Raw genomic sequence first — 72,089 nt, 5'->3', positions numbered from 1 at the left:
CAAACGAGCAAGTTTGCAATGTTGTAATCGACATGTTTGGTAAATGTGGGTATGTCACAAAAGCTTATCAAGTTTTCAATTCCATGAAATGCACAAGAACTATTGTTACATGGAACACTATGATCATGGTCTTGGCAACAAATGGCGAATCCCTCGAAGCACTTAAATTGTTCGATCAAATGAGTAAAGAAAGATTTCGACCCGATAACGTGAGTTATCTTGCGGCTCTTTGTGCTTGTAATCACGCGGGAATGGTGGAAAAAGGGGTCGAATTGTTTGAGAAAATGACTAAAGATGTCTCGGTTGTTCCTAATATCAAGCACTATGGTACTATGGTTGATTTATTAGGGAGATCGGGTCGATTACACGAGGCTTACAATGTCATTGATTCGATACCAATAAAACCCGATGTTATTCTTTGGCAAACTTTGTTAGGTGCTTGTAAGACGTATGGGAATGTAGAAATGGCGGAAAAGGCATCAAGAAAGCTAGTTGAAATGGGGTCAAGTAGTGATGGGGATTTCGTGTTGCTATCAAATATATACGCGGCTCAACGTAGATGGAAAGATGTGGGAATCGTTAGGGACACGATGAGAAATAAAGAAGTTAAGAAGGTTCCGGGGTTTAGTTACATTGATGTTGATGGTGTGATACATAAGTTTGTGAATGGAGATAGGAGTCATTTGAATTTGGAAGAGATTTATATGAAGATTGAGGAGATCATGGGTCGGATTATGGAATACGGGTATGTTGCGGATACGGGTTATGTGTTGCATGATATAGGGTTAGAGGAGAAAGAAAACGCATTGAGTTATCATAGCGAGAAGTTAGCAGTTGCTTTTGGTTTGGTTAAAATGAGCAATGAAAGCAATCCGATACGCATTAACAAGAACTTGAGGATATGTGGGGATTGTCATGAGGTCATGAAGCTTGTTTCAAAGGTTTATAAACGTGAGATTATCGTAAGAGATAGGACTCGGTTTCATAATTTTAAAAACGGATTGTGTTCATGTAAAGATTATTGGTAGACTTTGTAATCTAAATCGTTTGTTAAACATTGCAATTTAGTCAACAATAAAAGCTAAACATGTCAAAAGAATAACAGCACAATAGTTACAAATCTGCTAAGACTACACAAAACATCCCAATAACAAGTTACAAATCATTGTTACATCGTTAGGTCAAAAGAATCGAACACTAATCAAGTGATGAAAATTGATAAAAACCAACCACAATCAAAGAACACGATTACAATGGAGTAATTAACAAACTTGACTAGTCTTTTGATATTTTTGCTTCAAATCCACCTTCGGGACGCTTTACAAGATCATAGGGCATATAGGTTCCAAGAATCTTGTCCCAAATAGGGAAAAAAGGTTGAGAGAAATTGTACTTTAATCCATGGAGTTGATGATGAATGTCATGATACGCCGTATTGTTTTGGAAAAAGTAATGAAAAAGATTACCAGGCAACCAGAGTCCACAATGATCATCCACAGTTTTTACCACAGCAAAACAGAAGAAGATAACCGCAGTTCTTGCAGTCATTCCTGATACAAGAAAAGAGAGGGCCCCACCAACTGTATCTAGAAGAAGACCCTCGAGTGGATGGTTGTAAAGAGCCCCAATTGCATAAGGGACAACTAGTTTATGGTGTTGAGAATGAATGTGGCGATATAGGAATTTGTTTATGTGCATGTATCGATGCACGAAATACTGCCATGTGTCCATTACAAACATCGCAATCATGATCTGGATAAGTTGAATGAAAAGAGATGGTTGAACTTCTGTCCCAACTAAGCCTGTTTCTGAGGTTACCTAAATACAAAAGTTGTACAAGATTTTAGGCATCAAGAAATGATATTATTGAGTGTTTATATGTATGTAATGTTGAAAGAGTCACATATATGAAGAGTTTTGGGACAAATATGACATTCACAATGACAGTGACACTGAAATGTAACATGTTATAGTTGATATAGTTCTTATTTCTCAACACCAATCTTGAAAATCAGAAGTAAATTCTCAGATGCATATCAAATCAAACAACCCTAATAATGGGAAACAAAAAAAAGGAAGTGGAAGTGGAAGTGGTGTTACCAAAAACAGGATGTGAGCAACGATTGCCTGAACTAGCTGTTGGAGCAAAACACCCTTGATAACGGAGCTCAATGGCACTGAGTTCTTGGCATCTTCTTCTTTCCTTGTGTGCAATCGATAATTATCTAGAGGGGGGAGCAACTGAAAAAACCCAGCGTACAACCAGTAAACCACAATTGGGGCAAATGTACCCATCACTTCATCACTCACATACCCTTCCCAAAACACCATTACTGTAAAATCGAAGAAAATCGCACTCCTTAAACCCTAACTACAACCTGATCCTATATCAAAACCAACTACTTCCGCACCTGCGTGTGAGTATGAGAATTACAAATACGACCTGAAGAAATTGTGAGAAACCAGATTTAGGTCAAATCTTCGGTTACTAATCGAACTGAGACAAGATACACTGTGATAAACCAGATTTTGAATCAGATCTGTAGTGGTGGCTCCGACAGCTGTAGAAGTTGTAATCTTGTTTGTGGATTCGCTGGAGTCGAATAAACCATTGGCTTCGCTTGCCCTTTTTTTGAATAAAAGCTAAACAAGGGTGCCGTATGAGGTTTTAATTTTAAACAAATCAATTGTTTTAGTTTAACTTTTAACTTGGAGCAAATTACTTAAAAACCCATTATATTTTGAAAAAATTCCCAATTCAACCCTTTATTTTTTATTTTTGCTAAAAAAATTATCCAATTTTGAGCAAAAGTATCACCACGATCACTCTTACTTGTTAGAGTCGGTCACACTAGTAATCTTTGATGATGTGGATTTTAATTATGGAGGTCGCTTTTATTCTTATTTTTTGTTTTCGTATTTAAAACTCAAAACCAAAGAAGCCGAAGTCTTCCTAATCCAGTGTGATTTTGAAGAGTAACTTGACCAATCAGGTTGTGGTTTACTTTCTGATCAGTAGTGCTGAAAGTTTACAAGCTTCTTCCAAATCATGGTTAGTGTTTCATACAATCGGCCAATCATGTACTTATTGTTTCATATAATCAATCAATCGTGAACTTAGGGTTTTAAACATTCGATAGAATAATATTGCTTCAAGTTTTGTGTTTTAAACAAATGTTTACTTAGGGTTTTATCTCAATTCCATATGCTCTCATAAAGTCAAAATCAGTAATATTTATATTATCCTTTGTTATAAAATGTCAAGTGGGTGAAATGGCTTCTGTTTTAAATAAACGATATTTAAGTGGTGATGGTGATGGTGATAATGATAATGATGTTGGCCTCGGTGACAATGAAAGTTTGGATCTCACTCTTGAAGATCAAATAGTTGGGAGTATTAACTACACTCAAGAAGACAATTTTTCAGCTTATTATGTGACAATCAAAATTAGCTAGCTCATGTTCCGATACTCTTGGAGTTGAGGAAGAACCAATTGGTTCACTAAGTATAAAACAAACTGAAATGGAATATCCTGATGATAATGATGATCTAGGACTTGGGGTTGAGTTTATTGTCCATAATCTTATGACTAAATGGAGTTTTATGAAGCCAATAGAAAAAGAAATATATGAAATCTTGGAACAACTAAGTCTACTTTGGCAAATTATAGGTGGCAAACGAATATCCTCTTCGATTCACAATATGTGACAGTAAAAGGATACATATTAATGTGGTGAAGCAATCGAATGGAAAAAAATGCTCAATTGTTTATGGGATTTCATAGATGAGACGTGACCGATCTTTCCAAATAAAGAAGATTTGTAACGTCTCATTTTCGCAACCAAAAATTTTCATTTTAATTAAGGTAAAACTTCATAATTATAAAATCCATGTTAAGAAACCTATTTGGTCAAAAATTACATTTTTTGAAAATCAGAGTAATATAATAAATGTGGAATTCTCAATGCTGGTAGTGAGTGTGTGCAGTCACGCCTTCACCTTCCCACGATCACCAATAATACCTAAAAACATAAACAACTGGGTAAACACGAATCATAGTGAGTTCCCCCAAAATACCACACGCCAAAAAAATATACAAGCATGTATATTGGGGCCACAGTCATCGGACTCGGTTGCCCCGGGTATGTTGGTCTGCCGCCTCAACCCAACCGCTTATCCCAAGCCTCGTGCCTACGACTTACAACTGGTCCGCACCTGGTATCTTTTCCTACAGCACAAAGCAGGACCGTTTTAACCTAACCCACCACCATATGTCGACATATAAACAAACAAGAAATCAAGTAGGCACATAAGCACATGCAACTATGAATCTACCTATCGAACATTTTACTACTGCCTACTAGGCCCATCACTGCACACTGCTCCATTACCGGTAAATATCCAAGGAATGCATAACCATATATAACAAGATGTGAGATAGACACCCGAACATATGATCCTACTCTAGAGCCCCAACCAAACAAGGAACATGCAAGAGAGCCTAGGTCAAGAGTTCTCACGCTATCCTATGCAGCTACATACAGCCCCTAGGGCGCCCCACTATACGATAACCAGCCTACTGGTACTCTAACCAATATACCACTGCTCATATATCGTAACATACAAGGATATATATATATATATATATATATATATATATATATATATATATATATGTATATGTATATATATATATATATATATATATATATAACAGATCATAGCACAACACCATCCTATACACGAGGATAAATAACAATAATCTAGTAGGCCGACATCGGTACCTTTGACCCACGGGTATAGAAAGGAAACTCGCCTGATTCGGAGAACTCGGAAACATTGCGATACAATCCCTATTTAAGTGTGTTGTACCCTATTTAAGGACCTTAAGTCTTTAAGGTTGGCCTCTTTACCAGCCCCCAAACCTCCTGAAACCATAAATCGACCCTTATACCCTCTTTGTCGTGTTCTTGAGCTCTTGAGGAGATTTTGGTGGTCATTTTTTCCTTTGTGAAGGAAGTAAAGAAAATTAAAGTTGCTTTTCTTGGTGAGAAGTCTATAGATCCAGAATCATCACCCTTTTTGCAAGTCTTTGGAGGTATCAAGTCCATACCTTGGCTTGTTAATGCTTGGATCTCTTTATGGCTTGATTTGTTATGCTTTTGGTCCCTTTTTGGTTGGTGTATAAGTTAAGTCGTTTAAAGGACTTGTTCTTTTAGATCTGAGCTTATTATGAGTTCCTTGAGCATAAAGGTGCCAACTTTATGGGGTAGTGGGTCTCATGCATGCATTAAGTCACCCATTAAGTCCTTTTTAAGCTTAAGTGTGACATCCCCAAATTCACGGTCATTTTAAAAAAATTATTTATGCTTATTTAAAAATCATAGTATTCATTTTAAATAATAATATTGCGGAATTTGTTCCCAGAAAACATGATAAATATATTATCAAAGCATTTTCGAAGAAATGTATTTTGTTTATATTAAAACTTTGGGATGTCATTGTCAATACAGAAACATAAGCATAAACAGACCTTATATTCATTTACACTAGTGATCTACATCTCCTTTAATCTCTCAGTGTAATGTAGCTTTGTATCGACACCTGTGATACATATAAACTAAGTGGGTAGGATTGGGAAACCCGGTGAGTACATAGGGTTTTCAACCCACAATAATAAAGTTATTATGTTTCATCATCAAACAATTATCCTAATTACCCATCCTCATTATCTTCTTTATTTCTTAAGGATCTATCCTAAGAATCATCTATCATGCACTCATTCATTCCTAAGGATTGTCCTAAGGAATAGGCACGAAGTCCATCGTTGCCAGGGTTATACAACAGACACTAAGTTCATAGCTGTCGAGGTTATTTGTTAGGCACTAAGTCCATAACTGCCAATATCCATCTATAGGGTACTAAATCCATAGCTGCCAACATTCATTTGTAAGGCACTAAGTCCATAGCGGCCAATGTTCATTTGTAAGGCACTAAGTCCATAGCTGTCGGGGTTTATCTATTTGGCACTAAGTCCATAGATGCCAGGGTTTATCTATTTGGCACTAAGTCCATAGCTGCCAATGTTCATCTATTTCATCTTTCATTTTTCATCATTCATCTACCCATCTTTACCCAATATTTTGATAGGTATAAAATACATATACAACTTAAATAAAATAAAACATGTATATTTTGTTCATCGAGCATAGATATCAAGAATACAGATAATATGCACACATAGCTCGTAACTTATATTAAATACTTCATATCTATGTGTAATATGAAAGTAACTACGCACTCACTTATTAAAGTGATGATTCCAAACTCGGACAACGTTTCGCTTCTAACAATTATATTTTCCTTCGGCAAAACCTAGTATCATTACTGCTAGATTTTAGTCTAATATTTATAGCGACTATTTACGAGCGATGTTGTTTTATAAGTGTTAAACAATACTTTTCAACCATTATGTACAGACAGGGACCAGACATGAAACACCGGAGGGTAGGACCATTTTGGCATTATAGCACTTCTGAAATCCAACAACCCTATGCGGCCCTTCAAACCAGATTCCCCGTACCGCGAGTAGTTAAAAGATATTATAATAACACTTTGTATATTATAGTTTATAATATATATATATATATATATATATATATATATATTGTTTATAAGTTCATAATAACGATATTGAACTTAAACATAAGCTATACTCAAAGTAGGGTAAGCATAACTCACTTACCGGGAGGTTTGGCTAAGAACCGGGCTTTACGGGGGAAGAACTTCCAAGCCAAAAGCTCTTCTTCTCAGAGCCTTCTGGCGCTCCGAGACTCGCCTCTAGCACTCGGGATGTGCTAGGGAATGGGAGGGACTAAGAGGGGTGTTTGAGAGAGAAAGAATGGGAAAGGTGTGAGTTTTTGGGGTGATTTGCGCCTCTATTTATAGGCTGAGTCCGGTGCGAACGCGGGGCATTCCCTTGTTGAACGTTCGGTGTTTGTGGCCAGGTGTCATCATCTGGTGCCAAGCCGTGGTGAGGAAGCAGTGGCTCAGATCGCGCCATGTGTCGCTCGCTGGTTACTCCAAAAACTAATTTTTTCTAAAATCCGTAACTTTTGTATACGAGCTCCGTTTTTGGACGTTCTTTATATCTACACGTAGGTATTGACGGGATCTACAACTTTCGTTTAGACTCTGTCGGCTAATTTTGACTTTATTTTTAAAGTTATATTTTAATAGACTTAGACAGTTAAAATCCGTTAAAAACTCATAACTTTGTCATCCGACATCCGTTTTCGTCTGCCTTTATATCGTTGAGCTCCTATTAATGAGATCTTCAATTCTCATTTAGATTATGTCGGCTAAAAATCGGTCGATCTAAAATTCAATTTCCGGGTTGTGCACTGTTATGCTAAATCTTAAAAAAATGATAACTTCCTCAAACGAAGTCAGATTTGGACGTTCTTTTTATGCACGCTCTTGGTTTAACGTATACTACAAATTTCGCTTAGATCACTAGGCTAAAAAGTAATTTATCAAAAATTCACTTTTTACATTACGCGGAGCCGTGCCGGTTTTGTCGCAAAACTTCGACGGGTCATAACTTCTTTGTTATAAGTCGGATTTCAGCGCTCTTTATATGTACAGAACCCTTGTAACATATACTATAACTTAGTTAATATTATGTATTCTAAATAATCTTCTATCAAAAATTCGTTTTTTTGACGCTTATTGTCTCTAAATTGACTAGCCCGAATCTGTAGGTGTTATATTAAGAGCTTCATTTAGACATGCATGAACGTAAAGTTAGCAACTTTATGTGATAATCTAGCTCAAGGATGACAAATCTACATTTTAGGAGCAATATCTTAAGGTATTAAGGGCTAAATGTGAAGGATGGCTTAACAGGAGGAGTATGTTGGGCGTACAAGCCATTACGTGCAACGTACAAGCCCCAAAGCATGTACGCTTAACGTACAGCTGAGTACACCCCCTGTACTCAGTCTGTTGGGCTTCGCATCTTGGGCTTTGAGTTTGGGCAATTATGTTGGGCTTAGATGCTTGGGGTCTTGTTGGGCCATCTGAATGCAAGTGTTTGGACTAGGAAAAATTGGTGGGCCTTGGGGTAAGGCCCATGTAAGGGTTTGGGTCCAATTTGGAAATTTGGGCTATGTTTAGGCCTTTTGGATTATAGGTTTGGGCCTAAGTTTCGGTCCAAACTAGGTAAGGGGTAAATTGGTCATTTACCCTAATTATGGTATGATAGTTATGGATTGGAATTCAATTATTAATTGGATGTTATTTGATATTGATAGCTCGAGGATTTGTCGGACCAGCTTCCAGGGAGTTATCGGTGTGATTCAACAGTGCGAGGTGAGTCTTCTTTCGGTGCTCATGAGTGGAAGGCACCAATGTCGGCTCACTAAATTATATATGTAGGATGCTAGCTGTCTCTATGACTCTTGTATGTTTGTAGGAGCTTGTGTGGTAGAATAGTTGTATCTATGGTGACCAACAACGTCTAGCTGTTATTATTGTATGTTGTTTATATGTGACTGAGACTGCTGATAGTCTCCAGGGTTGCTGATAACCCACCGGAGGTGTTGTTAGCCCACTGGAATTGTTGGTAGTCCACAGGGTTGCTGATAACCCATAGCTATTTATTTGTGATGTGTTGTGTGTGGTATTTTGGGGAACTCACTAAGCTTTGTGCTTACGGTTTTCAGTTTATGTTTCAGGTACTTCTGTTTTCAGAGGGAAGAGCTCAGGATGATTGCAGAGTACACTCCACCTCGTTCCGCATTTTCTCAACTTACTCTGATATGATGTGATGATTGACACATTTGTTTTATTTGGATTCTTGTGATGATGTTTCTGGAATACTGGTTTTATTAATTTAAAATGAAATTTTTGGTTCTTACATTTGGGATGTACAAACCATATGTACTCAAAATGTTTTAAATGTACTGGGATTTTCCGCAAATAAAGATACTATGAATTTTAAAGCATAAAGAAAGTTTTTTTTATGGTTCTGAAAACCGGGGATGTCACACCTTTATCGACTAACGCTTGCTACAAAGGACACCCCGAAGCAGTATAGTTAACTTGTCGCTTACGATGATCCATCTAGATAGATCTTATAAGGTTACTGTATTATGATCAGTATGTGAGGATCGACAGGCTGGGTAATTCATGAGATGTTTATGTTGTGTTGATTGGATGAAAGTTTGTTTTACAGGTTTATTAATTATGAACTATTATCATAATAACATTGTGGGATTGAAAACCCTATGTATGTCACCAGGTTTCCTAACCTGACCTACTCATTTTATATGCATCATACGTAGCGGTGTTAAGACTACTGAAGATTTGAATAGGATGCTAAGTGATTGAAGAGAAGACATGTCATAGTGATCGTTAGGACTTTACGTTGAAACATATGTTGTATATCGATTATGACATCGTTAGAGTTTTATTATTTTGAGACAACCATTTGTTCTCAAAATATTGTAACATACTGGGATTTTCCGTAAAAAAAGACGTTTTGAATTTTAAAGCGTAAAGAAATTTTTTTCGGTTATGGGAAATAGGGGATGTCAAAAATAGTTATCTCATAAGGTTTATCCTGAAGGATCACTATAAGCAACAAGTTGACTATACTGCTTATGGGAGTCCTTGGCAGCAGGTGTTATTCAATAAAGGCAACCATGGGGGATAAAGTACATCGAATGAACATACAATGCTACTCAATTTGATCAATATAATACATTAACACTTACAGACTATAAATCTGATAGCGTTTCCACAAGACTGGGTTAATCAGTGGTCGTCATCCTACTCCGAAAGATGACTGGTCATCCAGACACCTAACAGTTGCCTAATACATGCATACCTTTTTTGGCTATCTATAAAGGAGGGGGGATACTAATATAGTACTCATGTACGTAATACATACCCTACCAAATCATCAATGTTATCAAACAGAGCTCTACTCTCCGTTGGCGTCTCACACATACCCTTAATATGATGTTACCCATTATCCAAACCTAAATTAACTAATCATCTTCTTTAGGTCTTAGGGCACAACTAAACAAGATTACAATATTCATAATCAACACAAATTTCCTCCCTATGTAATATCTTTACAATACGAGGTATAACTAAAATCGTTTCAACTTGAACTAAACTTCCTTTATAAGTTTTTAGTGTATAACCATATCATATTACAATGCTTGTAGTTAACACAAATATCCTGCCTATGTAATATCTTTACAATACAAGGTATAACTAATACTCTTCCAACTTAACTCGAACTAAACATTCTTAATAAGTCTTATTTCGTCACCCGTCAAGACTATAATGCTTATAATCATCTTTCAAAATTGTTCTCCTGTTTATACCATACTATCGCAATACAATATATGACTACACTTTTATCTAACTTAAACGGGATCTAAAAATCCTTTATACATCTTAGTTGAAAACTAGATGAGGCTACAATCCATGAAATCAAATTCCAATACTAACCCTATTCAGACAACATTGTCATAATTCAATGTATATATCTAACACAAAATATCAAGTATTTAATACACATTAATCTTTAAGTAATAATACATTTCTTAAGATTATCATGTAATAATACCATATAGACACTTAACACGTATACAATCATATATGGTTCAAACAATGCATTTTATCAAATATTCATTTAACACATATTCCAGGTAATAAACAGTTAATTCACGTATAAACTTTCAACAGATATTTAATACTATTAATAAATACTTGTATTAAAATCGTGTTTATGAAGGTAACTATGCACTCACCTAATATAGGTGGAAGACTCGCGGGAAAGTCAGCCCTTTGACTTACACTTCAAAGTTCCCTTTAAAACGACCTAAACACGAATATTACTAAGTCTTAGAGGCTGTTGTTTTTTTTAGAAAAAAACTATTCATACCACTTTTTGTTGCGCATCGCAGTACACACGCAACACTTGTCCTCTCGCAGGAGTTTCATTTTTGGAATGCTTCAGACTACAAAACATTTATGCGTGTTCTGTGCGGTGCAACACTTGACTTGCTTCTTCAAAGCTCTTCAACTTTCATTTTTTTCAAGTGATGTTTTTAGAAATTTGGTATAACTTGCTTTTTCTTTTCAACTTTGATTTTTTTTTAAACTTTGATTTACAGATTTGATAAATTTTTTTTATATAGTTTCCATAATTTTTTATAACTTGATTAAAAAAACTTTTGATTTTTTAATTTTCTATCATTTCTTTTAATAATATTTTCAGTTTCGATTGCATCTTTTAATATGTGTGATTCTTTTACAAATTTTGTAGACATTGTTTGCAATATTTTCTTATTTTTTTAATTTTCTTTTTTTATGTTCTTTAAAATTATTATTTTTCTATAAAAAAAAACTGATAATTTCGTTTACATTTTTTTTAGATTTTTTTTTTGAAATTTTATATTTTTGTTTTTTTTAACATGTTTTTTTAGTATTATTTCAATTTTTAAGACTAAAATTATTAAAACATCGATGTTGAAAAATATTTTCAGTTTGTAAAACCAGGTTATTTGAATTTCAGTTTATTGTAGCAGTCTGCAGATGCTAAAAAACAAATAGATTTCTTATTACAGGCTGCAGCCATTTGTTCTACCTCTTATGCTGCAGAGAGTTACATAGGTGGTCCGCAGACTTCATGAATTTTTGCTTCGAAAAAACAAACAACACATTAATATTAGTTCATAAATATAAAGTTTAATCGTTATAATGTTTTTCTCAACTTTATCAATAATCCCAAAAGAATACTGACTTATAGCTGATAAGAAACAACCATATAAGATCGTATCGGATGTAGGATCCATTTGGCATATATATATATATATATATATATATATATATATATATATATATATATATATATATATATATATATGAAAAATCCACTTTAAACACCTCACAGATCTAGCCTAGACATCAATCACGTAAGTAGATCGATAAGTATAACGAGTGTAGCGACTGATATTACTAAGAAATCTTATTTATAAGTTCATAAAAATGACTACGAATATAAATATAAGTTGTACTTAAAACGTAGTAACTATAACTTAACATACACATTTACTAGCGAAGAACTCGGAAAGTCGTAGACATAACTTCGACACTGAAATCTTTTTTCTGTTGGTTTTCCATCGCTATAGCGCTTCGCTAAAATGTTCGAGACTCAAAGATACGGATCCCGGGGGTTTGGGAGAGAAATATTAAGAGAAATGAGCAATGAATGAGGGAGTGTCCGAGTTGTTATTTATAGACTGACTTCAAGGGAGGTGCACCACGCTTTTCCAAGGGCGCACCACGCTTTAGCTTGGGGACCACGGTCTCCTCTGAGATGCTGACACTTGCCATCCATCCGACGGTCCAGATTTATTATTATTATTATTTAAAAATCGTAATTTTCGCATACGAAATTCATTTTCAATGGTTTTTATATCCCCACTTTCGTATCGAAGAGTATTACAAGTTTCATTTAGGCTTTGTCGGCTAATTCACAATTTATTTTTCGTTTTACAGTCTAAGAAAGCTTAGACTGTAAATAACGCTGTGAAATTCTTATCCTCTTCATACGAACTTTGTTTTTGACATTCTTTATACCCATGACTTCGTATTGATATGTAACATCCCGAAAATCAAGGATAAAATTTTCATTTTTATTTTAATCAAAACATAGATGTAACTTGATCTAAACATTTAAAATCATTTATAAGTAACACAATTATCATAGTTAAATCCCAAAATACATATTGCAGAAAACACGGGTATATGCGTTGCGATCAAGTCGGACCCTTCGCTTCCGAACTAGAAATACCTGAAACCAAAACCACAAACTGTAAGCACGAAGTTTAGTGAGTTCCCCAAATACCACCTACCATACATATCGAATGAGCCTTACATAACATACATAATCATGAGCCATACATATCACACGTACAGATAACCAATAGGAGTGCTATGGCCAACCATAGTCTTGCCGTTATGCCACTAGCTGCCTCGTGGTCTTCCTTGCCAGGCCGGGGGCCACAACCCTGGGTCTGACAGACAAGTGCCATGAGCCACCTCCTGTTCTTCCATGCAAATATCACAAAGACAACTAGCATACAATCTACAACTACTTAACTAACATTTGCCATAGTTTAGACTCTGTTCTTTCATACAAATTGCAAGGAGCCGCCTCCTGGTCTTTCATACAAAATGTCAAGGGTCACCCCTGGGTCTTCCTACCATACATAAAACAAATGGGTCGACATTGGTGCCTTCGACCCATAGAACATTGAGGAGACTCACCTCGAATGCCGAAGCTCACTGCAAGAAATCTCTAGCTGCCGCCCTAATGACCTCCCGAGCTATCAATACCAAAATATCGCCCAATTAGCAATTGGTTCCAAACTATGATCCATAATCCATAATTGGGGTAAAATGACCATTTTACCCCTGAGCCAACATGAACCAAAACTGAGGCCCAAGCCCGAAACCAAAAGGCCCAAAACTATAAGATCTATAAAGCCCACTAATGGCCCAATTTTTTAAATTGGGCCCAACCCCCATATGGACCTTATCCAAAAGCCCAACAATTCCTTGGTCATTAGCAAATTTCAGAAAGCCTAAAGACACCACGAGGCTTCAGGCTTATTAGGCCCATAAAGGCCTAAATCCATTGGGCCCACAAGGCCCAACAAAGAAATCCCATAACCTAGTCCAAGAAGGTGTCCAACTCCAAAAACAGTTCCTCAGTCCAAAAGTCTAACTTTCAAGGCCCAAGACCCAAATCCAAGGCCCAAAGATGACAAACAAGCCCAAAATGGCAATGGGCCATTTACGTTGGGCGTACATACTGGTACGCTGAGCGTACTACCGGAGTCTTCAGTACGCGGGGCGTACTTCTGTTTACATGGGGCATACTCGCCATTTCTCCAAAACTTATTTCATGACTTAATATGTGAATTCCTTCCATAAAAACCTCAGAATACCTTCCAACTAAGCTCCTAATGCATAAAGTCGACCCCTTTATGCATTTACATGTCTCAATGGGACCAATAACCATTTTAATCCATTAAAACCCAACAAGAACATGCATGGACCATATCTAAGCATCAAGCAAGCATTTTTATGAACTTATAACCTCAGAACTGCTAAGAGTGGCAACTTAAAGCTTTTGGAGTGGTGTCCAACCACTAGATCTTGCTCATGAGGTCAAAATGGAACCAAAACCCACATAATCTTAGATCTCAACTTCTAATGAACAAGCTAAGAACTTTTTACCTTTAAAGAGCTGGAAATGGAGCAAAGAGTCGAGATCTACAAGCTTTCCTTGAACCACCACCTTGCACCAAGCTTCCACTTCTTGAATAATCACCAAAACCCACCAAAGATGCACAAAAATAGCTCACAACACTCTTGGATGAGGCTAGGGTTCGAGATTTGGGTTGGAGGGCAATGGAGGATGAAAGAGGGGCTAACACCTGGGACTTAAGGTGTTTAAATAGTGAGCCAACCCTAAAATTTAGGGTTTTGGGATATTGCACACTACGCTGGGCGTAGTTCCAATACGATGGGTGTACTGCTCAACCTCCCGCGTCCACTTTTCCACCACTACGTTGGGGGTACCCCAACTTACGTTGGGCGTACTCATGTGCATGTCACTTTTGCATACATGGGACCAGAATGCAATCTTTTTCCACCAAGGGCCAAATCTGCCAATAACTTCAAAATACCATAACCCCCTCATCCTAAGTCCATTTCCAATGAACCTTATATCCACGAAAAGGTAGCGAGAAGCCCTACACTCCTAACAACACACCCAAACCTTAAAACCTCGCAAACAAAACCCAAAATCCATAAAAGGTCGAGATATCCAATTACGATTATGCCCTTGGCCTCCGAAGACACAATCAAACACTTGGATCACTTATACTATGACACCCACATCTGAATTGGGCCAAATCCTTCCTTTCCCAAGGACATAAGCCTCATGGCAAATGATGATTGGGCCACAACCCCGAGCAATAAAGCAAATTAGAAACCGAGTGTTACAACTCTCCCCCACTTAAATTAGATTTCGTCCTCGAAATCGCTCCTTGCTAACACCCATAACAAAACAAACAACCTGAGGAACGCAAACAAAAATTATGCGTATAAGTCAACCTTCCCAATATAAACGAAACCCAAACCAAAACTTCCACCCTGAAGAAAACAAACCTTAGCTTCCGCAAAACCACTTCTACCTTTCCGATATCTGAAACCTATAATGGTATGACTCCCTAACAGACCGCCTACGTTGAAATATTACCATGTCAAAACCTCGTCAAATGACTGACCAAACATAATACTTACAACCCTGATTATCTTGATGCAACCTACGAAAACAAAGCCACTGACCATAAACAACTGCATAACACTTTTACTTGACAAAAGGCTCAGATAATCCTTCGAGTAGAAGATTCATCCCTGTAACGGTTAGACTCAAACGAGAGCTGCACAACAGGGTCAAATCAATTAATCTGAGATTATTTAATCCAACTGCAAATGAATTAGCACTTTCGATCCACAATCTACTCCACACACATGAATCTCCAATCAGTATTACTGCCCGAAGCATCACGCTGACTCTTATCTGCTTTCCAAGGTAACCGAGACCTCCCTGGTCCCAACTTATTTGTCAACCATCTGAAATACCGGACTCCCGCACGGTTGCTGAGCCAAAAAACACTCACATAGTCGCCCCACGCGACTTCCGTAAGACAACCTCGACTGATAATTATTACCCTAACCGTTACGACACCAACCCGATGCTAAACCAAATGCTATAGGACCAATTGCAGTCTTACCTCGTACCCGGTCTCCCTTGACCGGCCAGATCCTGATTCCAGACATGTCGTGGTCCTTCCACAGCCTTGCGTACAGGCCCCCTTTGGCCTAAACCACCTGAAGAAATCTGTGAGCAAATCACCGATTTGCCACAATCTCACTGCTGAGTAGGGACCGGTGAATTCTACGGACCACCCCGCAGTCTTACAACACTCCCACACTAACTGACCACTAGTGAATGCTACGGGGCACCCCGCAGTCTTATCCATAGACCATTTCTCGTTGGCTGCTATGAAATGCGTACTCTTAGTGAAGCGATCAACGACCACCCAAATCATGTCGTGACCGTTCCTTGTTCTGGGCAGTTTAGTCACAAAATCCATGTGATATGTTCCCATTTACCCATGGGTACAGGCAAAGGTTCTAAACTCCCATACGGTTTCTGATGTTGTGCCTTAACCCTAGCACATGTTACACACTCGGCCACATACTTTAGCAACATCGAGCTTCATCGTCGGCTACCAGTAATAGGGTTTTAGATCCCTATACATTTTCGTACTGCCGGGATGAATCGAGTACATGGTCTTGTGAGCTTCTTCCATCAGAAGACCTCTTACTCTTCCCATCCTAGGTACCCAAATCCTACCTTTGAATACCTTCAGTCTTTGACCGTTTGTATCAAACACCAACGTTTTATCCCAAACGTTCCTCCTTTCGGTCATTTTTCTCTAAAGCTTCCTCCTGAGCTTTCTTTTATACTTCCCATTTGTAGAGACAACTTCAATTCTCAACGCTCTTGGCCTCTTCCTTTCAAGATTCACCTTCCGACTGAGAGCATTAGCAACAATACTTGCTTTACCAGGGTGATAAAGTATCTCACAGTCGTAGTCCTTGAGTAACTCTAGCCAGCGCCGTTGCCTCAATGCATACACTATTACTTCATCCCTTTGGGTCAGAATACAACCTAACCCAACTTCTTTAACAACGAACGCGATACTTCTATTGATCGCTTTGATCAGCCTTTACTTCAATTCGGCTTAAGTCAACTGCTACATCGAACTTGGTTCTCTGAACCACATAACAAACTCATCGTAGTCGGACTCAATTTGATATGACCACTAGGGTCGGAATAACAATCATCTTCTTAGTCATTACCGAAACGATGGTAACGACAGACTAGAATAAGATGAAATCAATTACGAGTTCCTTGTGACTTTCCCTGATCCAAGTGTGAGTCCTGTGCTTCCAGTAGTATAGATCTCTACTACTATTCACACCTACTCATACTCGTCCCAAGTACTGTCTCGCAGTCCCAAAGTCCTAAAATCACAAAACAATTTAACACATACGAATGTGTCCAATTAATCATAAAAATTTCCTAGACTCTACTAGGACTTCTTTCATGCGTATCTTCAGTCATCAATTCTACTTCAACTTGGTTGGTGATGGAAATTCCAAATGATGGGACAACTTCAAGAATTACACCAACCATTCATCATCCTGCCAATCGGAGGTGTACTTCAGACGTACCGTATCCCTCTAAACGTTTCGTTATTTTATTAGACATATTCTAAAGGCAAGATACCACTCTTATGACATCTTCTGATAGGTATCATTCACTATCATAAGCTTTTTATTTCCTCCATCTACTCAATTCTCTACGAGTCTTCACCATAATGTTTTGTACACCCAAGCAGACATTCGGTGTACTGGGCGAGAATTTAAGATAAGAAAGCTTTATTTACGATAGGCGTATAAATCTCCTTGTCACTCCGAAACGTTTACATGTTAGTTCTAATCTCGTAATCATACGCTTAGAATCCTACACACATAAAGTTTCCAGATCCGGTCGGCAACAAACCATAGATCCGAACAAATAGTGGCATATATGGCAAACATATAACATTTAGCACATAAGGGCATTTTAGGCATCTTTCCTGAAATAAACTAGTGCTCGTGTCTAAAATATGGTAGACACTCATCTCACAATCATCACTTAGCATTCTAAGTTTAAGTCTAGAAATCCTACAAATTCCTAATTCGCTTAAACTAATGCTCTGATACCAACTGTGACAACCCCTAATTTCTCGGCCAGAAAAGACCGATTTCGTTTATGTTTTTTAAAATAAAATCAGAGTAATCCTTTTAAAAGGGTGTTGCGGAATTTGCTCCCATAAAAACATGATAATTATATTATCAAATCATTTCTGAAGAAATGTATTTTATTCACTTAAACCATTGGGGTGTCATCGTCAATACAGAAACATAAGCATAAACAGAACTTACACTCACTTACACTAGTTATCTACATCTCTTTTAATCTCTCAGTGTAAAGTAACTTCGTATCGATACCTGTGATACAAACAAACTGAGTGGGTCAGGCTTGGGAGCCTGGTGAGCATATAGGGTTTTCAACCCACAATAAATAATTTATTATGCTTAAACATCAAACAATCAACCCAATTACCCAATCCCCATTATCTTATTTATTTCTTAAGGATTTACCCTAAGAATCAAATCTCACTTATTCCTAAGGATTCATCCTAAGGAATAGGCACGAAGTCCATCGCTGCCCAAGGTTTATACTACAAGCACTAACAAACGTCGATCAAGAATCGACTATCCTTCATCCAATCATTCCTCATGATTGACCTAAGGAATTTATCCAAAGTCCATTGCTACCAAGGTTCATACAACAGGCACTACGTCACATAGTCGCCAGGGTTTATACAATAGGCACTACGTCTCATAGTCGCCAGGGTTTATACAATAGGCACTACGTCTCATAGTCGCCAGGGTTTATACAATAGGCACTACGTCTCATAGTCGCCAAGGTTTATACAATAGGCATTACGTCTCATAGTCGCCAGGGTTTATCTAATAGGCACTACGTCTCATAGTCGCCAGGGTTTATCTAATAGGCACGAAGTCACATCGTCGCCAAGGTTTATACAACAGGCACTAAGTCCATAGCTGCCAACATACTAAATCCGTAGCTACCAACGTACATCTATACTGTACAAAATTCATAGCTACCAACGTACATCTATACTGTACTTTTATCCCTCATACTTTATCTACCCATGTTTTACCCAACATATTCGAAGATAAAATATATATACATTTTAAATCATTTTAAACATGTATAAAACATTCATTCAAAACCCATCTCGAATAAACAAACAACATATATACACATAGCATGTATTTTATATAAAATACTTCATATCTATGTGTAAGATGAGAGTGACTACACACTCACCTGATTTAATGAAAATCGGGCAGCAATTCGTTTCCTAAAACGATCGTTTCTAATAAAACCGGGAGTTTTATTGAGAAACCAGGCTCTGCGAGGGTCGGGCTTCGAAACCGAAAAAATAAATTTTTCCGGGCCTTCGGGCACTCCGGGACGTGTTCCGGGCGTTGGAAATGATCTCGGGGCATCGGGGGAAGCGAAAATGGCTAAAATATTGAAAAACGGGTGAAAAATGACAAATTTGGAATTTCCCCCGGAATATCTCGCATGGCTTCTATTTATAGGGGTCAGCTTGCGAGGGTTCGGTCGAGAAGGAAGAGTCAGCGAAGGCAGGTGGCATCCGCGGAGCGAGGCCAGGTGGCGGGTGCGAGCTTCGGACACGCGAAGGGCACGCGGCGCCTTCGGATTGGGCCAACGAAGCTCGGATGATGAGTCAGAAGCGAGGCGCCTCGGAAGATCATTGGACCGCACCCTCGGTCAAATCAGCAAGCGACACGCGTGTTGCGCACGGGCTATGCATGCGAGGATCGCGTGGCCAGCACCATTCCTTGCGAATTTTCTCGAAAATTGTGCCCATTCTTGTAAAATCCATAACTTTCTCATACGGGTTCCGTTTTTGACGTTCTTTATATGCACGAGTAGGTAAAATTACGCTCTACAACTTTCGTTTAGACTTCGTTGGCTAATTTTGAATTTAATTTTTAAATTATTATTTTTAACAGACCGGGACAGGAAATCCGTTAAAAATTCATAACTTCTTCATCCGACGTCCGTTTTCGTCAGACTTTTTACCGTTGTGCTATAAATGACGAGACCTTCGATTCTCGTTTAGGTCGTGTCGTCTAAAAATCTCTCGATCTAAAATTCGAGTTTTTAGCTGTCTACTGCTAAGCTGAAACTTCGAAAAATCATAACTTCCCTATACGAAGTCAGATTTGAGCGTTCTTTTTATACCTACTCTCGGTTTAACGAACACTACGAGTTTCGTTTAAATCACTAAGGCTAAAAAGTAGTTTATCAAAAACTCACTTTTTACGACATTTGGCACCGTGCCGGTTTATCGTGAAACTTCGACAGGTCATAACTTCTTCGTTATAACTCGGATTTCGGTATTCTTTATATATCCGTAATCCTTGTCACGCCCACCACAAGTTTCTTAATAGATATTGACTTTATCTAATATTTAATTTTGACGCTCATTTTTATTTTTAATTAATTAAACCCTAATAATTAAGCATAAAACACATAATTCACATAATATTTATATAATTCATTTTCATTTCTTCTAAATGAGTTACAAAGGTTAACCAAAACCATTATGTCAATATTAATGCCTAGCCTAGAAATACGAGCGTTACAGAGAGTATCCCGAAAAGTAATTGTGTGTGTGTGTTTTTTTATTAAGAAAAACGAAATATAGATTTTCTTGGATTAATCATTTTCTGGATTTTCATATTACAAATTTTATTAAAATAAGTCAATAGTTACGACTTTGAAAAAAAAAAGAGAAAAAAATAAAACAAAATATACCCGCAATTTAAGTTGAAAGCGCAGCCTATATAAACTTGATCCAATAAACGCCAATACCCAAATCTCACCGAGTCCACCCATTCGGGGACTCGATTCTTCCTCTACACGCTTCGCTTCCATCTCTCAAACCCTAGGGTTTATGTTTTCAACTTCAATCAATCACAAACACTACTTCACTCACAAATCTTTCCACCAAATTCATGGGTTCTGAATCAATCGCAGCAGTCACTGTTTCCAAGTCATCATCGTCCTCCGGTGAAAAGTGCTTCCCTCCTGGTTTCCGGTTCCATCCGACCGATGAGGAGCTGATTCTGTATTATCTGAAAAAGAAAATCTGCGGTCGATCACTCAAGCTTGATATCATCGGCGAAATTGATGTTTGTAAATGGGAACCAGAAGAGTTGCCAGGTATATACATACACTCTTGTACTTTATTATACTCGTCGTTTGCTGTTTATTGATATCACGAATTGGTTTTTAGATTTCTTTGATTCTGTAATCACCAAGTTCTGTTTCTTCTTCTGAGTTTTGGAATGGTTAATCATTCGTTACTTATCGTACCTAATTTCCAAATGCAGGTAAAGCTAAATGGAAAACCGGCGACAGGCAGTGGTTCTTTTTTACTCATCGCGATAAGAAGTATTCTAATGGAGGAAGATCAAACAGGGGGACAAAACACGGTTATTGGAAAGCCACCGGAAAGGATCGTCTCATTAAGCACTACTCACGCACAGTCGGATTAAAGAAAACTCTCGTTTTTTATGAAGGCCGTGCACCCTCTGGTAAACGCACAGATTGGGTGATGCACGAGTACTCCATGGAAGAAGAGGAGCTCAAGAGATGCAAGAATGTACAAGAACACTACACCCTGTGCAAAGTATTTAAGAAAAGTGGACTAGGTCCCAAGAATGGTGAGCAGTATGGTGCTCCCTTTGTTGAAGAAGAATGGAGCGATGATGATAACTGTTTAGATGTTGAATCACTTCTTGTGAAGAACATCAATACTTCAGTCAATCAGCCTAAGTTAACTAGTGAACCTGAGATTGTTGAACCACTGGCTCATCATAATCCAGTCAACAGTGCAAATAACCCGAGCCATGTACAGTTGGAGGTGCACCCTGGTTCTGATTTGGCTCAGTCAGCAAAAGAACCATCAGTGATCACTTGTGTGGAGGAGGTGCCTCTGCCATTGCCACAGCCTTTGGTGGTCGATGAAGATTTTCTTGAACTGGATGATCTACAAGGTCCACAACCATCTTTTCAAAACTCAATGTTTGATGATTTTCAGTTTGGTGGTGTTGATGAGTTTTGTGCACTTGAGTTCTACAATAATGCAAACGAGTTCAACGAAGTGAATCCTTTCAAAAGTCAACCATTTTACACGAGTAATCTTGATTTTGGAATAGAAAACTCTGGTCTACATTCATATTCAAATGATTACAATTCTAGCCTCTGGACACACAACCAAGAAACTGAAGACTCAACTGATGTCACCATTTTTGCTCCTTCAGGTACTGAATTTGCTCCAAACTATGGAGGCGACACATTCTGATATACAAGGGTTGTTTATCAATCATTGACAGTGTTTGACATTGAAATGTAAATAAATTACGATTTTAGCCTTTCTTAGTGTACAGTGTTTACATTTGGCTAACATTTTGGGGCTCTTGATCAGATGGAAAATGGTGAGAACTCTCAAGCCCAACTGTGAACAGGGGAGAGTTTGAGCCAAACATTCAAGAGTTCATTGCCATCAGTGTGGTATTAGTATGATGTAAACTGTTAGCTGATATGCAAGTTCTTTTTGTCGTTTGTTTGTTTATTTTCTCTAGGTATAAATGACAAGTCTGGAATACCCGATTCCGGTGTGAATCAGAATCAGAAAACCGGAGAAGATGATGGTGGGACGGATTCCTGGTTTTCTTCTGCCATCAGTCTGGCATTGGCATTGGAGAGCAAAGCTCTTACGAATAAGACGTTTGATCTTATTCCTAGTTTTGGTAGAATCAGCAATGCCGATGGTGCTGTTACTCTTGTGACTAGAAGGGTAAAAAGGTCATTGAGACCAAAGGGTATTTGTTTATTTTTCTGTTCTTGGAGTGTTGTTTGCTATATTATGTGTATTTTTAGGGACATCTATCGAGTTACTAGCAAGATGCATATTGTGAAACATTCATATGGTTTGGATGAAGGTGGAGAATCTTATTATAAATCATGGGGTGAAGTATGTAAATGTGAATAAGAAACAGAAATAGAACATTAGTTGATTTTGGAAGGATTAAAATTCCTTAGGAAAAGATAAATGAAGTAAACCGAATGTCTGTCTATAAGGCTGGAGGGAGTGGTGCCAAGCTTGCCATTTTGTTGGGGCGGGAGGTGCCATGCTAATTTTTTTTCCTAAACTAATTAATATTACAATTTAAAATCTCAAACAAATTATTTTTATAAAACCTAAAATTTCATTAAACTAGAAAATAAAATTAGAACACCAAAAAAAATCAACATAGAATTTTAAATTACAAAACCTAAAAATTTAATATACAATTATATTTAAATAACGAAAAGAAATCAAACACTTGAAATTGAAAAAAACACACCATACTTCAAATTAAGCTAACACACAATACAATTAAAATTTAAAACACACAACCCATTAGAAATTAGAAGACAACGAGCTTAGTGAATGTTATTTGTCGCACCGCCTTACAATTTGTCAAAACTCAACAAGACGGAAAGATTTGTCCGTTTCTTGGCGGAAAGCCTCGAGAGCATTTACTAATAAAGTATTTTCAGTTTCTCCTTGCTCTGTTTCATGCATCACCTTATGAAACATATTGTTAAACCGAATTAAAACTGCGTTTGCATGTCTCAATTTGGAGAAGATTTGATCTTTACTTCGAGGTGGAACTGATTTGCGGTTGTATTTTTTTGGCGACTTTCCTCCAGAAAGTAGGCGTAATGACGTTAATGTTGATTGAGTCTTCTGTTTCATCAACCAATGAACGAGCTAATATGATATCTTCATCACGAGTAATTTTTTTGGCTATGACGTTTTGAAGAAGATGGAAAATAAGAAGATTAGAAGAGTTGAATTAAAGAGATTTGAATGTGGTGAAGAATGAAGAAGGATGTTGTTATTTATAGTTTTAAAGTTTGAAAATTTAAAAAAAAAACGATTATATTTTGATAAAGGGTATTTTTTTTTGAAAATAAGATATTTTTTGAAATTGTAAAATTTAATTAAATGGTAAATAAAAAAGAAACAAATCTCTCTCTCTCTCTCTCACACACATGCGCCTACCTACCTAAAATGCCCACCGAACTTGGTATGACGAGTTGGTGGCGCGGTGTTCACCGAAGCCAACTCGGACATGCCGAGTGTTGCCACGGTCCACTCCGTTGAGCTTAATACTTAAGAAGTAAGTGTCGAAGCTTATGTATAGAAATGAGTACGAAGCTTAATAAGAAGATAATAACTTTTGAATTTATCACTCTAAAATTAACTATTTTGAAGTTTTAATTCACTTAGGGCGTGTTCGGCACGAAGCGTTTGAGAGCTTCTAACTTCTAGGGTTTGACAAAACGCTCCGTTTCAAACAGAAAGTCTCGTTTGGCACAACGAGCTTCTAGCATTTACTTTAAACAAAATGCTACAAATCTAAATGCTACTTCACGTAGCGTTTGACAAAACGCTACCAACTAGAAGCCACCCGCTACTCGCTACAAGCTACCCTCTACCATCTATTTTTGCCGAACACGCCCTTAGTGAAAATTCGAAGAAAAGTACGTGAGACTAAAAGATTTGATTTGGTAATACTTAAGAGAATATGAAACTCTAATTCCAATGATGTACCTAGTAAGTATTATCGAGTAAAAGTTTTGGGACATTTCTTTATAAATGGAAGATGAAAATATCTACAAGGTTATATGGATGAATAAGGATCCATAGAAATTATTTTGAAGTTGAAGTAAACCTAATAAAAGACTTCGGTAGATTACACGAATAATGAAAGTTAACCTAATCTCTAAATATTATTAAAAGAGAAACCTTGTGACATCACCTTCAACAATCAGGGTCATTGATTGTGTTTCATTCCTATCTTTTCCATCTTTAGATCGTTACGTTGACATCATCATTTGGTCAACCCCCATTTTTTTGGTCCACCAATTTTATGAAATCTATTAATGACAATTACTTTTAACATTAGAAAATCTATTAATGACAATTAAATCTCACCAAAAATAAAATTACTTTAAAAATTAGGAAATCTATTAATAACAATTAAATCTCACAAAAATAAAATAAAATAATACACCGCCACATCCCTCATTATCCGTTTCTTTTGTTCTGGTTTGAAAATCACAAACACATGCATTATTTTCTTTTCAATTTATTGCAGGGAATAAGATATGAAGATCAATGGTGCTGGAAGATATATAAGAAAGATTCTCCCACTAATTTCAATGATGCGTACGTCTTATTTCACAACGATTCAATCGATTCTCCCTTCTACGACCTCGAATCCATATACAATTTCTCTTCCCATGTCTCTATGCGTAAACAAATAATCTTATCTCTTTGATTCCTTCTTGTGTAACCTCGAATCCATTTCATCTTATGATCACAACCGCAAACACTCATCTATTTCGTCTCCTTCTCTTTCTTCATATTTCTTGCGTTTCACCTTAGGGTTCTCCTTCTTCCAGTCAATTATTTGTTTCTCCGCACAACGGCTTATAATTGATTTGTTATGTTTCGATTTCTGGTGTTTATTTCTCAATTTTGATGAAAAAAATCTAATTTCTACACTTGCTTTCAGGAATTAAGGGAATAGCTCTCCTTCTCTGCCTCCCTCTTTCTATATGTTGTAGAAACCGGATAGACGACATACACACACAGTTAATGCGTTCATCTTTTTGATTTGTTCATAGGTTTGTTTTCTACACCACTCCAACCTCTTGTTTTGCATTTTATACGATTTTTGTTACTGTTTTTTTCCTTTCCCTTATTTTTTTCACCATTTTCTGTTTTTTTATATAGCTTTTGTGTGTTTACCTTTTTCTTCAGGGCTATCTTGATGTTGATTTTGGGTTTTTGTTGAACACAATTATGATATGTGTTCTTGATGTCAACTGGCATTCACCCAGTACCTCAAGAACATCTAATATCATCTTGCAAATACCCCTTTTTGATGGTATCGCCAGATGAAGATAAACAAAAAAGGAAATAAAAAAGATGTTAGGTGAATTATTAGTTCCAGAGTTCAGATTCATTGAGTAGTTGGTAAAATAATATAAAAAAGTAGTCAACATTTATTTGTATGATCATAAAAAAATAGAAGTGGTCAAATAATTTTATAATTTTGCCTCTAAAATAAAATGAAACTTTTATTTTGGACTAAAAAAAGTATTTTGGGGCATAAAACTTAGAAAAACTCCCAAAATAAGACGTCCAACACTCAGATGAACACGCCCATTAAAAAAAAATAAAAAAATGCTTTTATTTTTTATTGAATTGTTAATATATTTTTCCTATTTTATGCTGATACCAATCGGTTTCTTTCATGTTGATCCTCATCCTAGAAACCTTGCAATTGGCTCGGATGAATCATGAATCATGAATCATTAATATACTATGATTTTGGTATGACGAGGGAGATTAAATCCTTGACCAGAAAAAGATTGATAGATCTTTTCATGCAATTTATGAAAAAGTTGCAAAAAAGGTATGAATTTTTTTATTTATTTTTCTAATGCTGTAAAGCAGGGTCACCATAATGTAGTTTTTTAGGTACTCGAATAGAATTTATATTTGGATTAAGATTAAAAAGTATTTTGCTATAATTGCAAATTATGAACAATTTCATAAGTCTTGAAGCGCTTCAACCCATTGGAGACATGGCGTCAATATGTAAAAGTTGAGAGAAGAAGTGTGAGAAGAATATTTGAAGCTCTAGAGCATTTGAGGTTATTAGGTGTGTATTGTATGTAGTTCTTTAGTTTATATTCATATCCTTAAGTCGTTATTAGATGCTTAAGCTATTGAGACAAAAAAAATTGTAATGATCATGTACTATCAAAGTTTATCATCGGGAAAATTTGGGATTTTGATGTGTAGAAGGTTGATTATCAAAACAGAATATATCCACTTCCAAGAATTTATAAAATTTATATATTTTTCAATATAACCAACGAAAGAATGGCGTTTTGCCATCAAGTTCCATTTAACCTTATTTCTTATTTTCTTAGATAATATATCATCGAGGTAATGGGATACAATCCCCTACACTGGAATTAAAGACCAACTGTGGGACATATACTTCGGAATCTTTGTAGTTAGGTCATTCTTAAGATTCTTACATTTGAAGAACGAACATGTCCTAACCTTATTCCATAATATGCATGCTTTCTAAAAGTGCAATTCTTATTTGGTTTATATGGTTGTATAACTTTGTATTTTTTTAATAGAAACAAGAATTGAAAACAGAAGTATGTATAAAAGGGATATAAAAGTGGATGTTATCCAAAAAATGGATGTTGGAAAATCCATTCCATATCCTTCACTTGAATTAACCAATACATTTGCTTTTCAAGATCCAATATAGTTGAGTCGGATGCATATGTTGTCAAAAATGATCTCAGGTTTGACTTATTTATTTATTTTCTTATTTATTTTTATTTTTTTATAGGTAAATTGACATTTTCATTATTAAAATGATGTTAGTGTGAAGTAAGTATGAACAAAGAGCGTTTCTTTTTTGCAACCATCTAAAGTTTGGTAAATGACCCTTTTACAGTTCTTTTTTTAGGGCGTTTTATTTTCATTTTTTTGTAAAAATCTTTTAACTTTTGCAATATATTGATTACGGACTGCACATCTATACGAATCATTCTAACTTCTTGACAGCTCAATCTGAAGTCACCTCATAGGAATTCGACATTCAAAAAGCTTTTTACCTTGCCACCAAAGGAATTTCTCATTGGTGATTTTGTCATGCTCTTTCATAAGAAAATTAGCCCTTCAGGTATACTCGGGCGGTTGGATTTGCTTACGGACTGCACATCTACACGAACTGGTTACTTATTATAGTTTCCAATTTCATTTTTGAAGAGTAGACTCTTCCTATATTCAAGAACTATTGAGTTTTATGCCAACTTATTGCGACACAAAACAAGTTTTCATTGCGGCTGCTTTTTTTATTCTTTTATTTGTTCTTTTAGTGTATGATACAAAATTAGATGAGTTAGGCCAATGTTATTAACTATCATTGTTGAGTTTTATACCAATTGTAGCCTTATACTCCGAATTTTTTTCATACAACGAAATTATGTTGTTTTTCCTTTTGTTTAATCCCCAAAAGAACTTAAATGAAAATGAAAAATGATAGATAATTCAACTAAAAAGATAACTTTTTGACAGTTTTCATATAGGTCGCACTTGTGTTCTCCAGGTTAAAGTTTTTTGCCAACTCAAGAAAAATGAGTATTTTGCGACTACTAGAAAAATAGCCTTTTATGACGCGCAATGCGTGTCGTAAAACGCTCAGACGACGCGCAAATGCATGTCAAGGAAGGCCCTGTCATAACGAGACGCGCTTTTGCGCGTCGTCTATTTACGACGCGCATTTATGACACACATTTACGACGCCCAGTTATGACACGCAATGCGTATCAAGGAAGGCCCTGTCATAAAGGAAGACGACACGCATTTGCGTGTCGTAACCTTACGCCGCGCGTGTTTATGACACGCAATGCGTATCAAGGAAGGCCATGTCATAAAGGAAGACGACACGCATTTTTGCGTGTCATAATTTTAAATGTTTTTAAAATTATATATTTTGATAGATTTACTAATTTTCAAATTAAATAACACATTAAAAGTCTCATAATACAAAATAAAATACCATAAACAATAAAGATAATACATTGCACTAATATGTCAAATACAAATAATCATTCCAATAGTAAGTAAATGTAACACATTGCTGATATTACATAATATTTATTATAGGGATGTACAGAGATGTAATTTGTTCTTGTAAATTGTAATGTACTATATATGTACAGAGATGTAATTTGTTCTTGTAAATTGTAATGTACTCCCTCATTTAGTGATCATATGCATCAGCTCTCAAATTCTTGCATAAAAAAGGTACTTTAAACTGGAAACAAGAAATAAAACATGGTCAAAAAGGGTATAACAGTAAATTGTAATAACAAGCTACCTTGGTTTTAGACATTTGAGAGATGATTATGTACATGTAAAGCATCAAAAATGGTGTCAACCCATCTGTCAAATGCAAAGGGTAAATAAACACGCGAAGTTATAATAATAATAATAATAAGAATATAATAAATAATATGAGAGGAATTATAATATTATATATTGTAACGACGTAAATTATAAAACAATTTTTCATTTTTCCACATAATAAAACTCATATAATATTCTCAAAATCTCATGTATCAAATGTCATCATAATAAAACATATCCCAGAATCTCAAAACATAATCCTCTGCCAGTGTGTACAAATCATGCCGGCGCCTTCCTGCGATCATCGCTGGTACCTGAAACACATATCACATAACACGGTAAGCATAAATGCTTAGTGAGTTCCCCAAAATACCACATACAACACATAAGCCACTCGAGGCTATAACTCGGTATGACCCTCTAGTCAATGTGTCTCAGCGGGACCCTCTAGTCCCGTAGCTCGTTGGACCCTCCAGTCCGGTCTAGCTCGTTGGACCCTCCGGTCCGGTCTAAATCGTTGGACCCTCTGGTCCGGTCTAAATCGTAGGACCCTCCTGTCCGTTCTATATAACACATAGCATACATATATCACAAGCACATAAACTCAACATACACATAACACATAAGACCCTCCGGTCTGCACATAGTTACCACTCTAGGTAATGTATAGTGAGAAGACTCACCTCGGGTAATCTCGGAAAGTCTCGAACTCGAATATCTGATCTAGCCTCCGCCTAATCACATAAAGTAATTATCTCTAATTAATACGGCTCTCAAAGGCTAGACTAGTCCCTCCCTATATTCTCTCAGAAGGGGAAAATACCATTTTGCCCCTCCAATGGTCCAATGTCCAAATGTTGACCAAACCCTAAAAGTCAACCCCAGTCAACGGTCCAACTTTGACCAGACTCGTCGAGTACACTCGGGTGACTCAACGAGTCCATGCGTGTCCTCTGAATCCTCCTAAGGCCTCACTCGACTCGTCGAGTTAACCTTTCTCTCGACGGGTTACTACTGATCACGAATCGTGGTGCAACACGATCCGACTCGTCGAGTCCGCTCATGGACTGGGCGAGTTTCTTCCATGAGAATGCTCAAACGACCTTCTGAGGTCAGATCTGTTTCTCTAACTTATAGATCTGGCCTTCTAACACTCAAAAGTTACGTAAAGGTCCAAACTTTATGCTCATGCAACACTCATATGGCTCTATATGCTAATTTATCCCTAATATGACAACCATGTTCTAAAACCCAAAAAGGAACTGCATAAAGCTGGATGTTTGGGGCTCTGTGGACCTCTCAAGGTCCAGATCTAAGGTCTATTTCACATTGGGACCTCTCATGCTCTTATTCCAACTCAAGAAAGGGTAAAGAAACCCTTGATTCAATAAGCCTACACAATAAAGAAGAAAAGGGCCGAATTGCTACCTCAAAGTGAAGCCTCCTTGCTTGAAAGTCTTAGAACAACAACCTCCTTTGGTCCTTCTTGTTGGATCACTTCTCCTCCTTAGCAAAATCACAACAAATGGATCAAGATGACTCTCTCTCTCTCACTACCCACGCTCAAATATGCTAGGGTTCTTTCTTCTGGGAAGGTAGCCGCCACTGAAGGCTATAAATGCCTTTAAATAGGGCTCAGGCCCAAAGATTTAGGGTTTCTGCCAACAACGCGGACTCGTCGAGTCGCCTCACCGACTCGTCGAGTCCATTCATTAATCCGAGTCATCAATCGCGATCCTACTCGACGAGTCTAGGCGTCAACTCGTCGAGTCCCTCTTCTCAACTCAAAATAAATATTTAAATTATGATACCTGGAAATCCGGATGTTACAATTCTCCTCCAATAGAATCAGACTTCGCCCTCGAAGTCTTACTCTGCAAACAACTCTGGGTGCTGCTCCCGCATCTCTGTCTCTGGCTCCCAAGTCAGCTCGGACCCTGTCCGATGTTGCCACTGGACCTGAACCAGAGGCACCTCCTTGTTCCTCAGAACCTTGATCTTCCGATCCAAGATAGCGATCGGCCTCTAAATGTAATTCAGGCTCGCATCCACCTGAATATCCTCTAGCGGCACTACTGCCGTCTCATCGGCTATACACTTCCTCAACTGGGATACGTGGAAGGTATCATGAATCTGGCTCAACTCCGCAGGCAGCTCTAAACGGTATGCTACCTTACCCACCCTCGTGGTCACCCTGAACGGACCAATGTATCGGGGCCCCAACTTGCCCCTCTTCCTGAATCGTATCACTCATTTCCAAGGAGATACCTTCAGGAGTATGAAATCTCCAACCTGGAACTCGAGCTCGGATCGCCGCCTATCCGCATAACTCTTCTGACGGCTCTGGGATGTCAGTAACCTCTGCCTGACCTGCTGTATCTGCTCAGTCGTCTTAAGCACTATCTCAGTGCTACCCATCACTCGCTGCCCTACCTCTCCCCAACAGATGGGGTTCCGACACCTCCTCCCATATAAAAGCTCAAAGGGAGGCATACCAATACTCGAATGGTGGCTGTTGTTGTAAGAAAACTCAGCCAAAGGTAGGTATGTGTCCTAACTTCCACCGAAGTCCATAACACATGCCCGAAGCATGTCCTCGAGTGTCTGAATCGTCCGCTCACTCTGCCCGTCCGTCTGTGGGTGGTAAGCAGTACTGAAATGCAATGTCGTACCCAACTCCTCATGAAACTTCTTCCAGAACCTGGAAGTAAAACGTACATCTCGGTCTGACACAATCGAGATCGGCACCCCATGCTGCGACACCACCTCTCTCACATACATTTCTGCCAGCCTCTTCGCAGAAGAGCTCTCACTGATAGCAAGGAAGTGAGCGCTCTTCGTCAGCCGGTCCACAATCACCCAAATTGCATCAACACCCCTCGCGGTCCTCAGCAATTTGGTGATAAAATCCATAGAAATATGTTCCCACTTCCACTAGGGAACCTCTAGTGGCTACAACTTGCCATGCGGACGCTGGTGCTCGGCCTTAACCCGGCGATAGGTCAAGCACCTCTCTACTACCCATGCAACATCCCTCTTCATACAGGGCCACCAGTAGTCTCTCTTTAGGTCCAAATACATCTTAGTGGCCCCAGGATGGATCGAAAATCTCGATCTATGCGCATCCTCCAACAGAGTGCTACGTGTCCTGCCCGTATACGACACCCAAATCCGACCACGAAAGGTCATGAGCCCTCGACTATCTGTCACAAACTCAGACACCTGTCCAATCAACCGCTCCCTTTTGCGGTTCTCCGGTCTCACAGCCTCTGCTTGGGCCTCTCGTATAATGTCCAACACCGGAGTCATCACCGTTATCCTCATACATATGTCTCGAATCGGGGCACTCTCCGCCCTGCGGCTCAGGACATCGGCTACTATGTTAGCCTTGCCCGGGTGTTACAGGATCTCACAGTCATAATCCTTTACCACATCCAACCATCTCCTCTGACACATGTTCAGGTTGGGCTGATCCATCAGATACTTCAAACTCTTGTGGTCCGTGTATACAGTACACTGGACCCCATACAGATAATGGCGCCATATCTTGAGGGCGAACACCACTGCCCCTAACTCCAAATTGTGGGTGGGATACCTCGTCTCATGAGGCTTCAGCTACGTCGATGCGTATGCTATCACGTGCCCTCCCTACATAAGCACCGCACCCAACCCTGATATAGACGCATCACAGTAAACCACAAAATCCTCCATTCCCTCCGGAAGGGCTAACACTGGAGCTTCGCATAGTCTCTGGCGAAGGGTCTCAAACGAGGTCTGCTGCTCTGGACCCCAAGAAAAAGCAATGCCCTTCCGGGTCAATCTGGTGAGGGGAACGACAATCTTGGAGAAATCCCGGATAAATCTCCGATAGTAGCCGGCCAACCCCAGAAAACTCCTGATCTCGGTGGGGGATCTCGGCACCTCCCAACTCATGACAGCCTCAATCTTTGCCGGATCGACCAATATCCCATTCTGATTAACGAGATGTCCCAGGAACTGGACCTCTCGTAACCAGAAATCACACTTGGAGAATTTGGCATAAAGCCTCTCCGATCTCAATACTCCAAGGATCTCCCTCAGGTGCTCCTCATGCTGCTCTCTGGTCCTCGAATACACTAGAATGTCGTCGATGAACACAATCACCGATCGATCCAACATCGGCCTGCATACTCGGTTCATGAGGTCCATGAACGCCGCTGGTGCATTGGTGAGCCCAAAAGGCATCACCACGAACTCGTAATGCCCATAACGAGTCCTAAAGGCTGTCTTCTGGATATCCTCATCATGCACCCTCATCTGGTGATATCCAGACCTCAAGTCTATCTTGGAAAACCAAGCCGCACCCTGCAACTGATCGAACAGATCGTCGATCCTCGGTAATGGATAACGGTTCTTGACCGTTAATTTGTTCAACTCCCGATAATCAATGCACATCCGGTGTGAACCATCCTTTTTCTTGACAAAAAGGATCGGCGCTCCCCACGGCGAGCTACTCGGTCGGATGAATCCCTTCCCCAACAGCTCCTGAAGCTGTGAGGATAACTCATGCATCTCCGGTGGTGTAAGGCGATAGGGTGCCTTGGCAATAGGTGCTGCCCCCGGAACCAAATCGATGCGGAACTCCACTTGCCTCTCGGGAGGCACACCCGACAAATCCTCGGGGAAAACATCCGGAAACTCTCGCACTATCGGTACCTCACCGACAGAACTCGGCCTCTCTGCGGCAACTCGTGTATCCATCACATAGGCTACAAACCCTCTACAGCCCTGCTGTAGACTCTGTCTCGCTCTGGCAGCCGAATAAAATGCTGACCGAGACCGGGTACCCTCGCCATACACTGTAAGTACTCCCACACTAGGGTCTCGTATGGTCACCAACTGCCGCTCGCAGTCTATAACAGCTCCAAAACGGCTCAACCAGTCCATGCCCACGATGACACAGACATCACCCATCGCAATCGGTACCAGATCTATCGGGAACTCAACACCGAAAATATCGAGTACACATCCTCGAATCATATCAGTAGCATAAACCGCTCGCTCGTCAGCTATAGAAACTCGTAGAGGTCGACTCAACGCCTCTCGTCGGGTACAGATGTGCTGGCTAAACGCTAATGACACGAAAGATCGAATCGCACCCGAGTCAAATAACACCAAAGCAGGTACAGAACTCACAGAAAAAGTACCTATGCATACCACAAAATAAGCAAAATATCTCAAACTCAGTATAAGTAAATAAAAGAATACATACCAGCTACGACAACGGGCGCTGCACGGACCTCCTCCGCTGTCAACTGAAAGGCTCTCCCGCGAGCCTTCGGTGCCTCGGCCTTCGCTGGCCGGACCTCGGTAGCTCTAGCAGCAGGTGCAGATCCCTGAAGTAGCTGCGGGCACTCGGCCTTCTGATGGCCTGTCTGATTGCAGTGAAAGCAAACCGAAAATCCCTTGGGGCAATCCCTCGCGATATGCCCCTCCTTCCCACACTTGTAGCACACACCCGCTCTGCACGTCCCATCATGGCTCTTGCTGCACTTCCCGCAAGTGCGGCCCTTCGGACCTCTAGATCTCGAATCAGCGGGCTTCGCCCGCTTGGCTGCCGGCTGAGACTGTACCGGCCGCCTATCCCTCCTCTGAGACTCGGCCTCCTCCCTGGCCTGAGTCTCTAGCTCAATCTCCCTCTTCCGGGCATTCGCCTGGAGCTCGGCAAATGTCCGGTATGTCGAGTTCGCCACGAAATCACGAATGTCCCTCCTCAGTATGCTCAGATATCGGCTCATACGTGCCTGCTCGGTAGACACGTGCTCAGGGCAAAACAACACCCTCTCATGAAACATCCGTGTAATCACAGTCACGGACTCCGTCCCCTGCTTGAGGGACAAGAACTTTTACGCCAATCTTTCCCTCTCCACCGGGGGAACATACTCATCTCGGAACATGGTGGTGAACCTCTCCCAGGTCACCGCTGTAATCTCTGCAGGAGTGAAGTCTGCCGTAACAAACTTCCACCAGTCCTTTGCTCCCAAGCGAAGCTGGTTCAACGCGAACCGAACTCTCAAATGCTCCGGACAAGAACAGGTGTAGAAGCATCCCTCAATGTCAGAGATCCACCTCATTGCGGCTATCGGATCATGAGTCCCATCAAACTCTGGTGGCTTCGTGTTGTTGAACTCTCGGTACAGCAACGAGTCACCCCCTGTGGCCTGGCAGCGGTGACGGCTGCGGTGGCTGCAGCAACAGCAGCCTAGGTGAGAGAAGCATACTGCTCGTCAAACGTCTCAATCAAAGTGGTCTTGATAGACCCAAACATCTCAGGAATCTCCGCTCGTATGGCTGCGGCCACCTCCTCGTGAATCAACCTACGGATCTCCTCATCACTGGTACGACTGGTACCACTGCCCCCTGGGTGGTGGCGCGTCCCAACCATGATGTCTTTGAAATGCAACACAAAAGAAGTCAGAAACTCGCTCGAGTATACTCGCACTCGATACTCAACCCTACTTGTTCTTTAGTACCCAAAGGATTCTTACTTGGACTGCTCACCCTCCGGTGTTTCCAGTAGTACGGGCCCTATACTACCTTCCACAACGCATCAGTATTCACCCCAAGTCCTCCTCCTAGGATCCCAGATCACAAGTACTCTATATCTCACTAAACTTAGGCTACCCTCCAGTAGACCACTCATAAGCTCCTCGCTGCTACCTACTCACTCTCGAAGTATCTCATAGTAGCAGTAACTCCTAGGCTAAGGAATCACAAATCAGGCCCACTCTAGTCCTAACTATGAATACCTAGCCTACTCTAGCATGCATAACATATCACATAATATCTCATAACACATAATGTAAGGGTATTTTGGGAAATCACCGTTCGGCCGCTGGCTGATTGTACACACTGCTCCGTTCTGCGTTTCTCAAGAATCTTTTTCTCTTTTTAGAAAAATTGTTTCTTTTATGCAAAATTTCTCAAATCCTCAGTTTGAGTTCACATATGCCCGAAGGTGCATCCGAATCCCCCAAACCAAGGCTCTGATACCAACTTGTAACGACGTAAATTTTAAAACAATTTTTCATTTTTCCACATAATAAAACTCATATAATATTCTCAAAATCTCATGTATCAAATGTCATCATAATAAAACATATCCCAGAATCTCAAAACATAATTCTCTGCCAGTGTGTACAAATCATGACGACGCCTTCCCGCGATCCTCGCTGGTACCTGAAACACATATCACATAACACGGTAAACATAAATGCTTAGTGAGTTCCTCAAAATACCACATACAACACATAAGCCACTCGAGGCTATAACTCGGTATGACCCTCTGGTCAATGTGTCTCAGCGGGACCCTCCAGTCCCGTAGCTCGTTGGACCCTCCAGTCCGGTCTAGCTCGTTGGACCCTCCGGTCCGGTCTAAATCGTTGGACCCTCTGGTCCGGTCTAAATCGTAGGACCCTCCGGTCCGGTCTATATAACACATAGCATACATATATTACAAGCACATAAACTCAACATACACATAACACATAAGACCCTCCGGTCTGCACATAGTTACCACTCTAGGTAATGTATAGTGAGAAGACTCACCTCAGGTAATCTCGGAAAGTCTCGAACTCGAATATCTGATCTAGCCTCCGCCTAATCACATAAAGTAATTATCTCTAATTAATACGGCTCTCAAAGGCTAGACTAGTCCCTCCCTATATTCTCTCAGAAGGGGAAAATACCATTTTGCCCCTCCAATGGTCCAATGTCCAAATGTTGACCAAACCCTAAAAGTCAACCCCAGTCAACGGTCCAACTTTGACCAGACTCGTCGACTGCACTCAGGTGACTCGGCGAGTCCATGCGTGTCCTCTGAATCCTCCTAAGGCCTCACTCGACTCGTCGAGTTAACCTTTCTCTCGACGGGTTACCACTGATCACGAATCGTGGTGCAACACGATCCGACTCGTCGAGTCCGCTCATGGACTCGGCGAGTTTCTTCCATGAGAATGCTCAAACGACCTTCTAAGGTCAGATCTGTTTCTCTAACTTATAGATCTGGCCTTCTAACACTCAAAAGTTACGTAAAGGTCCAAACTTTATGCTCATGCAACACTCATATGGCTATATATGATGATTTAGCCCTAATATGACAACCATGTTCTAAAACCCAAAAAGGAACTACATAAAGTTGGATGTTTGGGGCTCTCTGGACCTCTCAAGGTCCAGATCTAAGGTCTATTTCACATTAGGACCTCTCATGCTCTTATTCCAACTCAAGAAAGGGTAAAGAAACCCTTGATTCAAGAAGCCTACACAATAAAGAAGAAAAGGGCCGAATTGCTACCTCAAAGTGAAGCTTCCTTGCTTGAAAGTCTCAGAACAACAACCTCCTTTGGTCCTTCTTGCTGGATCACTTCTCCTCCTTAGCAAAATCACAACAAATAGATCAAGATGGCTCTCTCTCTCTCTCTCTCTCTCTCACTACCCACGCTCAAATATGCTAGGGTTCTTTCTTCTGGGAAGGTAGCCGCCACTGAAGGCTATAAATGCCTTTAAATAGGGCTCAGGCCCAAAGATTTAGGGTTTCTGCCAACAGCGCGGACTCGTCAAGTCGCCTCACTGACTCGTCGAGTCCATTCATTAATCCGAGTCATCAATCGCGATCCTACTCGACGAGTCTAGGCATCAACTCGTCGAGTCCCTCTTCTCAACTCAAAATAAATATTTAAATTATGATACCTGGAAATCCGGATGTTACATATATAATTATATATTACCCGTGAAGACCAGGGGGTAGATGGGTGGTATACATTTGTTAAGCCTAATTTTCTAGCAGCTGAAGCAGTGGTTTCACCAATGCATGCAACAGAACCCTCCCATGTCTGTGGTTCAGGTAGAAGATCCACCAAAGCAGTGTTGTAGAATAAGAGAAAATATAAGCTGAAATACAAAGAAAATAGTAAGAGAATTTAGCATCAGAATATTAATTACCCAACTGTAGAAGGTGATGCAACTGCAACTACAGAAGCAGAGAGTGCTTGTTGTAGAATGGTTTGATCCACATGTTGTACAGGTTCCTAAAGTACAACAAACCAAAAATAATGTAACATAACTTCCCTTGATATTAATAAGAATGTGAAATGCCACATCAAAAATTTGTCAGAACTAAAACTTTTTGTAACTATTCAATCTTGTGATGTGGAATCCACGCTTAGAAAGACCTTCCTCTGTTTGATTTTAGTACATATATGACCTCATGAGATAGTGAAAATGTCATATGTATAAACATATATAATTATGAAGATGAAATGTTATGGAAGAGAAATAAACTAAGGAGTTAAAGGGTGTACCTATATCATGACCAACTTTTGCAGAGGCAGGATACAACACAGTGCATCTTTCATTCCCTTGCTTTGGAGGCTCTGAAGCAAGAACCTTGCCAGTTGCTGTGAAAGAAGATCATAAAACTAAATTTTATCTTCTACAGATGTTTGGAGTGATAGTATGGAATTTAGAAGGAAGAAATTTATTTACAGATAGTACCTTTTGATGGAGTAAAGGCAACTTCAATAAACTGCTCAGATGAAGGTGTAGCTTCATGAAATATGGTTGCTGTACCAGTTCCAACTGCAGCTACCTTCACATTTGGGGTCCCAGCAGCTCTATGATTGTAGATGACATGAGAGTAACTGGTCAATCGACTAAAAATAAAGAAATAAATAAAAAGATGGCATGGAGCCATTGCAACTTGAAATTATAGATGGGTAATTTCTGAACTTACTTCCATGCTTGAAGAAAAACCAGAGCTGCCTCTGGTGAAGTTACCTTGAATTGCAAAGTTCTGTTAATGGCATCAAAAAACTCCATTGCAACACGACCTTCTACAGAGCTAAGTGCATAACCTACAAAACATCATCTTAACAAGCCTTTTGAACATCTCCCCAAGACTACTGTAATCTTTTAGAGAAATGCCACATAGGATTAGGACATAAAATGCCCAAATGGAAGCCCACAAAAAGAAAAGAAAAACTCGTCTTCATGAGAAAATTATTGGATTTAATGATTTTCTATTCTGAATCTGAGCATCAATAATATATGGGAACAGTTTCCTTGGTGGTGTATCAAGACCAGAACCTACTAAAAGAACCAACTGAATATATATATATATATATATATATATATATATATCATGTAAAAGAATTGAAGGTTAATGTAGTAAAAGGAGAGGAAAAGGGTATAATTGTCAATTTTTCATACAGGAATGACTAGAATAACAGGATAGAGAGACAAATGAGATGCAATCACCCATCCAAAAGCAGCCAATGGAACAAGTCCTATTGCAATTAGAATCAAGAACATTAATCCTATTATTATTATTAGAAATATAAAATAGTAATTATAAATTAAAGGGTTTAAAAGGTCTTACTCATGCAAGCCCCATATATATTGATAATACAGTCACTAGATTTGTCATACATGAATGACTAGAATAACAGGATAGAGAGACAAATGAGATGCAATCACCCATCCAAAAGCAGCCAATGGAACAAGTGCTGTTGCAATTAGAATCAAGAACATTAATCCTATTATTATTATTAGAAATATAAAATAGTAATTATAAATTAAAGGGTTTAAAAGGTCTTACTCATGCAAGCCCCATATATTGATAATACAGTCACTAGATTTTCGATTGGTGATGTTGAATATCCCAAACAAGTGATTATGGTCAAAGGATTCCATAAGTAAACAAGAGCAACTATATCACCAGATGGAAAATTTTCTACAAAACACAAACTTCATCAGCTTTTTTTCAAAAAATAAAATAACATAAAGTTGTTACTGAGAGGAAAACCTGAAACATTAAGATGTGTAGTGGCTCCTAAAGATTTCAGGCTTTTGATATCTGCTACTTGAAGAAGCTGGCCAATTGCACGAATGACAAGATTTACAAAGCAAAGATAAGTATAAAGATTTCAAATTCTCTTTGATTTTGCCACCTTACCCGCATAAAAGATGATTTGACTTCCCTTCACCTCTGCAAACCGAGTAACAAGCAATCATAAGTATATCAATATCAAATGATCAGATCATATCACACATAGTAATGTTCTACATCTCCATAAATAAGATCCTACACTAAACTAATCACCTACATGATACATCACATGCTAAATGTTCATATTGTTTATTATTTTAGATATGAAGATGAAATAGTACTAACTACACATCATATGATCATTGAAAATTCAAAATTATTCCTCGTCAAGCACTCCCAAACTTTGAAGAAAAGAGAAAAGAGAGATTTTGGAACACACTTTGGTTTTTGTGATCGAAGAGACTTATTTTGAATGTGATAAATTATACTAAAAGCTATGAGAAATACTGCAAACAGAAAATAATTGGTGCCATTGCATCAAAAAACTCCATTGCACGCTCCTGTGCACCTCCACCACGTGGGTCCCAACACTTCAAAGTTTTGTCCCAACTCCCTGTAATCACTTGCCCTAAAAACCACCAACAAGAAAAAGAATTGAAAACACAATGATGTAATAGAAGGAAAGGAAAGTATAAATGTATGATGATATTAACAAAATGAAAACAAATGATGGAATGAATGACACTAACCTGTTGCATAAGAGTACTCGATACAGCGAACATGGGCATCATGGCGTCCCAAAAGATCCTCCCTTTCGTGGTCAAAAACAAGCCTGAGAGATGTAAAAGGAATGTAGCTTGAAACTTAGTCAAGAAAAAGATAAGTCAATAATCCAAGAAAGTATATGCATCATTTAGTCATACCTTGTGACAGTGTTATCTGCACTAGCACTAAAACCAGAGGTATCATCATGAAAGCAGCAATCAAGAACTGCACCTCCATGAAGGAACTCTCCTCTTAACACATTGGCACTTGCATCATATAAGGGAACACGCTGTTACAAACAAATAACAGGTTATGATCTTTATTCTTGACCGCCAAAGTGAAGCGGCTCCTCCTGCCAACTAAGCTTTCCGGTAGTACCAATGATGGCAAGAAAATTGACAAAACCGATGATTTCACCTAATCAAACATATTGTGTGTTTCTTGTTCATCCCCTTTCCCGTTTCCATGTGTCTTTGTTCCTAATTAACCCTAGTCGATTATTTCACCTAATCACACATCATCAATTGTTAGTTTCACCAAAAATCGGAAGTTTGTTCCTTCGATCGTAAATGAAATAGAGAGAAATTAAGCCGGAAAGAAAAAGAGATTTAGCAAGATAGGGTTCTTATAGAAGAACGAAAACATTAGGAAGTTAGAATCAAGAAAAACATTCCTTAATAAGACATAGGGATTGTAAATTTGAGCAATAGAAGCAGTGAGCCTAAGGTCACCAGACCTAATGTTGCTGGCAAGGGCAGGCGATGTGAGATTGCCGGAGAGGAGGGGCTCCACCGGCTGGATGTCGCTGGAAAGCGTTGGACGGTGGGGCGGGGCTGGACGGAGGTCAGAGGTGGGAGGCGCCAGCACCAAGAGAAACGTCGGAGGTGGGAGAAGCTGTCGACGTCGAGAACTGAGAAGAAGAGAAAGGGTTTGTCGAAGTGAGAAGGAGAGAAAGGGAAGTTGAAGAGACAACGAGCAGTAGAGGAGGACGGTCGGGGCAAGTTCTTGACAAAAAGCCCTAGCTACTAGGGAAACAAAAAGCGACGGTCTTAGACGACACGCATTTTATTATAGGTGCCCTCCGTGTTTTTTTTAGACACTAATTTTAGGGCACGCAAAAATGCGCGTCCTAAATCCTTTAAATTTTGGAAGAGATGACATTATTTTTTCGACACACACATTTGCGTATCATAAATCACTGCGTGTCATGGTTCGCGCGTCGTAAAAGGCTGTTTTTCTAGTAGTCATGCCCCTTGATTAAAATCGACTTATATTTGAAGATATGTATAAATTGATACTAATACCCTTAATAAATGTTATGATAAACACACGACAGACAAACACAAGGGTGTAACGACGTAAATTTTCAAACCAAATTTTTCATTTTAAAACACAATAAATCACATGTCACATTTTCTCAAAAATCGCAAGTATCAATTTATCAACACATTTCAAACCAAAATTTTCATTTTAAAACACAATAAATCAGATGTTTGTCACAACTCCAGGATCCTCCAAAGACATAAGAACCTAAAACACATAACACATAACACGGTAAGCACGAAGCTTAGTGAGTTCCCCAAAATACCACATACAGCACATAAGCCACCCGAGGGTATAACTCGGTATGACCCTACGGTCAATGTGTCTCAGCGGGACCGTCCAGTCCCGTAGCTCGTTGGACCCTCCAGTCCGGTCTAGCTCATTGGACCCTCTGGTCCGGTCTTAATCGTTGGACCCTCCGGTCCGGTCTACTCGAGGACCCTCTGGCCTCGTAAGTCGTTGGACCCTCCGGTCCGGTCTATATAACACATAGCATACATATATCACAATGCACATAATCTCAAACATACACATAACACATAAGACCCTTCGGTCTGCACATAGATACCAATCTAGGTAATGTATAGTGAGAAGACTCACCTCGGCTAGCAGGTGAGCAAATAACCTCGCGCTCGGATCTCGAACTAGCCTCCTCCTAACACAAAGGATGAATATCTCTTATTAATACTCTTTTCACGACTCAGATAATCGAAGGCGGTTCTTTCTCTTTTCTAACTCTTTAAAGTGGGTAAAAGACCATTTTACCCCTCCAAGGTCTCTATCACATATGTTGACCAAAACCCCAAAGTCAACAGGAGTCAAACTCGAGTCAACAGTCCAAGTTTGACCCGACTCGTCGAGTGCACTCCTGCGACTCGTCGAGTCCCCTTGTATCCTCAGAAGTCTCAAAAGTCCAGCTCAACTCGTCGAGTTGACCCCCAATTCGCCGAGTTATCGCACAATCAATCCATCGGGACAAACCCTCGCCAACTCGTTGAGTCAGGTCATGGACTCGGCGAGTCCCTTTGATCTGATTTCTCATTCAGACGATTTCAACCAGATCTATCACTCTAAACTATAGATCTATCATCACAAGGCTCAATAATTACGTAAAGCTTCGATCTTTACGTTCATACATGATGTTATTGCTTCAAAATGCCAATACATGCTCTTCATGAAGGTTTTTGCTCATCAACCCTCATTTGGACCACTAAAGCTGAGACATCTAGACTCTAAGGACCTTAGGAGGTCCAGATCTGAGGTTTCCAACCACAACCAGGTCTCATTCGACTCATAGATTCAAAAGGATGGAAACAAAGACCTAAAACTCCCAAAATGAGATTTAGTACAAGGAATGAACAAGATGAGGACTTTGTATCTTCTCTTAGCAGCTGAAACACTCGATACCACAGATCCACTGCCTTCCTTTGTTCCCCATCATGAAGCTCTTCACCCTTATTCATAGAAATGCACCAAGAACCACCATATGAGCTTCTCTCTCACTCTCTAGCTCCAATAGCAATTTGGGTTTGCTCTCAGGGGAAGGTAGCCGCAAATGAGGCTATAAATGCCTTTAAATAGGTCCCAAACCCGGGAAATTAGGGTTTCTCTGCCCAGCACCTACTCGGCGAGTCCCTCCTCTGACTCGTCGAGTCCATTCATTAAATCCACATAAGCAACTCGACTCGACTCGGCGAGTTGGTCCCTCAACTCGTCGAGTCCCTCCTTAAATCTCAAGATTAACATACACAATAATGTCCCTGAAAATCCGGATGTTACAATTCTCCCCCACTTGAATTAGATTTCGCCCTCGAAATCGCTCCTCCACAACATATAGATCTAATCAAATAACCAAACAACACCATCGAAAGGGTCTCCTACCACACAACTATCTTCCTTTCTGGACACCTGAATCCAAACAGGAACTCCTCCCTGGAAAAGGACAGACCCATCTGCCATTATGCTACCCCTTCTGACTCTCAAGAATCTGGAACTCTAGTATCCTGACACACAGCCAAACCGCCATCTCCAGATGTCACCACGTTATTCGCTCCTCGAATAACAAACCCCGATAGCTCACTGCCCCTCTGATTCTCTAGTGGGACCGATAAAACAAGTCCATGCCCAAAACTGGCTACCGATCACTCGTCCCAGACATGATAAACAATCCAGATCGTATACCAAGGAATGGAAGGATCACATCACACCAGAGACTCATCCACTGAACTGCAATCAAACCCCAGTTCCCTTCTCCAAATCCCTTTGAACACTGAGCACCAGGTCATATCCCGACCTAGCAGTTGAACCTGCAAGGGTTACCCATTGCATACCTCAACATGTCTCACTGACTTCCTTCCCACACTAGCTATCTCGGTCCAGTGTGACACACAAGTCACGAAGTTCGCTTTTCCTCAAGCGAATACGAAATTCGTTTCACCCCCGACCTCTGTCGTCTACTACCAATTAGTCCCATACGTTTCGCGGTTTTCTCACACCAACGAATTGACCCACTCAGGTCTAAGGCACCAGATGGAAGCAATACCCCCTTCCAAATGAAATTCAGCTCTGAATCCGGAATCTCATTCTGCCTACTCAACGCACTGCCAGAGCCAAACTCAAAATCGAGAGTTTGATCTGACCTAGAGCTGGAACCACTCGCCCCAATGAACGACTCAACTCATGACTCATGACCCGCAACCCATGCGTACCTCACTGATTCACTTCCCTTTGGCCACGAAAACCACTACTCAATTCGGAATATAACGACTTCCAACAAACATGGAGACCCCAGTCTCGCCCCTGGTTCGACCCCAGGCTTCCACAAACTCAAATATTAGGGCTACCCAAGCCTAAAACCCTCCTGCGTAAAGCTCTGAACAGAGAGCACTTCATCACAACATTCTCTCGCTGACTAGTGGGTAGTACGGCTCCCTGCAGTATCACAACGACCTCTCACTGAATAGTGAGTACTACGGCTCCCCGTAGCATCACCACACCCCTCACTAAATAGTGAGTACTACGGCTCCCCGTAGTATCACCACAACCTCTCACTGGATAGTGAGTACTACGGCTCCCCGTAGCATCACCACAACCTCTCACTGAATAGTGAGTACTACGGCTCCCCGTAGCATCACCACAACCTCTCACTGACTCATTGAAACTGCAGCTTCCCGCAGTCTTACCGCACTTACTCTTACCACTTCACAATCTCATCCTCAGGTTGACACCACACTGCGATCATTAACTCATGACCTGCGGCCCAGCATAGATAGGTACACACACACCCCTCCAGGCTAAGCATCACTACTTCGGACGACCACCGTCGTGACAAAACCTCTTTTTCTCGCTGCAATTCACATTCTCAAATAAATCCATTTGATGTCAATTAGCTGAAGGGCCCCCACCGGAACCATAGACACTGGATACACCACTAGTCATCTCAAACTCAAAACTCAAAATAATCCGAGATTTAGGACATTAAACTTGGATACCCCGGAATACCATCACAACGCCTCACAGTGTCTTGACTCTACCACTGATCTCATACTCATGGCATCATACTCAGATACCGCATTGCTTCCTCGGAATCTCGCAACCGGTCTTTCTCTCATGCCACTTGTAACCCCGGAATACTCCATCTCCCAAATTAAAACACAGAGAAATTGCCAACGACTCAGAACACGAAGATGACAATCCGAAACTTCCTCCTCTATTGCTCAAAACTCATGCAAGAATACTTATAACGACCCTGAAGTTGGTTGCCCATACTCTGAACCAGAAATTCTCAACCGCCGAACTAACCTCACAAGCCAACCACCTCGAATTCACCATTTTAACCTTGAAGGATTCCTAACCACTACAAGGTCTCCGACTAACGGCCACTTGCCATGGAGACACTCATCCTTCCTCAAACACGTACCACATGCACTATCTCGCTCTGCACCTCTCCTTGACCACCAATAACCCTGGTCTCAAGAATCTGCACCGCATGCCTCTCTATCCAGTTCTCTAACCGCTCTTGAACAAATCTCTGATCTCCTCAAAAGTACCCAGTTCTCCCCCACTCAGGGTTCGAACCCTCACCAATTGGTTCACTAATAATCTAACCCACAGACTGTTTTTACCAATAACATCGCACCTACTCTTGGAAGGTGATACGTAATGCTCGATGATCTCCCCGATGGAGGTCAAGCAATTCCAAATACCCCGAATCTCCGATGAAATCCTCAGAAACTTCTCATCATGACTACCTCTAGTCATTCAGAATCTCGTACCATCCCACTACCGGACATCTCAACTTTCCAGTCGTAACCCTGACTCTCAGTCTGAAAATAACGAACTAACATATTCCTCATCATCGACTCTTCAACCAACGTTCCATCACGTGGGTTGTAATAAGAGTGGAGTCCTCATTACCACACTCGATACTCATCATAGACAGTAAGAGCCACCGCCCCAAAATCCTCTTCTTGATTGTCCGACGCAACGGCTAATACATGCCCTACTTTACTCAAATAGGGTGTTGTCCTTGGCCATCCCAGTCCCCGCTGACAACCTGCTCATGCTCTAACATTACCTCTCGGCTGACATGCTGCCCAAATACTCTGATGAAAGATCGTAACCAAAGCCACCCCACAGGGCTCACCCCAACCTTGGAAACCGAAAATCTCAATACCTCTCCTGTTTCCCACAGGAACAGAAATAGCACCGCTCAGGTCACAGAAAATGACATCTCCAACATTGGCCGGTCGCTTAGCCCAGACCGTATTCTCCCATAACGCACCATCCCTACTCATCCCTGAGTCTTGCGACTCAAACTGGCATCTCACCAACAATCCCTCGGAGCTAACTCGATTTCCCTTTTAAGGGATGCTCCACTAAAACTCGTTCATCATGGCCCTCTGGCCCCTTATTCTTTCACATCTGATTTCAGTCTAGACAATCACAACGGAATAACTGGTAGAACCAGTAACACTAACCGCCACGGGTCATGGTACTCGAACCTTGACATCACCTCTCAATCTGCTACCAATCATGGTACTCGAACCATGATATCACCTCCCAATCTGCTACCAATCATGGTACTCGAACCATGAAATCACCTCTCAATCTGCTACCAATCATGGTACTCGAACCATGACATCACCTCTCAATCTGCTACCAATCATGGTACTCGAACCATGACATCACCTCTCAATCTGCTACCAATCATGGTACTCGAACCATGACATCATCTCTCAATCTGCTACTTAGAATCTCCAGAATATTCCCTGCATCAAGTATGGGTCCTCTGCTTTCAGTAGTACGGGCCCATACTACCTGCCACATCTACCCATACCTTCCACATGGACCATCCCAGATTTCCTAAGTAGCTACTCAACCTTCTCGCTCATCCATCCCGTTACTCGTGTTCGCTCCCCAGTGAAATACCCTACCCTGTCAGCGCACTCATCTAACTACGGTCACCCCTAGGCTCTTCCTAGGTGCTCACACTTCTCTGCCATCAGCTGCTGAAGAACTCCTAGTGATGCCAACCATTTACCTCCTGAATATCGTCCTATTCACTTAGTAGCTGACTCCCGTCATCGAGAGTTCCACAAAGCACGAAGCAAGCAGCATTCGGGCATCGAATAATCTCCACTAGCACGTAAAACTCCTCTAGGCTATTATCCTACTTGCTCTCCTCATACCCGTAGGATATCACCGAACTCAAGCAACTTCACCCCATGTGGGCATGAGACAACCCTCTCAGTAGACTCCACAAATGCTCGTCTAGGTATCCCTCCTAGATTACTCCTCTACTCAAAACTCTATCTCTAAAAAGGATTCCTGCTGAATACTGTTACTCAGCATATACTCAATAGCACATCACAGATAACAGCAACTCCTAGGCTAAGGCATCACAAATCAGGCCACTCTAGTCCTAAAATATGAAATACCTAGCCTATCCTCTAGCATGCGGAATATCACAAAATATCTCATAACACAAAAATAGGGTATTTTGGGAAATCACCGTTCGGGCTCTGGCTGATTGTACACACTGCTCCTTCTCGTTTTCTCTCAGAAACTCTTGGTCGTTTTTAGAAAAATCATTTCTTTGAAATTTTTTCTCAAATCCTCAGTTTGAGTCCAAATTTACCCGAAGGTGCATCCGAATCCCTCAAATCAAGGCTCTGATACCAACTTGTAACGACGTAAATTTTCAAACCAAATTTTTCATTTTAAAACACAATAAATCACATGTCACATTTTCTTAAAAATCGCAAGTATCAATTTATCAACACATTTCAAAATTGTTTGTCACAACTCCAGGATCCTCCAAAGACATATCTCCAACTCAGCTGTGTGTACAATGAAGCCGGCGCCTTCCCGCGATTCTGATAAGAACCTGAAACACATAACACATAACACGGTAAGCATGAAGCTTAGTGAGTTCCCTAAAATACCACATACAACACATAAGCCACCCAAGGCTATAACTCGGTATGACCCTCCGGTCAATGTGTCTCAGCGGGACCGTCCAGTCCCGTAGCTCGTTGGACCCTCCAGTCCGGTCTAGCTCGTTGGACCCTCCGGTCCGGTCTTAATCATTGGACCCTCCGGTCCGGTCTACTCGAGGACCCTCTGGCCTCGTAAGTCGTTGGACCCTCCGGTCCGGTCTATATAACACATAGCATACATATATCACAATGCACATAATCTCAAACATACACATAACACATAAGACCCTCCGGTCTACACATAGATACCACTCTAGGTAATGTATAGTAAGAAGACTCACCTCGGCTAGCAGGTGAGCAAATAACCTCGCCCTCGGATCTCGAACTAGCCTCCTCCTAACACAAAGGATGGATATCTCTTATTAATACTCTTTTCACGACTCAGATAATCGAAGGCGGTTCTTTCTCTTTTCTAACTCTTTAAAGTGGGTAAAAGACCATTTTACCCCTCCAAGGTCTCTATCACATATGTTGACCAAAACCCCAAAGTCAATAGGAGTCAAACTCGAGTCAACAGTCCAAGTTTGACCCGACTCGTCGAGTGCACTCCTGCGACTCGTCGAGTCCCCTCGTATACTCAGAAGTCTCAAAAGTCCGGCTCAACTCGTCGAGTTGACCCCCAACCCGTCGAGTTATCGCACAATCAATCCATCGGGACAAACCCTCGCCAACTCGTCGAGTCAGGTCATGGACTCGGCGAGTCCCTTTGATCTGATTTCTCATTCAGACGATTTCAACCAGATCTATCACTCTAAACTATAGATCTATCATCCCAAGGCTCAATAATTACGTAAAGCTTCGATCTTTACGTTCATACATGATGCTATTGCTTCAAAATGCCAATACATGCTCTTCATGAAGGTTTTTGCTCATCAACCCTCATTTGGACCACTAAAGCTGAGACATCTAGACTCTAAGGACCTTAGGAGGTCCAGATCTGAGGTTTCCAACCACAACCAGGTCTCATTCGACTCATAGATTCAAAAGGATGGAAGCAAAGCCCTAAAACTCCCAAAATGAGATCTAGTACAAGGAATGAACAAGATGAGGACTTTGTACCTTCTCTTAGCAGCTGAAACACTCAATACCACAGATCCACTGCCTTCCTTTGTTCCCCGTCATGAAGCTCTTCACCCTTCTTCATAGAAATGCACCAAGAACCACCATATGGGCTTCTCTCTCACTCTCTAGCTCCAATAGCAATTTGGGTTTGCTCTCAGGGGAAGGTAGCCGCAAATGAGGCTATAAATGCCTTTAAATAGGTCCCAAACCCGCGAAATTAGGGTTTCTCTGCCCAGCACCTACTCGGCGAGTCCCTTCTCTGACTCGTCGAGTCCATTCATTAAATCCACGCGAGCAACTCGACTCTACTCAGCGAGTTGGTCCCTCAACTCGTCGAGTCCCTCCTTAAATCTCAAGATTAACATACACAATAATGTCCCTGAAAATTCGGATGTTACAAAGGGTATTGTCGTAACTTGAGTTAGAAACAGATTTACTTACATGATTCTTGAAAAAACATTTATGTTATTTGCTAATGTCCAATGATCGTCAACACCAGTCTTTGGTAACTTCATCACCTTAGAAAGTTGAACAATAACATTTGAGGGGAGAGGAGTGTAAACATCATGTATGTCTGGAATTAAGAAAATCAGTGGCTGCAATAAAAAATGCAAAAGAGCTTGAAGGAATAATTCTTTTTGAAAGGTTATTTTTTTTAAAAAATAACCTGTTCCAATGAGTCAAATGTAATTCCCATAAGTGTTTGAGGACCCTCCTACACCAATCATATTATTATTATTATTATTATTATTATTATTATTATTATTATTATTATTATTATTATTACAAATCAATAATAAAACATTAACTCGAAGAAAATATAAAAAGTTGTAATTTTATAGAAAAAATACATGAACTTACTAGAATATCATTAACAAATCGAATGATAGCACTACAAGCTCCAACAATAGCACCAATTTGTATTGCATTCATTAATACATCAACAAGAAAGAAAAAAGACAACTGATACTGGATACCGAACCTAAGAAGAGTATAAATTAAAAATATATAGTCTTGAAGGTACTCATATATGACACGGAAGGTTGTCCAACTAATAAAACAAAAAACATTGTTTACAAAGAGGTCCTTCATTGATTATAGATATTCAAGCATTTCATTGTTTTTTTCAATGTTACCAATAACGTTAATTCTATTTCTGTTACTTTCTTTTTAATTATTATGCCAACTTTTTATACTTTTATTTGTATTTTTTTATATGTTCTCTTGCGTTTTACGCGGGTCATAATCTAGTTCATTAATTACATGTGATAAAAGGAAGTGAGACTTAAGTAGATATCAAAGTAAAAATCCACATCCGTCTTTAAAAATTGTTCATGAGTTCAATTTAACGAGGGAAGAGAAAATAAATTGATAGAAGTGAAAAAGAAACAAATTTTTTTGGTGTTCATGAGTTTTTTAATGAAAGAAAGCGGAATGATACCTTTCAGTACTTTCTAATTCAAAAACATAAAATACAATTTTCAAGTCGGTTAATATTGGGAAAGTTACAATTTTAGTTTTTCATTTTGATTTCGAGAGACAGAAGTCTCACATAATCATCCTAAAATAGTGGATAATTGTAACCTCATATTTTGGGGTTAAGTTTTAACCATTTAAGTGAAATTATTTTGATAAATTAAAAGTAAATATACCAAATAAAACAATATATAAATAATTGAAATAAAAAAGGCAGTGAATTCAAATGTTTCAAAGTTATTAGAATGTTAAATTTAAGGAAGAAAAAAAAATTAGTTTGAGAGTAGAAACTTAGTTTTGACATAACCTTAACCAAGTTTGGGTCCATATGTTAACAAAGTAAGCTTTTATTGTATGTTCTAAGTTAAAGGTTGTAACTTGTTTGGTAATTAAAAGTTAGTTGGTATTATTAGTGAGAAAACTTAAAATTTGAGGGACTAAAAGTGCCAAGAGCTCAATATTTTGTTTGAAGATGTATTGAAAACGATTTTGGAAGTGAGCAAAAAGTCAAATTTAAGTTCCAATCGAAGAAATTAGAGTGTGAATCCACACTTAAGTTGAAGAAGGTAACAATTTCCTTTTATTTTCCCTAAATCTCATCTATTATTCTAGGACTTCTTATAAATATGAATTTATGATCAATTTAAGATGATAAATAGGTTTACTGTTTCATTTTACGTTGTAGATATAATCTACCTTCAACATCTATCTCATTTTCAAGTTAGAATTAGGATAAAATCATGATGGAAGGTTTGAAAATCTAGATTTTTAGGGATTCGAGATAGGAACTTGAATTAGGAATCGAATGATTGTTTTAAGATTAGAATGTAGTTCTTTATCTTTATTATAGTTGATGAGATAAAACCATGTCACTAATACTTGTAAGGACCTTATTTGAAGAATTCAAGTTCTTAAGAAAGTTATAGTATTCAAGATGATATTATTTAGAACCAATGGAACTTCAAATTAAATTATTAATCTAGCTTATATGATCATTTTGGACTAGCTTTGATTGATTCCAATGGTTATTAATGGAAACTATGATCACGATTGGAAGTAAATGGAACTCTAATATAAGTTGATTTAAATTTTCCATCATGAACCCATTACATGTAACACCTGTTTTCCAGAAGCATCAAGTAAAGACTTAAATAGATAAAAAAAATAGGATTGTTGGAGAAAAACCATCTGCCACGACGTGGTGCATGGGTGCCCACAACGTGGCATGAGCTATATGAAACGCGTGTCTCTGGTGAGCTCCACGACGTGACATGAAAATGGCCACGATGTGGCAGCTATTGCTGTCCAAGCCCATGATTTTAGGGTTTCTCCCATATTTACGGACCTTAACTTTAGAGTTAGGTCATTCTCTTCAGCCTCCACCCTCCTATCTCGAAACCCTAACTCATATTTCATGTTTGTAAGCTTGTTTGAATGAAGGCCTTGTTCTTAGTTTTTGGTGAAACTTGAAGAAGAAGAAAGTTCATTGTGGTGCAAGGAAGCAAAGAATTAGCTTGGATCCACCATTCTCTATAGATTTCTGAGTTGTTGGAGGTATAAAGTTCACATTTTGACCTTTTTTCTTCTTGTTTCAAGTTTGAGCTCACTTTAGATGATTTTGGTCCCTTCCATGAATGCTCTTGGAGTTTGAGGAACTCCAGAGCTTGTTTTAGCTCTCAAAAGGTTCTTAAGTTTCTGAGAATGAGAAAGTCATGTTTGGAGCCATCTTGGGTCCATGAGCAAGTGATGGTCATAATAAGGACTTAATGGACTTAGGACTTAAGATCTTGTCTTGTGGTGAGGTCTTAATGGATAAAGTTGGAAACTTTATCCATTAAGTCATTGAGAAGGATTAGATCTGAAGTTTTGAGCCTTGATCTGTAAGGATTAAGCTCTTAATAAAGATTTGAGGAAACTGCTAGTTACCACGATGTGGCCAAGGAATGACCACGATGAGGTGAAGTTCTAATTCGCGACTGTTTTGTATTTGCTTTCCCACAACGTGGCCAAGGAGGGCCCACAACCTGGTGTTAACTTTGACTAGGTTGACCGTTGAATTTTGGTCAAACTTGGAGGATTTGAGTTATTGACTAAGGATTTATCTGTATTTGGTGTTAGCTGGTTCGTGGGGATTAATCAGTGCAATGAGTGAGAAAGAGTTGTTGTGTTCCTCCAGTTTTTCAATTCAGGTGAGTCTTCTCACTATACCACATATGATATCGTATATCGTTTGTATGATAGGATAATGGTGTTGTGAGAGTATGAGCATGCTAGTAAACTAGGATAACTCGTTGCTATGCATATGTAGTATAGGACACTCTAGGTGTCATGAATGGTTAAAAGTAATGATAGTATCATTTTCTTGTTAAGGGTCGTAGGTGGTTAAGTTAGATAGCTTGATAACTCTTGGTCTAAAGCCTTATTAGAATGTTCTTGTCTGATTATTTGCTTTCGGGTGGATCATCTGTTCGATTGTCTATCTGATCTCTAACTACTTATGATCTTATGTCTTGTATGGAAGACCAAGATTTGGCCCCTGACACTTGCATTTGGGCTAAGGCCGTTATATATTGTGTTTATGAAGAGTATGACACTTAGCGTCATGGTATGCTAGACTGGTAAGGTCTTGATTATTGATTGTATGATACTCTTAGGTGTCATGATTGGTTAGGGTAATGTTGGTATTGGGATTGTTGAGTGGATACCCTAAGGGTTGCATGTAGTTTAAGTCGGATAGCCTGAGAACTCTTAGTCTAATGTCTTATTATGATGTTCTTGTCTGATTGTTCACTCTCGGGTGGGATCACATGTTTGACTGTCTATCTGAATACCGGCTATATGTGACTACGTATTCAGGATAAAGTCTTCAGTATTAGCATTGACCCCGGTATGATATAGTTACGACGCGAGGCTGATGAGATAATTTTGGCATGAGGCCGATGATTGCTGTAACATACACGTTTTGAAATCGTGTTATGTAAATTAAAAAGTTAATAATATTATGAAATATTATGAGAAATTGAGTGTTAAGTTCTAACAGATAGTTTTTACTAGAAATGAAGTAAAACTATGTTTAGAATCACTCATAAATTATTGGAAGTCTTATGAGATTCCAATTAAAAGCCAAATAGTGAAATTTAGCGAAAATATAAAATTTTAAATAAGTAAAAATTTATTAATGAAAGTTGTAGATAATCTCGTTAGAAACACGTAGGCGAAAACCTCGTCGAAATCCGAGTTATAACGAAGAAGTTATGACCAATCGAAGATCTGCGATAAAACCGGCACGGTGCCGAATGACGTAAAAAGTGAGTTTTTGATAAACTACTTTTTAGCCTTAGTGATCTAAATGAAAGTCGTAGTATTCGTTAAACCGAGAAGTTCGATAAAAAGAACGCCAAAATCTGACTTCGTATGAGGAAGTTATGATTTTTACAAGTTTCAGCTTAGCAGTAGACAGCTAAAAACTCGAATTTTAGATCGAGTGATTTTTAGCCGACACAACCTAAACGAGAATAGAAGGTCTCGTCATTAGTAGTACAACAGTAAAAAGTCTGACGAAAACGGACGTCGGATGAAGAAGTTATGAATTTTTAACGGATTTACCAGTCCCGATCTGTTAAAAATAATAATATAAAAATAAAGTCAAAATTTTCCGACGAAGTCTAAACGAAAGTTGTAGAGCATAATTTTCTCTACGCGTGCATATAAAGAACGTAAAAAACGGAGCCCGTATGAGAAAGTTATGGATTTTACAAGATTGGGCACATTTTCATTTAATTTTCGCATAAATAGTGTTGATCCACGTAGCAATTTCTGATTGGACCGCAACCTCGCTGGCACCTTCTGATTGGTCCGATGCCGTGTCTGCCTCGTTTCCGACGTCGTGACTCACCCTCGCCCGGATCCGACGCGTGTCGCGATGAGTCGTCCGAAGCTGCTTAGTCACCCGGTGACTCCTCGCATCCGAAGACGCCTGTTGCGTCCGAAGCGAGCCACCTGGAGCCCTCGCATGCGCGCCATCTGGTCCTCTCGCGAGCCGCCAGCTGCCCCTCCTCCCTTCAGCCAAAGACCTTCGCCTCCTATAAATAGGAGGGTGCGAACCCTCTTGGCTAACTTTGGAAATTTCACACTTTTTCAGCATTTTTCAATACTTTTACTATCCCGACATCCCCCGAAGCCCCGGTACTTATTCCAAAGCCTGAAACGCGCCCCGAGATTCCCGAGAAGCCCGAAAAATTTATCTTTTCGGTTTCGAAGCTCTACCTTTGCAAGGCCCGGTTTTCAAGAAAACTCCCGGTTTTCAACGACGAAAGTCATATTTAGAGCCGAAATGCTGCCCAAATTATTATTTTGACCCCCGGTTAATTCAAGGTGAGTTTAATATGTAGAAACAATTGTATGTTATGTGTTATATGTGCTATGTGCGTTTCCATGTTATCATCTCGAGTTGTTGTATACGCTATTTTTATAGCAAGGCTGTACCTCTGACTTGAAGTGTATGACATAGGCATCACTTGGGTATTGGTATGAACCGTTGACCATGAAGTGTATGACATAGGCATCACTTTGGCTTCGGTAGAATGTTATTCCTGAGTATTTTCCCGTGTTATTTTTATTTCTGTTATTTATGATAGCAAAACTATACCTTTGACCATGTGATCAGTTTACGAACTCAGATTCACAGTGGCACTGGTATGTAGCCTCTGGCCAGGTAGAGCATGTCCCCCAGTAAGTGAATGACTCTATTCTATGGCATTGGCATATGGTTAGACAGGGCATGAAATCCTGAAATCTACATTAATGTTAATCAGAAATTGTTTGTCTTCAGTGCCATTTGGGCCGAAGCGTTATTAATGTTTATCAAGTATGGAAATTGTTATGTCTAAATGATGGTATATATTTAAATCAAATCAATGATTGTTAGGGAAAGCTTATCACATTATGTCTTTGTTGTTCCTTGCTTCTAATTGCTTCTGCCATATTGGTATATATATGGCATAACGTTATATTGTATCTATTATTGAACTCACTAAGCGTTATCGCTTACCCCTCCCAATGTTTTAACATAATGCAGGCAATAAGCACCAAGTATAGTTGGAAGACTTAGAATAGTTTGTAATAATACTTTTGTACTTCAGTTCATGTATGTATAAAATTACAATATCCTGGGTAGTCATGTAAAATCTTAAAACATAGTCGGTTTGTATCCAATCTTTTGTAATGACTTTATCAATGTAAAAATATTGTTTTATGAATATGCATGTAGCATGTTTTGGAGTAACTATATTGTCAAGTATGAAAGTTTGGGTCTTTCAGAAATATGAAAGTATAGAAAGGGGTTCTTTCAATCATGGTATCAGAGCAGTGGTTTAAGTGAACTAAATCCCATGGATTGGTATTTAGACTTAAACTATTGGAAGTTAAATATATGAACTAAATCATTGTAAATATATGGATACAAACCATAGGAAACACTTAAGTGGGGTATTGGGTAGTGATAAACCCTAGTATTTTAAGACATTAAGTTACTTCAAAACTTTTAGAGAATTAGTATATATGAACTAGGAATTTTGAGAATTTCTAGATTTAAACATGAATTGTTAAGTGAAGATGATACAATATGTATCTGATATATTTTAGGTTGAATACCTAATGGGGTAAGCACTAGAATATTAAGAGGAGATATGCCTTATATTCTAATATGTGCTAAATGATAAGTAAATATAGCATGCTTTAGGTTTCATACCTATATTGCTATTATTTGAGAAAGTTTAAGGTCTGTTGCCGACCTTGGTTTAGAAAATTTTATGTTCAGAATTTTAAGAATTTTCGTAATAGAATTTACATGAACTTTTCGAAGTAATAAAGATACTTATGATAGTTGATATCGATAAGTTTATAAATAAACGATTGCGGAAAATCGTAATAATAAATATGAAGTGAAATCGTAAATAGTGTATTAATACCAATAGAGTGGTATTATACATTTAAAATATGTAAGATAATATAATAACATCTTTGGAAGAAAGATGTGCGTTTAAAATACATTTAGATGAGATAAATGTTTTGGCATAACCGATGGAGTTGTTCCACCGCTGTCCAGATTAAAGCAGTGATAGTTTATAGAGTCGGAAGAACCGAGGATGGTGATAAATACTTCAACAATATTGAAATTAATGTAGTCCAAGATTTAGAAGAATTAAATGAAGATCAAAGGAAAGGCTAATGGAGTTTTTAGACTTATTAGGCCAAGACTTTGTGATGAAGTATGTAGTTCGAGTAGTAACCCTATACAAGATGCTCAGACTTAGTATTTAATAATACTGAGTGATGATTGACTTCTATCACATCCTTATGGAAGTTCCATTGTGTGTTAAGCCGACTTTAACATACAAGATTGGGATAGTGAAATAGGTTATTTGGTTGTGAAAAGGCTGAGTGACTTACTTGTTAGAGTAAGATAGAGTATTTAGTTGAAGAAGATATACACTCATATTATTGTATGAGAAGAAATGTTGTAGTTAGAAATAACAGAGAATCAACTTGAAGCTAGTAGAGCTTGCTGAGATGCAGCTATAATGCAGACTTCTTAGGATAGATTCCTATGAAGTAGACTTAAAAGATACAACCATGAGAAGAAGGCTTACTCAGATACAGGAATGACGATGTCATGAAATGATAATGAAACCAAGAAAAATGCATGATGGTTTGCATGAGTTAGAAGATGATGTAAGTAGTTGGAGACTATTTGTCTTTACACTGCTAGAGGAAATTTTGGGTGTAGTATGTCTTACAGAGTAGACACTACCCGAGAAAGAATTTATATGAAGAAATGGAAGTAAAATTTCTATCGACCTATGGAAAAGTATTAGGATATATTAGATCGAGTTTATGCATGAGAAGAATCCTAGAAGGCGAGTATAGGTAATCCAATATATGTTTGATAGAAACGCGAAAACCCTAGTTGAGTCTAGGAGAAATTGTTGTATGTACTTGTTTGAACGCACTTAAGTGTGAAAATTTGCTTTATGAAAACTTTTGAATGGTGACTTGGGAACTGCGAGACAATACTTGGGACGAGTATGAGTAGGTGTGAATAGTAGTAGAGGCCTATACTACTGGAAGCACAGGACTCACACTTGGATCAGGAAAAGTCACAAGGTTACCAAGAAGCTAGTAAATGATTCCATTTTATTCATGTGTGTCGTTACCTTCGTTTCGGTAATGACTAAGAATATAATTATCGTTCAAATCTTAATGTCATAAAGAATCGAGTCCGATTAGTATAAATCCGCGAAAGGAGTTGATTGGTTCAGAGAACCATGTCTTGTATAGTGACGAAACTTCAGTAGGAATACTGAAGAAATAAATGGTCGAGGTAGTCGATAGAAATATAACGATCTTTATTAAAGGATTGAGCAATCATTAGCCAGAGATGTGACTGGTTATGTGGTGTTACTGGCCACAAGAAATGTTTCCGCCTTACTCTTACTAGTCAAATGACGGGGAGTCAAGTTTCCATTCAACAATCAAAGAGTACTCCAACTAAAAAGGAGGAGGTGCCAAAAGCTAAAAGATGTATATGTCCGAAAGCACGAATTAGGGATATGTGGTGCTATTCTTTCTATTCCAAAGCATCCACGTGTTGTTCAAACTCTTTTCATTTTCTTTATTCCATCAGCTTGATTTATTCGATCTGATTCTAATACAAGAGTTTGGTTCGTTATGTATATTGTGTGTTATAAAATTAAAGGTCATTAGAATAAGACCATTCGAGTTGTTGTTATAGCAAAAGTAAAGACCTTATCTTGGGTTTAGTCTATAAACCAAGAAGGAGCAGGAGTCTGCAATGAGAATTGAGTTTTAACTCAAAGATTAGGATTGAAAGCCCAATAGAGAATGATGAGCGGGTGCAGGTTTGAGCATCGCTAGTAATTAAGAAGTTTGAAGAGTTTGACAATCGTTTGGCAAACCAAAAGTTAAATATCGTACATTATTGATTACCACATAGGAAGTAAGTTAGGACTCGAATGTTGTGACTAGTAATTTTCTCGTAAACTTTAGATCTGCTCACATCTTATTTGATTGTGATGCCTCAGATTCTTTCGTGCCTTATAAATTCGCACATTATTTTCAAATTGCTTATTATGCAAATTGTCCAATCATTTCATATAGATAACATAGGAAATATATTATTACTTGCTGATAAAGTCTATAGAGATAGTGTTATAGGAATTGAAAGTTATAATCTTCCTGCTAACCTAATTCCTATCTTTGATATTATTTTCGACATGAATTGGTTGCTAAAGAACTACGCAGATCTCTTGTAATACGAAGAGATGATATGCATCCCTATCGAAAGGAGGGATTCTATTTATGTCTACGGTGAAAATAATAAATTTCTTTCTTAAAAACTCGTAAACTTATATCGAAGGGATATTCTACTTATCCGGCTTATACAGTTAATACCTTGAAAGAGGAGAAGAAAACTGTGAATGATAGCCTTTGGATAATTATCAACCGGCTGATTAAGAGTGCATATTTTCTCGCCATACGTACAACGGTTCTAATGGAAAAATACGCACAAGTTTACTTAGACGAAATTATGGCGAGACATGGTGTGCCACTAAAGATTATTTCCAATCGTGATACTCGCTTCACTTCTCACTTTTGGGCGAATATGAAGAGTGAATTGGGATCTCGAGTTGCTCCCAACACAACTTATCATCCCCAGACCGATGGTTAGACGGAGAGAACAATCCAAACAGTAGAAGATATGCTTCGTGCATGTGTCTTAGAGTTCGGTAGTAAATGTGAACACCATTATGTTGGCATAATGTAGGACAGAAAATCCTTGGTGGTCCTGAAATGATTAAAGACACCACTGCTAAGATTCAAATTATACGAGAAAGAATGAAAGTAGCCCAGGATCGACAAAAGACCTGTGTAGAAATGGAGGAGACGATCCATAAAATTCCAAGTGGGTGATACTGAAGGTAACCCCGTGGAAAGGTATTATGAAATTTGAGAAGAAAAGGAGATTGAGTCCTAGATTTGTTAGACTTTTCAAAATTATCTAACAAGCATACCGCTTGGAATGGCCTGAAGATTTGGCAGGTATTCATGATGTATTTCATGTAAGATATCTACGTAAATGCTTGAGCACATATGATGAAACGGTACCATTATCCAAGGTGGAACGGAATAATAAACTTATACTTAGGGAAAATAAGAATGAGATAAGAGCGAAATATCCTCATTTGTCCAAATCGTTGTGATTTCGGGGACGAAATCCTCAAAAGGAGGAGGTATTTGTAACATACACGTTTTGAAATCGTGTTATGTAAATTAAAAAGTTAATAATATTATGAAATATTATGAAAAATTGAGTGTTAAGTTCTAACAGATAGTTTTTACTAGAAATGAAGTAAAACTATGTTTAGAATCACTCATAAATTATTGGAAGTCTTATGATATTCCAATTAAAAGCCAAATAGTGAAATTTAGCGAAAATATAAACTTTGAAATAAGTAAAATTTTATTAATGAAAGTTGTAGATAATCTCGTTAGAAACACGTAGGCGAAAACCTCGTCGAAATCCGAGTTATAACGAAGAAGTTATGACCAATCGAAGATCTGCGATAAAACCGGCACGGTGCCGAATGACGTAAAAAGTGAGTTTTTGATAAAATACTTTTTAGCCTTAGTGATATAAATGAAAGTCGTAGTATTCGTTAAACCGAGAAGTTCGATAAAAAGAACGCCAAAATCTGACTTCGTATGAGGAAGTTATGATTTTTACAAGTTTCAGCTTAGCAGTAGACAGCTAAAAACTCGAATTTTAGATCGAGTGATTTTTAGCCGACACAACCTAAACGAGAATAGAAGGTCTCGTCATTAGTAGTACCACGGTAAAAAGTCTGACGAAAACGGACGTCGGATGAAGAAGTTATGAATTTTTAACGGATTACCAGTCCCGGTCTGTTAAAAATAATAATATAAAAATAAAGTCAAAATTTTCCGACGAAGTCTAAACGAAAGTTGTAGAGCATAATTTTCTCTACGCGTGCATATAAAGAACGTCAAAAACGGAGCCTGTATGAGAAAGTTATGGATTTTACAAGATTGGGCACATTTTCATTTAATTTTCGCATAAATAGTGTTGATCCACGTGGCAATTTCTGATTGGACCGCAGCCTCGCTGGCACCTTCTGATTGGTCCGATGCCGTGTCCGCCTCGTTTCCGACGTCGTGACTCACCCTCGCCCGGATCCGACGCGTGTCGCGATGAGTCGTCCGAAACTGCTTAGTCACCCGGTGACTCCTCGCATCCGAAGACGCCTGTTGCGTCCGAAGCGAGCCACCTGGAGCCCTCGCATGCGCGCCATCTGGTCCTCTCGCGAGCCGCCAGATGCCCCTCCTCCCTTCGGCCGAAGACCTTCGCCTCCTATAAATAGGAGGGTGCGAACCCTCTCGGCTAACTTTGGAAATTTCACACTTTTTCAGCATTTTTCAATACTTTTACTATCCCGACATCCCCCGAAGCCCCGGTACTTATTCCAAAGCCTGAAACGCGCCCCGAGATTCCCGAGAAGCCCGAAAAATTTATCTTTTCGTTTTCGAAGCTCTACCTTTGCAAGGCCCGGTTTTCAAGAAAACTCCCGGTTTTCGACGACGAAAGTCATATTTAGAGCCGAAATGCTGCCCAAATTATTATTTTGACACCCGGTTAATTCAAGGTGAGTTTAATATGTAGAAACAATTGTATGTTATGTGTTATATGTGCTATGTGCGTTTCCATGTTATCATCTCGAGTTGTTGTATCCGCTATTTTTATAGCAAGGCTGTACCTCTGACTTGAAGTGTATGACATAGGCATCACTTGGGTATTGGTATGAACCGTTGACCATGAAGTGTATGACATAGGCATCACTTTGGCTTCGGTAGAATGTTATTCCTGAGTATTTTCCCGTGTTATTTTTATTTCTGCTATTTATGATAGCAAAGCTATACCTTTGACCATGTGATCAGTTTACGAACTCAGATTCACAGTGGCACTGGTATGTAGCCTCTGGCCAGGTAGAGCATGTCCCCCAGTAAGTGAATGACTCTATTCTATGGCATTGGCATATGGTTAGACAGGGCATGAAAACCTGAAATCTACATTAATGTTAATCAGAAATTGTTTGTCTTCAGTGCCATTTGGGCCGAAGCGTTATTGATGTTTATCAAGTATGGAAATTGTTATGTCTAAATGATGGTATATATTTAAATCAAATCAATGATTGTTAGGGAAAGCTTATCACATTATGTCTTTGTTGTTCCTTGCTTCTAATTGCTTCTGCCATATTGGTATATATATGGCATAACGTTATATTGTATCTATTATTGAACTCACTAAGCGTTATCGCTTACCCCTCCCAATGTTTTAACATAACGCAGGCAATAAGCACCCAGTATAGTTGGAAGACTTAGAATAGTTTGTAATAATACTTTTGTACTTCAGTTCATGTATGTATAAAATTACAATATCCTGGGTAGTCATGTAAAATATTAAAACATAGTCGGTTTGTATCCAATCTTTTGTAATGACTTTATCAATGTAAAAATATTGTTTTATGAATATGCATGTAGCATGTTTTGGAGTAACTATATTGTCAAGTATGAAAGTTTGGGTCTTTCAGAAATATGAAAGTATAGAAAGGGGTTCTTTCAATTGCAGGGCGATTGAGATTCGGTAGTAGCGGTGGCTGGGAGCCAGTGGCAAAATGCCAGTAGTTGATATGTATGACTGAATGTATTTCATATGTTTATGGATATGATGTTTGGAATATCAGTGTTAGAGCTGAGGATTTGTGTGGATATATTGTATGTATGGTAGATTATGTGGTATACTGGAGAAATCACTAAGCTTTAAGCTTTATTGAATCCTTCCACACAAACTCCTCCAAATGGACGAAAAAAGCTTAGATCCTAAGTTTTTACAAGAAAAAAACTAACAAGATATGGATAAAAGGACTTAAAAAGGTCCAAAAGTTGCTAAAAGGGATTCCTTGAGCTAGCTAAGAGGTTCCTTTCACCACAATGCTCTTCTTCTTCTTTCAAAAGTCATCAAGAACACCCAAATGAGCTCAAAATGAATGCAAGGGATTAGAGTTTGCTCTCTGGACTTGGGAGGGTGATGAAGGCCGAGAGTGGATGAACCCTAGCCATCACATCCTTTAAATAGGGCCCAAGGCCCGAGATCTAGGGTTTGAGCCCTAGCCCCACCACGCCGCGACAAGGATCTCACTGCACCGTGGTCATCAAATGATCACCACACCGTGGTGACGGGAAAAATCCTAAACCAACACACTGTAAGACATCAAAAGTTATACATGAAAACCGAGTGTTACATTATTTTTGGAGTTTTGACTTTGGGTTAGTATGATTATTCTCATAAAAAACCCTTAAATATTTTACCTCAAGACTACTCACTAGGCTTGAAGATGAGCATGTTTGGCTCGAGAAGGGAAAAAGATGACATGTGAGGACAAGAGGATGGCTACAATGAGAACCTTTTGCTGATCTAGGAGAAAAATATAGAAGACATGGAGAGGTGAGGGATGAAGATCGCGATGGAGAAAAACACCGTTCCTTTCTATGTGGTAGCACACCAAAAAAATTTCCTGTCTTGCTCATACTTAAGGATAATACTTAGAGGATACCGACCACCTTTATAAGCTAAAGATGGACACATAAGTTGCAGAAATCTTAAATAATAAGATACTTTTGAACTTGGGTTTAATACAGGGATATAATTGGTACGGTATAGATTCTTTTTTGCCTAAACCGTGTACCGTACCAACTATAGTTGGTATAAAAAATTTGCTACCAGTAACGTACCATCTATACTTGGTACCAATATATTAGGCTACCAACAAGTTTGATTGGTATAAATTAGTAATGGTATATACCAACTTCTTTCAATTTTCTATTGTAAGATTTAAAAATAAGCAAAGACATCGATTAATTTTCATGTTCAGTAAGAAATTAGTTACGTAGTTCTTTTAATTTACAACAGAATTCTATTGAAGTAACGCTAAAGTAAACTTTTAATTTTGTGCACTAACATGGTAATAATTATTGACTAATGTGACCAAATGACTTACATAATGTTCTTAAAACTGTAAACACTAAACACAATTAACAATTGAAATATATGATTTTGTTTATATATATATATACACACACACACACACACACACACTAAATGAATTGGTTAATATAGTATTACTATGGTATTCAAACTTTTTGTATCATTATCGTACCAAGATTGCTTAATTCGTATGGTATTACCAACCAAACATGTTGGCTATCATATATATTGGCTACCAACTTTTTTGGTTCGGTTGGTAACATGTTGGTTGGTTTTTCATGCATAACGTCCCAAAATTTAATACCAAAATTCATAATAATAAAATCACCAATCAAACATGTTCATAAATCCATAAAGGAAAATAGAGTATATCAATCAGACATTCCAAATACATCAGAGTCAAGTAAAACGGAAATCATGGTGTGTGTGTGTGCGATGCGATCATCCCGAGCTCTTCCCCTTCGATATGGAAGTACCTGAAACATAAACTGAAAACCGTAAGCACGAAGCTTTGTGAGTTCCCCAAAATACTGCATACCATACATATCAGCCTGCTCAAGACTGCGTCGGGTCTATTTCACCACCGAGTCTATTTCAACTCATCTGTCGGCCCAAGGCCGTACTGGGTCTATTTCAACCTCGGGTCTGGTTTACCCTCGAGTCTATATCAAATAATATGTCAGCACAAGGCTGTACCGAGTCTATTTCACCCCTGGGTCTATTTCACCCCACATACATATAGAAAACGGATACACATGCATATAACACATACAACATGAGTCACAAAGACTACAATCACATACATATCCTAGTGTACTACAGTATAGTGAACAAACTCACCTCAGTGTACTGACAGTCTAACAAATGATCGGGCTACTTAACCGGAAAATCCTCGCGTTAGTCAATCAAATAAAGATCCCAATTAATAATCGGGCCATAAACCTTAACTAGGAATCTAGTTCACTTGTCCAATACCTAAGGTGAAAGACCATTTTACCCTTTCCTTACTTGACCCAAAAACCAAGGCCCAATTTAATGGCTCCAAAAGCCCAATCTGGCCCATATTCCTAAATGACACCTAAAGCCCATTATGGTTCAATTCCAAGGATGCCCAAATCCTAAAAATGGCCCAAAGTCAGAAAGACTAGTGGCCCAACAAGACCCGAAACCCTAATAATCCAAATACGACCCAAAACCCAAAAGTTAAAGCTGCTGAGTACGCCCGACGTACCCAAACTTACGCCCTGCGTACGCCATCTTTGGCCAGTACGCGCTGCGTACGAGCTGGGTACGCCCAACGTACTCCACAACAAGACCAAATTGCTATTAAATGCTTAATTGGTTAAGCCACTATGCCAAATTCTCAGATCTGATCCTAAGTGATGTCTTAACACTTAAAGTTGGCAACTTTACTCCTTTGCATGCCTTAATGGGACCCAAACTCAATAAAATCCCATAATAAGAACCCTAACTCATGCATGGTCCAATATAACACACCAATATTGCATTTTTATGAACAAGGGATTTGTTTTTATGCTTTTTTCTGGTCCATAATAAAAGTATGCCCAATGTAATCTTAGCGTACGCCCAACATACTCTTAGCGTACGCCCAACGTACTCGGTTAGGGACCAAAATGCCAAAGTTTTAAGGCTGAGGGCTAAAAGGAAAATACATGGAATGTAAATGTTACATCGTGGTACAATTTAGATAACCCAGGTTTAATATCATAAAATAATCTTATATATTGTGGATTAAACCTTAACTATTGTATTTTTTTTCCTGAAAAAGACATTGTATCTTAATATTTTTTTTTTAATTTGACAATTTTAACGGTTTTTTTTATTTTTTTTCATTTTTTTTGTTTTTACGAGGTTCTTTGGAAAAAATAAAAAATTGAGTGTTTTTAATAAAAAAATAAAAATTATTTTTGAAAAGAATAAAGGAAATCTCCATAAAAGTACTAATATTTTACCCTAATTTACGCAAAAAGCCCAAACTAAAATTTGTTTACGGAAAAGCATGAAATACCGGTAAAAATGACGATTTGATTTTTTTCCGGTTTACCGGTTTCATTACTTACCTGGTTCCATTAAAGTCCAATTATTTTACCATAATTTACGAGTAAGTCACAAATTAAAATTTAGTGATGATTTGACCCATTTTCCATGCAACATATATTTTACCGGTTTCATTGCTGACCTGGACGCTTAGTCATTAAATGAGCTAATGAGATGAATATGCTGGGTTATATAATGTTATGTTTACCATAAAACTTGATATCCTGATATATTGTATATTTTTTGGAATATAAAATACATCCAACAAAGTCTGCAATAATTACATAAACTAGCAACAATTTCGTCATTTTTTTTACGTTTATAAGAAATTTGAAATTGTCTATCTAATCTTATGTAATCCAATATATATTCATTTAATCAGTCATCATCTCATTTCCTATCCATATTTTCTTGAAAACATACATTTTACCGGTTTCATTGCTGATTTAGATACATAGTCATAAATGAGCCGATGAGATGGATATCAATTTTTTTTAGTAAATGTAGCATTATATAACATATCGTATCCATCTTATCAACTAATTTAATGACTAGACGTCTAAGTTAGTAATGAAACTAATAAAATGTATGTTACATGGAGAAAAGAGCCAAATCATCATTAAATTTTAGTTTGAAACTTATTTATAAATTAGAGTAAAATAATAAGATTTTAATGAAACCAGTAAATCAGGAAAAATATGATAAAATCGTTATTTTTACCGGTAATTTATGTTTTTTGATAAATAAATTTTAGTTTAAGACTTTTTCATAAATTAAGGTAAAATATTATAATATTTTATAAAGATTTCCTAAAAATAAAACAATACAAAATCGTTTTTAGAAAAAAAAAAAAGAAAAGAAAATTAAAGTCAATTTAACCAGGAAAAAAAGCCGGTATATTTTTGAAGTTTATACATTCGTTAGGGTATTAGTACTTCACTTCCAGTCTTCAATGATTCTGAAAACCAAAACCATTCCAGAATTTCTTCCGTTCTCTGGAGCAGATCAAAAATGGAATCAGACCCACGCCGGATACACGCTCGAGTCATCAAAACCTACAACGCCGGCACCTCCGAGTTCCGTTTCCAGCTCAACAATCTCATAACTCTCTACATAAACTCTCACCTCCTCCCCAACGCCGTTCGTCTTTTCCAACAAATCAAATCCCCCAATGTCGTCTCATGGACAACCTTCATCTCCGGCCACTCCAACACTCCCGCCGCTCTCAGCCACTTTGTCTCCATGCTCCGTCACCCCACCCTCCCCAACCAGCGCACATTAGCAATTGTTCTCAAAACCTGCGCTTCTCTCCCTGCTCTTTCCTTTGGCCTCCAGCTTCATGCTCTCTCTATCAAACTCTCACTTACAATCGAACCCTTTACCGCCTCAGCCCTTATCCATTTTTACTCGAAAACCCATCTTCCCAATAACGCCCAAAAAGTGTTCGACGAAATTCCTGACAGAGACGCGGTTTGTTTTTCATCTGTAATCGTCGGGCTCGCCCAGAATTCAAAACCCATCGATGCTTTATCTTATTTTGCTGAAATGAGAGCTTCTGGGTTCGACTCCACCGACTACAGCGTCTCTGCTGCATTGCGTGCGTCAGCAGAACTAGCCGCCTTAGAACAATCTAAGATGATTCATACCCATTCTGTTGTCACCGGCCTTGATTCAAATGTGATTGTCGGAACTGCTTTGGTAGATGGATACGGGAAATGTGGAATGGTAAACGATGCACGTTTGGTGTTCAATGAACTTGTTTCAGTCTTGAATCTCATAGGGTGGAATGCAATGATGTCAAGCTACGCACAACAAGGGGACAAGGATTCAGTCATGGAACTCTTTTCATCAATGGAGCATCATCAAGGTCTTGTACCCGATCAATACACTTTTCTCTCTATCATGACAGCATTTTGCAATGCGGGTTTGGTTGATGAAACAGAACGATGGTTCAGAAAGATGGAATCAGAATACAAATTGGAACCATGGATTGAACATTACACATGTTTGGTAGGTGCAATGGGTAGATCTGGGAGGTTACAGGAAGCTAAAAAGATTGCTTTAACAATGCAAAATCATAAACCCGATGCTGCAATGTGGAGGGCATTGTTGTCCACTAGTGCACACCATGGTGATATAGAAATGGTCAAAGAAATGAGTCAAAGGCTACAAGAAATTGACCCACAAGACGATTCTGCTTATGTGATTGCTGCAAATGCCTTTTCTAGTGTTGGAAAGTTGGAAGAAGTGAAAACAGTGAGAAAATTGATGAGAGAAAGGAGAGTGAAAAAGGAAGGTGGGTTGAGTTGGATAGAAGTTTGTGGTCAAGTTCATGTCTTTTTAGCAGGAGATCGTAGACATGAACAGACAAATGAAATTTACAGAAAGTTATGGGAGTTAATGGAGAAGATAGTGAAGTTAGGGTATGTGCCTGTTTGGGATGACATGTTGCATGAGGTAGGGAAAGAGGAGAAGATTGAAGCACTTTGGAATCATAGTGAGAAATTGGCGTTGGCGTTTGGATTGGTTGCTGACGTGGGGCCACGTGGAAAGGCGTTGAGGATTGTTAAGAATCTAAGGATTTGTAGGGATTGTCATGAGGCGTTTAAGTATATTAGTAGAGTGGTGGAGAGGGAGATTATAGTGAGGGATGTTAATAGATACCATAGGTTTTTTGATGGTGGTTGTAACTGTGGAGATCATTGGTGATTTGTGCATAGATTTTTCAAAGAGTTAAATATCTTTCAAGGATGCTTATGATATTGTTCGTATAGATTTATGACCCGTGATAGATGATAAGGAAAAGAGTGAGGGAACATCCCAGGCCCAGCCCAAGAATGGAGAGTCCAATGAGCCCAAAGGTGGATAATCCAATGAGCCCACAACCTGGGAGGTGTACAAGAGGAGGCAAAAAGAATGACAGCTTCATGGCGTCTCCACTATGGATTCCGTATGACTGAAGAGAGAGAGGGTAGTTTATCTGAAAAGAGAGCAGCAGTATCTTTTCGGTTTTTGTCTTGTTTTATTTTTTCTAGTATGAATTTCGGCTTTTAAAGCTTGGGCAGGAAGAACCCTAGATTGATTCTTCTCTGATTACCCTTTATATCATTGAATACAATTAAGCATTTGACTCAAACTGATGTTTCTACTTGTCCATTGTTTCTCTTTTTGTTTTCCTTGGCTTGTTTCTTATAAATTTGGTTCCATTGTTGGGAAATCAAACTCGTCTACCCCTCCTTCCACCATGGTACAACCCACCGAAGCATAGATCCAAACCTAGTTGCAAACCACAATCAACTCCCATGAAGGGAGGGTAGACCAACTCAACACCCAAATGAAGACGATGGAGAGGATGATAGCCAACATACAAACCACATCTTCCACACCGCACAAACAGACCGGTAGCGACGTGTCCGTCATCCGTAATCCAACCTCCGACACGAAAGAAAATCCCCTCATCATCAACCCATGACAACCCCACCCCCAAAAGAATGATGAATCACTATTATCACTTCCCAAGGTCAAACTTCCTACCTTTGAAGGGATAGATGCTCGTGGTTGGGTAGCAAGGCTCACGTTCACAAGACTCCCTCCAATCAGAAGTTGAATCTTTCCCAAATGTGCATGGATGGGTCTATACTTCATCGGTATACCAACCTTCTGATTCGATACCCCGATACCACGTGGGAATAGTTCCGATTGAGGCTCCTGATTGCTTCAGTGGTACGAAGTAGCGTAACGCCCATGAAGCACTTGGTTCGTGGTTCCAAGAGGAAGATGTGGAAGAGTATATTGAAGCTTTTGAAGCCATATCTGCCCTAATTCCCGATCAATTAGAGGAACAATCGATTGGTTGGTTCATGAGGAGACCGAAGAACGAAATTCGTAACTAAGTTCGCACCTTGAGTCCTTCGTCATGAGATCAAGCTATGGAATATGCCAGAAACGTCGAAGCGACAATGGGGACTGAGACAGAGAAGGTGTCTTTCCGTCAACGCTCGGGTCCTACTCAATTGGGCTCATCCATTACCAAGACTGATGGCCCACTTTCCAACTTAAAATATACCACTCAACCCAACTCAAAACCCACTTCTATTTACCGAATCACCATACCACCCTTACACATTCGAACCCCAAATACACACCATTGGACTTCGCAAAAGTGGGATGACAGGCGCAGGAAGGCATTGTGTTTCAAGTATGGGCTCAAATACTCTCCCCATCACAAGTGTGCAGATGGAAGGCTACGAGTACTCCTCCTTGCTGACGGCGAGGCACTCGACGATGATGGGCACGTATTTCACGTTGATGCCGTCAATGAGGTGGAAGATGAATCATGTATTGAAGGTGAGTCTCTCTCTCTCTCTCTAGCCAGGTGGATCTCCAACGATTTCAACGCCTACCTTATGCACAATCAAGTTTGCAGGAGAAATAAACGACATACCAGTTCTAGTAGACAGCGGGGCTTCGCACAATTTCCTCTCTAAACGGTTGGCTATTTCTCTAGGGCTAATCATCCAACCCATTTGTCGGATTAGCATAAAAATGGAGGACGTTAGAAGGGTTTGAATGTCCAAACAATGTAAGGCGGTTCCAATCAAGCTTGGTTCTTTTTCTTCTACCGTCGACGCCCAGTCATGTGGGACTATCCTCCTTTCTTACTAATATCAAGGTCCACTCCGACCACCTCTCTATAGCCGTTGTATCATCGACATTATCTATGGCTCACTAAACCAACTTGATGAACTCATTTAGAGATTTTATGCTTTGTTTTTGGCTCCAAAAGGCATCTCACCATCCTGATCGATCAAACACTCCATCAATTTACTTGAAGGGCTTGGACCAGTTTGTCTGAATCCATACGACACCCCCCACCTACATAAAGACGAGATCCAAAGACAAGTGTAGGAGATACTGGAGCAGGAAATTATCAGGCCTAGCCAAAGTGCCTTCTCGAGCTCAGTGATCCTCGTAAAGAAAAATGTCGCTTCTTAGAGGCTATGCATCGATTATCATGCCTTGAATTGAGCCACAATACTTGATAAGTACCCAATTCCCGTTGTTGAAGAGCTCATTGATGAACTCCACAATAGTCATTTATTCTCCAAGATTGGTCTCAAATCGGGATTCTATCAGGTGCGAGTTTGTGAAAAGGACGTTGAGAAAACAGCGTTTCGCACCCACAACGGTCATTACAAATTCCTCGTAATGCCGTTCGGGCTCACCAATGCCCCCACAACATTCCAAGCACTGATGAATAACATCTTTCGACATTATTTGAGAAATGGAGTTCTGGTATTTTTTGACAACATTCTAGTGTATAGTAGTAGCACATGGGATGTGCATTTAACTCTTCTCTCCGAGGTTCTTTCAATTCTCCAGGCACATCAGCTGGTCATCAACAAGAAAAACAATACATTTGGAAATCATTCAGTTGAGTATTTAGTGTTGAATTTATATGCCTAAGAATCATTATGGAGTGATATTGCTAATAATATATCATCTTATAGGGTCACATCTTTATCAAATTGACACATTTTGTATATTTATTATTAATAAATGATATCAATTCTTGTATTTAATTAGGGAATAATTATTGTTTTGTGAAAGTAATAATTATAAGAGAGTATAACTAGTTATTATTTCATATTGTATGAATTAATAAGTCATGTACAACCTTTTAGACTAGTTGGATCTTTTTTGTCTTTTACCTAAAGACAAAGTTTATAAAATTTAAAGAATCCTTCTTCTTTATGTATGGCCGAAACTTTATTAGAGGTGTGGAGGTTGCTTGTCAACCTCCATACCTTGTCTCCCATGCTTATTCTATTAGCAATTACTTTAGAGTATTTTAATGGTTAGCCTTTACTTTGCATGAAGAATTTAAAGGAGTGCATTGCATGAGTTTTGATCTAGTTGTATTAATCTTAGAATCACTATCTTCTTCCCTCTTCTCTGTCACCAAAATCGTAAGATGCATGATGCA

At 39.1% G+C, this 72,089-nt stretch overlaps 3 protein-coding genes, 2 long non-coding RNA genes and 2 pseudogenes across 6 annotated transcripts in view; 3 read left to right on the top strand and 4 right to left on the bottom strand.

Annotated features, from left to right (window-relative positions):
* LOC145137799 (Tetratricopeptide repeat (TPR)-like superfamily protein) overlaps positions 1–1,079 on the top strand; it is a 1,856-nt gene extending 777 nt beyond the window's left edge. The window contains exon 1 of the mRNA XM_079071931.1: positions 1–1,079. This exon is cut by the window's left edge and continues 777 nt beyond it. Coding sequence (XP_078928057.1) covers positions 1–1,028 — 1,028 coding nt within the window. The 3' untranslated portion in view covers positions 1,029–1,079.
* A 31-nt stretch (positions 1,080–1,110) lies between these two features.
* On the bottom strand, positions 1,111–2,593 carry LOC145137800 (very-long-chain aldehyde decarbonylase GL1-9-like). The gene is made up of 2 exons (XM_079071932.1): positions 2,101–2,593; positions 1,111–1,818 (listed from the first exon to the last, which is right to left on the bottom strand). The coding sequence occupies exons 1-2, from the start codon at positions 2,329–2,331 to the stop codon at positions 1,276–1,278; spliced, it is 774 nt and encodes a 257-aa protein (XP_078928058.1). The 5' UTR covers positions 2,332–2,593; the 3' UTR covers positions 1,111–1,275.
* An 18,119-nt stretch (positions 2,594–20,712) lies between these two features.
* Positions 20,713–22,872, top strand: LOC145137435 (NAC domain-containing protein 17-like; annotated as a pseudogene). Its single transcript, XR_013721064.1, has 3 exons — positions 20,713–21,068; positions 21,239–22,171; positions 22,493–22,872. The product of XR_013721064.1 is annotated as an NAC domain-containing protein 17-like (transcript).
* Positions 22,873–37,692: 14,820 nt separating this feature from the next.
* On the bottom strand, positions 37,693–38,337 carry LOC145140921 (uncharacterized). The gene is made up of 3 exons (XR_013722349.1): positions 38,253–38,337; positions 37,894–37,979; positions 37,693–37,784 (listed from the first exon to the last, which is right to left on the bottom strand). It is a non-coding gene; the product is annotated as an uncharacterized LOC145140921 (long non-coding RNA).
* A 662-nt stretch (positions 38,338–38,999) lies between these two features.
* On the bottom strand, positions 39,000–39,684 carry LOC145140922 (uncharacterized). Its single transcript, XR_013722351.1, has 3 exons — positions 39,548–39,684; positions 39,160–39,236; positions 39,000–39,052 (listed from the first exon to the last, which is right to left on the bottom strand). It is a non-coding gene; the product is annotated as an uncharacterized LOC145140922 (long non-coding RNA).
* Positions 39,685–40,272: 588 nt separating this feature from the next.
* Positions 40,273–50,361, bottom strand: LOC145139414 (mitotic checkpoint protein BUB3.1-like). The gene is made up of 6 exons (XM_079073244.1): positions 50,290–50,361; positions 50,096–50,143; positions 49,887–50,024; positions 40,702–40,832; positions 40,528–40,610; positions 40,273–40,406 (listed from the first exon to the last, which is right to left on the bottom strand). Exons 1-6 carry the CDS (start codon positions 50,359–50,361, stop codon positions 40,273–40,275), a joined length of 606 nt encoding a protein of 201 aa, XP_078929370.1.
* A 16,753-nt stretch (positions 50,362–67,114) lies between these two features.
* On the top strand, positions 67,115–68,812 carry LOC145139413 (pentatricopeptide repeat-containing protein At4g33170 pseudogene; annotated as a pseudogene).
* The last annotated feature ends 3,277 nt before the right edge of the window (positions 68,813–72,089 follow it).

The sequence above is a fragment of the Lactuca virosa genome, chromosome 9, assembly GCF_052849685.1.
Source record: "Lactuca virosa cultivar CGN04683 chromosome 9, Lactuca_virosa_CGN04683_v6, whole genome shotgun sequence".
Taxonomy (NCBI): domain Eukaryota; kingdom Viridiplantae; phylum Streptophyta; class Magnoliopsida; order Asterales; family Asteraceae; genus Lactuca; species Lactuca virosa.
Note: the sequence above shows the minus strand (reverse complement) of the source record. Positions and strands in the feature narration are given on the sequence as shown.

Excerpts from the sequence above, each read along its gene's own strand:
- LOC145137800 (XM_079071932.1), bottom strand. The coding sequence starts at position 2,331 with ATGGTGTTTTGGGAAGGGTATGTGAGTGATGAAGTGATGGGTACATTT. Across the intron at positions 1,819-2,100 it reads TTGCTCACATCCTGTTTTTG|GTAACCTCAGAAACAGGCTT; the intron begins GTAACACCACTT and ends TTTTGTATTTAG.
- LOC145139414 (XM_079073244.1), bottom strand. The coding sequence starts at position 50,361 with ATGAATGCAATACAAATTGGTGCTATTGTTGGAGCTTGTAGTGCTATC. Across the intron at positions 50,144-50,289 it reads GATTTGTTAATGATATTCTA|GAGGGTCCTCAAACACTTAT; the intron begins GTAAGTTCATGT and ends TGATTGGTGTAG. Across the intron at positions 50,025-50,095 it reads CATTTGACTCATTGGAACAG|CCACTGATTTTCTTAATTCC; the intron begins GTTATTTTTTAA and ends TTTTTATTGCAG.